This window comes from Psammomys obesus, unplaced genomic scaffold, assembly GCF_907164565.1.
Source record: "Psammomys obesus unplaced genomic scaffold, mPsaObe1.curated_primary_1811, whole genome shotgun sequence".
NCBI lineage: Eukaryota > Metazoa > Chordata > Mammalia > Rodentia > Muridae > Psammomys > Psammomys obesus.
Window position 1 is genome coordinate 15,354,342 of NW_026585644.1, and position 70,735 is coordinate 15,425,076.

Sequence of the window (70,735 nt, forward strand, 5' to 3'; positions counted from 1 at the left end):
CAGCCAGCTCCATAGTGGGACCTCTCAAATGCAACAACCCTCTTCGCTGTGATTTGGGATCAGTCTTTAAACTTTTTAAACTGCTGATCATTGAGTTGTTATGTTTTTAGAGCAACATTAAGACCACTATCTTTTAATACCAGAATTTGGGAGGCAGAGGCAGATCTTTCTGGGTTTTAGGCTAGCTTGATCTACAGAGTTCTAGGAGAGCTAGAGCTACCTGGTAAGATCCTGTCTCAAAAGACTGAAACTAGAATCTGATCAAAAAGGCTCAGTGCTAGCAGGGTGCTGTGGCATATGTATGCCTGTATTTCCAGCACTTCGGGAGGCAGAGGCAGGTGGATGGCTGTGAGTTTGAGGCCAGCCTGGTCTACACAGAGAACCTGTTTGGGTGGATAAAAAGTTTTGTTTGAGACAAGCACTTTATGAGGCTAGTGTTGAAGTCACATAAATCTCTATGTCCATAGCACTGGAGGTTATGTTGATACAAAGCACAGTTTTCGATTATGCAAAACCTTAAGTTTGATTTCCCCAGCATACCATTCCCACAACCCAAGGCTGAATGCCCTAAATAGAGTTACATGCAAACAAATCTAATGGAGATTTTGTCAGTTTTGACCAAAAATGTGTGTGAGGGTGTGCTGAGGACCACATTCAACTGTCTTAAACTCTAGGGAGCTGATGTCCTAGCCTCTGGGGCCACCAGAGGGCACGTGATGACACTCTTAAGAGGAGATACTGCCATAGGCTGGTGATGCTGTTTCAGCTGCTTGTGTTCTTTTTTGCCCAGTGAGGCTCTAAGGAGTTACTTGACAGTATACCAGACATGTTGGAGAGCAATACGAAGTGCAGTTACCTCCATTACTTTATCAGAATCCGGTTCCTGCATCCCCACCCCTTGAGCTTCTGGACGTTGCTGGGTACAGGGAGGCAATCCAGTAAAGAGCCCCACCCATGCTCAGCAAGCAACCATAATTAAACTTGGAGAGATTAAAAACAGGAGAGATTCACCAGTTACGTTGGTGCACGCCTGTAATCCCAGCACTCTGGGAAGCAGAGGCAGGCAGATCTGAGTTTGAGGACAGCCTGGTCTAAAAACTTAGTCCAGGACAGCCAAAGCTACTACACAGAGAAACCCTGTCTCGAAAAAAAAAAAAAAAAACGAACAAAAAAAGCAAAAGCAAAAAATAAAAACAGACTGTGTCCTGGCTAGTTTTATGTCAACTTGTTACAAGCTAGAGTTCTCTGAGAAGGAAGTAAGAAGCAGCCTCCATAAGATGCAGCTGTAGAACATTTTCTTAGTGATTGATGGAGGGCCCAGCCCATTGTGTGTGGTTCGGTCCCTGGGCTGGTGGCCCTGGGTTCTATAAAAAAGCAGGCTGAGCAAGACATGGGGAGCAAGTAAGCAGGACTCCTCCGTTGCTTCTGCATCAGCTTGTCTCCAGGTTTCTGTCCTGCTTTAGTTCCTGTCCTGACTGCTTCAGCCAAACAAACCCAGCCTTCCCAGCTTGCTTTTGGTCATGGTGTTTTGTCATAGCAACAGTAACCCAAACTAAGACAGATGGCTCAGAGCTAAAGAGCCGCGGCTGCTTTTGCAGAGGGTGGGGGTTCACTTCCCAGCTCCCACATGGCAGAACACAGCTGTCTGTAGCTCCAGTTCAAGGGGACGTGACCCTCTTTTCTGGCCTCAGGCACTGCACACACATGGTACACAGACATACATGTAGGCAAAACACCTGTAGCAAAAGTAAAACTTTAAGAAGCTGGGGGCTATTTTTGGGGGAAGAAGGGGACTGGTGGGAGTGGGAAGAGTAAGAGGGTTGTGGGTGATGAGTGTGATTAAAATGTATGAGGCTGTTGTGCAGTTCTCCTCTTCAGCATGGCTGCCACTCTCATCAGAGCAGCCTCAACTACCAAGAGACCCCGAGGCTCCAGCCTATTGGTTGTGGATGTTCCTTCACAGAAGGGGCAGGGGGTGGGCACTGGGCCATCGCCTGATCTCACTCACATAGGACCTCCCAGCCCAATATATATATATAAATCTGCCCTGCTTGCATACAACACCACGTCTGGAAATGTGCTTCAGTATTATAGACTGTAGAAGGTTAATTGTCAGGGGCTCCGCCTATGCCCTGATGGGGAAGTCACATCAGTGCTGGTGTGAGTTTCTGACATGGTTGCTTTGTCACCCAGGCTATTCCATGCTCTAATCTCAGCCTCATAAACTCATTGGCTCCTTCGGCTGAATTTTGGGCTTGTCTTTGGAGTCTTGTGAAGAAGGGGTAGATGTTTGTTTTGAGTTCCTGAAATACAATTGTCAAAGAAGAAAGTAAAAGTATTTTCTAAAAAGATAAGTCTAGCAGGGACTCAGTACGCTTTTGGAAGTGTTTTCCTCACTGGATGTTCAGACCCTTCTCAGAGATGACTTGGAGGGACAGGGAGAGGACTGAGAATCCCCATGTGGAATTTGTGTCAGACAATGTCCACTTTACCCTTGCCCTCTGTGCTCGTTTTAGCTTGACTTTCTATGACTTGTCATGTCTGTGACCACTCCATGATCTATGTCTGTTCTTTATTCCTGGTGGTCACTGGTGGTGGTTCAGTCACTCTACCCAGCAAGTCCTCTCTTCTGTCCCATCAATCTGTTGATTCTGTCCCAGGGCTGTACAGCAGCTTGAGGTGTAGGCTAGTGTGGATGGTCCTTGATGGTTGAGGAGTAAGGCCAGTCACAGCCTGAATGGGGCTGCTGAGACACTGGGGTAAGCTTTCAGTGATGTCCAAATATCCACTGTGAGGCTACCAGTGGTTCCCAAAGCATCTCTGGACCACCTTACTACAAATGAGCAGATTCCCTCTACCTGACCTATCAGTTCAGAAACCCTTGGTCCAGGAGCTGAAGAGATGGCTCAGTGGCATTTATTTGTTGCTCTTGTAGAAGACTGAAGTTTAATTCCAGCTGCACCCACGTGGCAACTCACAATGGGATATATCTCCAGTTCTCAGGGATTTGATAACCTTTTCTGCCTTCTGTAGGCACCACCTGTGCAGGCTGCTTATTAGAACACCTGGGCAAGCCTTCTGGAAGTCTGATGATGGCCTGTCATGGACCCTTTCTCATGGCACTGTCCTATAAATGGTGTACTCCAGAATATTAACACTGGCTAGATCCCTTCAATGGTGAAGTTAAGACCTTTTAACTACTTGGCAAGAAAAGAGATTTTTTTTTTTTTTCAATCCCTGAACCCTGGTCTTTCTGTTTCTCTGTATCCCAGAGTGACTAACAGAGGGAAGTCTGTTTAGGGCAGTACATCAGGCCAAGTGCTGTGCACTCTGTGAACTCAGGTGCCCTCAGTGATGAGGGCCTTTGGGGAGGTGGCTGTGGTTAACGTCCTTATGGACAAAGTGTCCCAAAGATACAGCAGCACGTCCGGTGTGACCCCCAGTGAAGTTTCCCATCCAGAGCAGAGTGGGTTTCATGTGACTCCTGTATCCAAACTCTGTGGTTATCTCAGAGAGATGTAAACACTCAGTGGATCTGGGCCAGTCTTGTTCTGTCCGGGAATGGGGTAGTCTGTGGGGTCAGGGCAGAGGAGAGGAAAGCAGTGGTCTGCTTCCAGTGGAGGAGTGGACAGTGTTTCCTAATGACACCAGAGTAAGCTTAACAATACAAGGCTCTAATGTGCAATCAGTTACACATAGGCAAGTTAAATTACCACTCTTTTTCCATGGGGAGGATTTTTGAAGTTGTTGGCACTTTTTAAAAAGCCCTCAGGGTGGACTGGAGACATAGACCAGCTGATAAAGTTTTTGCCTGACATGCATACAGCCCTGAGTTCAATCCCAGTACCAGGGTGAGGCTGAAGATTTGGCTCTTGTCATCCCAATATTAACAGGCTGCAGCAAAAAGATTGCCTCTAGTTTGAGGCCAGCCTAAGCTATGGAATATATTGCTTAAAAAAAAAAAAAAAAAAGGGTTTATAGCAGGTGGTACATGACAGGATTTCAGAGGCAGAGGCAAGCAGATTTCTGAGTTTTAATCCAGCTTGGTCTACAAAGCTAGTTCCAAGACAACCAGAGACACACAAGAGAAACCATCTTGAAAAAGAAATGGCGGGGGGGGGGGGGGAGAGAAAAAAAAGAAAAACAAATAAACCAACAAAAATAACAGAAAAAAATGTCTTTGGGGGAAAAAAGGTCTTTAGGCTTTCTGGACCCTCTAGCACCTTGAGGCAGAGGTGGTGTCTGCCAGTTTGCTTGGGCAGGGCTTAAGAGGGATCTTGGGACTCTTGGTTGGCTCTGTGTACTTCTGAGAACTCTGGAGATGTGAATAGAGCCATTTCTATTGAGTTTGAGGGCAGCTTGGGCCACATGAGAGTACATCTCAGCACCAAAACATAATAAAAAAAAAAGTTAAGCTTTCTTTGCAGGTGCTTACAGATTTGCATGCAGTTGCAGAAAATTATACAGAGTTCCCTTGAGCCTCATTCTCCAATGGAAGGTCTGGCACATTCCCACGATCCAGGTTCCACCAGCAGCAGGCCAAGTCATACCATTCTTGAGACACACAGTGCCCTGGCCACACTGATCTGGCCTCAATTTTTATAGTTCCATCATTTTAAGAGTGTTACATGAATGGGATGTGAAGACAATATGGCTGCAACATCACACACTCCATTGAGCATGAAGTTGGTTTGGCCAATCTGACTTTCTCCCTCATAGATCCATGCATCTATCCTATGGCTGCTTGTCAGTGGAAGACCTTCCCTGGTGTAGGAGGACTGTTGTCTTTTAAGGGTGGCTGTGCTTTCCTGCTGAACCTCCAAACAGGCTCTCAATGGTGTTCTATAGATGGAACGGCACAGTGGATAATTTGTGGAGTTTGTTTTGCCACTGCACAGAGCTCTTGTTGACTTTCCAAGTTGCTATGGTAATGACGTGTGCTTGTGTGTGTGTGTGTGTGTGTGTGTGTGTGTGTGCACCCACATGCATGCACAAATGTGTGCAGAGATTCATGTCAGGTGTCTTCCATCTCTATTACTCGACATCTTGTTTTATTGTTGTTGTTGATTTATCTGATTTGAGAGAGTGTCTAACTATGTACTTCTGGCTAGCCTTGAACTTGCTACATAGTCCAGGCTGGCCTTTAACTCACAGCAATCCTGCTTCAGTCTTCAGAGAGCAGGGATTATGGTATGCACCACCAGGTGCAGCCTCTGTACCTATTTAAAGAAAAAGAAAAGGAAACAAAAAATGAGAGGATGTTTGGGATGGGGTTGGCTGGGCTCTCCAGCCACCCCAGCCTAGCAGCAGGGGCGAGTTCCCACACTCCACAGGGCCCTGCAGGACAGCTGATGCTTTCAGGCAGGAAGCTCTTGCAGATAAGGCTGCAGCCTCAAGCAGATTCGCTGGGCTGTCTGACAACCCAGTCGGGTTCCTTCTGAGTTGGATTGCAGCTGCTCTCTGTAAATAACAGACATGAGGCTCCTTGGAGCAGTATCTCAGCAAGCCGGTGACCATCAGGACAGTCCCTTCGCCTAGTGTGCGTCCAGGTAGGAGAGGCTGCCCCAGGACACTAGGGATTGGATGGGTGTCAAGCGCAGATAGGAACACACATTTCCAAACAGGGCTGCAGGGTAGCCACAGGCTGTGAAATTTGGCAAGGCGCGACCTTCAGTCTCAGATCTAAGCATTCTGGAGTTGGTCAGTAAGTCAGATACTAGGGTTTCAGAGTTTGTTTAGCTCAGTGGTGGAATCTCTGAGAAGCCAACAGAGGCAGATGCTGATCGATTAGTTGACAGATGGTGGAATTTCAGCCACTTAGGTCCCTTAGTGCCCACAGTTTGGATCCATCATTTCTGACTCCAGCCTTGGGGGAGTGACATACCCCAGGCTGCCACTGAGCACATAGAGGGGGTGAGAGCTAAGAAAGCCCTGTTCAGAGACCTACAGCTCCAAGGCATAATCAACTGTGAGTTTGAGGTGGAGGGGAGTGACAGGGGAGGAGGGACAGTTCCCTCAGAGGAGCCATCTACCGGTGGACATATCCCAACTCCAGGAAGGGGAGAAACTCCAAAGGGAGGCCACTTGTTGTACCCTAACAGACTTCAAGACTGGCTGCTGTGTCCCAGTGGCCCCAGCTAGCAGCTCCAAATTAAAGTGGTCAACATTTGTAGCTTGTTGCATGGCATGATGGGATGAGATTTGATGAGAAATCTTGCCTGGGAGAGCAGCACTCCCAACTGCCACCTTTGGTTTTTATTTCCAATATTGAGACAGAGAAGAAGGATAGACAGATCTCTCCTTACTGTAATGTTGGTAAGATCCTCTCTGTAGCTTTGTGGTAGTGGGCGTGGGAGTGTCACTTTAGGATGAAGGAGGCTTCCAAATGAAGGTGCTGTTCGCAGCAGATCGTTCAGTCTGTGAGATCCAGGGCTCCACTGTGTGTTTGGCAGTACAATTCCATGTGCTTCCCCCCTAACCTGCTCCCAGTTCATTCTTATGTGTTTCTTTTGTAAATTCCACATTTAATCTCTTCGCAGAAAGCTGTCTCTTTGATAGAAGTGGGGCCTCAGTCTTTCGGCCCTGGCTGAGAGATAAGGTTGTTGTTTTTAAAAAGATTTTGGGCTTGCTGCATAGCCTCCGTTTATAGAAACAAATTCCTTTGCTGAGAGGCAACTGACCGGGACACAGACCAGGCTTCCGGTGGGTGTGCTGCCTCGCCATGTGCCCACCTGCCCTGCTCCACAGCAGGTCTGCGGCAGGAATCTGAGAGAGCTGGAGGACAGGGCCCTATCACATCCACAACAGCACAGAGGCAGGCGAGTCAACAAGAGAGGAGGTGACACATGAAGAGCTGTCTTTGGAGGAACCTTGCATCTCTGCTCTCTCTGCTTGTCTGCTGTGGCCTGACCTTCTGTAAAGCCACGCCGTAGGACTTTCATGGGAGGGACAGTGCTGTTTCACTGGACACCTGCTGCCTCTGGGGGATCGTTTGTTTCTATGGGATACATTCCTGTGCCAGCCTGGGAGCACCAAGGAAAAGAGAAACACCTGAGTACTTTTTAATCTAACAAACAGTGGGTGCAGCAAGGTTTATCATTGTTTTTCTTTCTCTTTTAAAGATTATATCATCATCATCATCATCATCATCATCATCATTTTGGTTTTTTGAGATAGGGTCTTGTTATATGGTCTTGATTGGCCTCAAATTGTCTCTGACTCCCAAGTGCTTGGATTAAAGGCATGGAGCACCATGCCCAGCTTTTTAAATCATTTATAATTATGTATATGCATCTTTGTTGGCCTATGTGTGTGTGCATGTGTGTGTAAGTGCCAGTAGAGGCCAGAGGCATTGGATCTCCTCGAGTTCGGGTTACAGACAGTTGTGAACGCATGAGTGCTGAGAAACAAACTCAGGTCCTCTGCAAGAGTAGCACATGATCTTGAGCCATCTCTTTAGCAATCCCCATCCCTCTTTTTGTTTTGTTTTGTTTGATAAAATAGGATCTTGTTATGTAGCCTGGGCCAGCTGCTGAAACTCACCACTGGAGCCCAGGCTGACCTTGAACTCATGAACTTGATATTCTGCCTCCCCAAGTTCTGGGATGATGAGTGTGTACCGTCATACATGGCTTATCATTACCTTTGTAGCTCTACAGAGAAAGGAATATTTGCTGCTTAGGTAACAGCTGAATGCTGTAAAGTTAAGAGTGTGGTAGGGGAGCGTGCACTCCCTTCTTTCTTCAGTTGCTGGAAATTTCAGGACAATGACAGCAGACCAATAATCCAAGTGTGACAACCCCTGGGCCTGCAGAGTCCCGTGTAAGGATCATTAGGATCATTTTTCTCATGTATTTATGCATATAGCAGCATGTAAGTAACTCTTAAAAATGAGAAGGGAGTCTAAACAGTGACCCCACTCCCCCCTAACCTGCCTCATGCACATCCTTGCTGAAGCTGAACAGTGAGTACCCAGGCCTCTCTGGAGAGTGTTCTGTGCACTGGCTCCTGTCCATGGTGGTTTTCCTCAGCTGTGTGTGTGTGTGTGTACGTGTGTGTGTGTGTGTGTGTTCCCACCCTCCCACAAGCCCAGCCATGTGTGTCCTCTGCTCCCATTCCTGATTTTGTAGTCTGCCTTGATTTGTTTTTCCTCTTAATAAAAGCAGAAACTCAGCAGGAACACAGTGCTTTCCCAGCCCACCGTTTCCCCCAAGCCCCTCTGCATGTTGTCAAGTTTTCTATCTGTTGGCCCCTCACAGCTTTTGAGGACTCAACTATTGCAGGAGTGGGCATCTCATTAATTAACCCCTGGCTGCCACAGATTCTCTTCTTTCCTGCCACCCTGCAAGCATGGGTAAACACACATACAGAGGGCTTGTCAATCACCAGCAGCTCAGATGAAGACTGAGGGTGGGTGGAGAGTGGGAGCTGGACCTCAAAACCAGCCTCTTAAGGACAGACCAGTGTTGAGATCAGCAGAATCCGTGCTCTGCAAGCTCAGGGTTTTGTCTTTGTGGTTTGAACTACACAAGGTCTTCCTCCCCTTCCTCAAAGGGATGGAGGTGCCTTTCCATTTTATACCTCTAGACTTTCAGCAGGTCCCAAGGTATCAAGGGCAGGGAGTGCTCTAAATGCTACACCCTTCAATCCTGTGCCTACCCCCCAATCCTTAAGTCTCACCTCTGCTTACACCATACCCTTCAATCCTTCCACTTTCTCCCATCTTTAAGCCTCACCTCTGCTTAGGTGGCAGTCAACAACCTTTTCTTTTATTATCTCTTGTAGGGACTCTTCAGAGCTGGAGGAGGAGTTTCACATGGTGTCCCTTCACACTGCAGGGACAGCTGATTCATCACTAGATGCAGCTTTCCTCATCTGGTACGATAGAGGCAGAATATCTGTGGATATCTTGACTCCTCCACACATTCTGGGGAGAACTCTTCCTTGGAAGCAAATGTAGTAGAGGCTTGGTATTATCACAGGCTTGGTGTTAGCACAGCCAGGGAGGGGGTCTCTGCAGACAATGAAGGCTCCTGGGTGTGGTCTGTGGCCCACTCCCTGGGCTTCTCTGTGGGGAGGCGGACAGGATGATCTCAGGCTGTGTATGTGGTCCCTTGCCTCTGATGGCTAGATGGCTGGAGTCAGGGAAGGATGCACAGCATCTTGATCTTTGAGTTGAGAAGCTAAACCATTGCTCCATTCCCCCAAGTTTTGTTGCCTGTTAGCCATGGGAGCCGCACAGGCTTCTTTGACTGAAAAGCCAAATCTAGCCCTGACCCCTCCCCAGTACTTTCTCTTCTCAGTAGCCCCAGCACTGTTCTCTGGGGCTGTAGCTTGCCATTCTCTCCCATTTCCCATAGGGTCCAGTGAAAACCAACCAGCCTTGCCTGCACAACACATCCTGACTATACCTTTGTTCTCTGCCTCTGCCATCTGCCACCATGTCCCCACAACCCCTTGCCCTGGCATACTGTGGTCTTCTTTATCTGGCCTCCTCATTTCCATTCTTATTCCAATAAAGATGGTCTCCAAAGAAGAGTCAGGCGGCCCTTTTAGAAGGCCATGCTCTGACCGAAAGCCTCTCTGTTTGTTTGAGGGGAACCCAAAAGTTTCACAGTAACACCAGACTTGCGTCTTCATTCTGTTCCCTCGGGGCTTTCTCTCGTTTGCGCTCACAGGGCCAGGCAATTTCTCCCCAAGTTCCATTCATGCAGAGGCTGCATGCCTTGATGCTTGACCAGGGTGCCTTCTTGACAACCCCTGCCCCTGTTTCTAGAGAGCAGCACATGTATGTTCGGCCATTTTGTCCTGCCTTTTCTCCTTGGGGAAGATTGCTCTTCCCTGCTGCCTTTGGTTTTATGTGCCCATTCTTTCATTTCTTAAAAAAAAAAAATATTTTATGTATGTGTATATGCCTGCATGTGTATGTGCACACCAGGTATGTACAGTGCCCAAAGAAGCCAGGAGGGGGCACTGGGTCCCAACTGAAGTGGAGATTAAGGTGGTGTGTACACCACTTCGGGGGTCCTGAGAGCTGAGCCTGAGTCTTCTGCAAGAGCAGCAAGTACTCTTGCCACTGAACCATCTCTCCAGCCCCCGTCTGTCTCCTTTCACTGGAAAGGAACACTCCTCCCCCCCCCCCCCCCCCCCCCCCCGCGCTTCAGGTCCTAGAACTGTGGCTGGCAGAGGGCTGGCACCCAAAAATATTGCTAACTGGTTGACTGACCTGGGAGATAGGTGCCAGGAGGCACCAGAGAGCTTCTGGGATGAATAATACTGCTGCTATTATGTGGCTCTGATGCTCCAAGAGGACCTCCTTCCTCCAGCTTCCAGACCCAGGGTTCTGTTTGTTTGCTTGTTTTTATCATTTATTTGTTTGTTTTTCAAGACAAGGTTTCTTTGTGTAACCTGGGCTGTTCTGGACTCGCTTTGTAGACTAGCCTCAAACTTACAGAGATCCACCTGTCTCTGCCTCCCCGAGTGTGCTGGGATTACAGGCATGTGCCACGGCAATTGGCTTTAGACCCAGTTTTTAATGTTGGCCTTTTTAAATGTTCTCCTCTTTTTCTTGCCACGAATGTTGGCCTTTCTCATTCTTTCTCTTCCGTCTCTGCTTTCAAGCCATCTAGTATGGATCTCTGGACACGGCTGTCCCCTCCCAGACGTGCTCCAAGCTCTGCAGGAGGTCATGCCTTGCTTAGGAGCTGTTGTCTTCTTTGAGTCTCTGCCATTAGGATAAGCTGGGCCCCCTGGGCAGGCTTTGTGTTCAATGACTTGTTCTGAGGAGGGGCCGGACAGAGCAAGTGACCTTCAACAAAGGCTTAGGGAGGGAGGTCTGGGTACACACGATACTCTAGCTGCCTGAGAACTTCAGAGACTCTCAGTGGAGGTTGGTAATTGGTATGCGATTGAGGCAATGAGAGAGGCATCAAAACCCAGAGGGGAGTGCATGACTGTGTCCTGCTGTTGGCAATGCGCTGTCTGTGTCAGAGCTTGTCACTGTTTATGCCTTCCTTCTTCCAGAAGTCAGTGTCCTGCCTGCACTCATGATGACGAGGGACCCAGCTCTTGCAGGCATGCTGATTAGCCTGGCTTTCCTGTCACTGCTGCCATCTGGATGTCCTCAGCAGACCACAGAGGACGCCTGCTCTGTGCAGATTCTTGTCCCGGGCCTCAAAGGTAATGGCTACTGTTGCCCTGGTGTCGCCCTGGTCATGCCTCTGGGTGTCTCAGTCTCCTGCGTGGCCTGGTACTTCAGCATAAACACACAAAAACCAGCTCTGGTCCAGGTGCATCCTGGGAAATCTGCTCATCTGTTGAGCCTGGGGTTTCCTGACCATGAGGTCAAGGTTTCACGGCATGTAAACTCTTTCTAGCCAAGGAATTGGGGATTCCTGGTCAGTGATGTATATGCAACGCAGCCTTCTGCCCAGGAGTCCTGTATGAAGGCCTGGCTCATATGATCTTCTCCAGCATGAGCGGGAGGCCAGAGGTCAGCCAGCCTCTTCCCGGCTCTCGGATGCCACAGTGTTGACATCCTTCTGCCTCTAGGGATGAAGCCTGCTTGCAGAAACCTTTGCAAACGGAGCAGCAGTCCAGGGATGCCTGTGGCTTCTCTTAAGCCGCCAATGAGTGTATCAGAGTACTCCATGTTCTGCATGAAAATGATGGCCACCCTGTTATGTTGTGCAGACAATTCAACTGGCCTTCTCTTAGGGATCTTCAGGGTCCTGACAACATCCTATGTCAGTACCTACATCCTATGACATCATCTGGGCCAGGTACACAGTGACCTGTCAGCCATTCCCTCCTCCTTTTGCTCTCTTGCTCTCATTCTTTTGCTCTTCCCTTCTCTTGCTTTCTCTCCCCTCTCTCGGGGCACCTCCTTCCCCCATCTCTCTCTCTCTCTCTCTCTCTCTCTCTCTCTCTCACTCTTCATCTCCATCCAATAAACCTCATTGGATTTAAGATTGGTTGTGTGTATGGCATTTCAATCCCAGGTTTCGGCACCAAATGTTAAGATTTAGATAAAAATGGTCCCTAAGGGAAGGCCGGCCAGTTGAATTGCCTGCACAACATAACACACCCATCTTCCGTAGTTGGGTCAGATATTACCAAGTTGTGACTAGGATGAAGCTTTGTGTTCACAGATCTGGATCTGAGAGGATTCAAGTGGTAAATTATTTCTATGAGTGAAGAGAAAGCAGCGCTATTGACAGTAGAAAATGAGATGGCAGTTGAACTGTCAGCCTGTTCTGGTAGAAAGATGGTTCATCAGACTTCATAGGAAAAAAAAAAAAAAAGAAGAAGGTAGTGTAGCTGGGCTCTCTCTGTGTGCAGAGAAGGTTGCAGAAGTCCCATCCCAGGTTCATTGCCTGCAGGGGCTTATTTATCACTGTGGGCAAGGAGCCCCTCCCTCCCCACTGTGCTTTGATTTTGAGGACCACTCAGGGTTTCCCTCCAAGGCCTCAAGTAACACCTAGACCTGGAGTCAAGCTGCCAGGGAAGGTCTCCACTGTCTTGGGTGTGTCCCTTTAGAGGCAGAGGTCAAACTTTTTTTTTTTTTTTTTTTTTTTGAGACAAAGAGTCTCATTGTGAAGCCCTGGCTATCTGGGAACTCGCTGTGTAGACTAGACTGGATTATATTTACAGAACTTTGTCCACCTCTGCCTCTGAAGTGCTGGGATCAAAGGCATGCACCATCACATCCAGTAAAAGCAGCTTTTAGTGATAAAGTAGTTTCAGGACATAATGCAATCATGGACAGAGTTGGGGAACTGCACTGGGGGAACATCAGAGCCTGGGCATCAAGGTGGTTTTCTGTGGATCAGCAGTGGGAAGCTCAGGGGTCTTGTCCCCCTGTTCCCACTGTGGGTGAAGTGGGGAGCTTCTCCTGGAGGGTGACATTTAAGTGAAGAAGCTTTTCTGATTGGTTGAGAGACATAACATTTTTTCACTCAGGTCCCCTGTGTGTGTGTGTGTGTGTGTGTGTGTGTGTGTAAATGTCTGTGCTTTCGTGTGGACACCATAGAGCAACCTCTGGTATTGTTCCTCAGATGCATCAACCTTGGTTTTCGAGGTAGGGTATCTCATTGACCTCATGCTTACCAATTAGTCTAGTTTGGCTAGCCAGGGGGCCCCAAGGATCCTCCTTGACTCTGTCTCCCTAGCACCAGAATTACAGATGTGTACTTCTATGCTTGGCTTTTTATATGGAGTTTGAGGATCAAATCTAATCCTATACTTGCTGTGGCCAGCACTTATAGCCATCACCCCAGCCCCAAACAGCATGTTCTAAAATGTCTTCATTGGTGCACTATTTCTCATTCTTGCTGGTGTTAAGTGCTGTTTCAGGGTCTTTTGGTGAGTCAAGAATCAATATGGAGAGGTTTCAATAAAATCATAGACACGGATGTAAGGGGAGGTCGGCTGGAAGTTGTGTGGTGGGTTTAGTATCCTTCTTGCCATTTTTTTTGAGGCCATCAGGTAAGTAGGAGTTGGTCTGGTTCACCCAGCCTTACTCAGGTTATGATGCCCAAAGAAACTATGGTCTGGTTCAGAGCCTGACCTTGGCATGCTGTCACTCAGCTCTCACAGCCCAAGTCTTTATTTATGCATGCCCACCTGCCTGCCTCAAGTGAGAGAGCCATGTGCAAACTCTAGGAGCTTTCTGGAAGACTTCTAGAAAAGCTGGAAGGTGTGCTTAGGGTAATCTCTCAGTGAATACCCACAATGCACCTGCTGTGGTGGCAGCCTTCCTTCAGGTGCTCTGGAAGACCAGAGATTTCAGCCCTGTGGAGAGAAGGGTCATGGTAGCTGCTTATTGTGACACTCACAAAGAATGAGACAGGTCCCCACCCTTGGCCATCTTTGGTGGGCCTCTGCAGTGGTGGGCTTTGCTTTTGCTCCTCTGTGGGGGATTATGTTGTTCCCTTTGGTCCAGCCCCTCAGTCTAGTCCTGGCAGGCTCATCTGGATGGCCCTTGCTTCCCTGCAGCCCATGTGCCCATCCGTGTCTTGCCCCTTTCCTCAGAGCACTGCTTGGCTCTGGCTGGCTGCATCTGCTCACTGCACAGCTTCGGCTTAAAAGCCACTTCACTAGGGAGACATCTGATGTGATGCATCCCATGTCACTTTTGCTGAGGCTAGTGCCTCATTCCTTCCTGTGCTCTATGTGGCTAATGAGAAGTTTCATGTCAATTCGACTTAAAAATATTCTTCCTCCCGGATAGCTCATACAGTGTTCCTTTTGTTGATGCTCATTCCGCACTGTCGCTGACACGTCGTTGCTATTTGGCCCTGGTTTTTCCCGTGTGGTTCTCTGAAGGCTTTCACTGTGTTCTTGCTTTCACGCATCCACCCCCACCCCCGGTATTGGAAAGTGTGTCTGGCAGCTCTTTACAAGCTCTCAGGCTTTAGGCATCATTCTCTTTCTGTGTCTCCATGGAATTTCTGTGAGATGGGTTTGGGCATTTATGAGGGTTTTTTTTTTTTTTTCTCCGATCTCAACTTGATAGCTTCAAAACAAAACCATCAAGCCTCACAGATGACTGTTTCTTAGTGAGCAGAACTCCTCATCCTAATGTTGTGTCTCATGGGAAGCAAAGGAGCTCCTTCTTCTGGCCACTGCTTCCTAGCTGTAAGGGTGGATTTCAATCAGAGGGTCCCCAGGGGGTTTGCTGTCACGCACATTGTCTCATGTGGCCATGTCTCTTATCTTATCTCCCCCACCCCCGCTTTTTTTTTTTTTTTTTTTTGACAGAGCTATGTAGCCCTGGCTAGCTTGAGATCACTATCAGATCAGGATGTTGTAGACCAAGAAGCAGGGACAAGTGGATCTTTGTGAGTTTGAGGCCAGACTGGTCTAAAACTCAGCATAGCCTTTGGTGACTTTCTGTCTTTTAGGACGGAAAAAGAAGACTCAAATTTGTGTGGTCGTCGTTGGATCAGGGTTAGAGTGGGGTTGAATAAGTGTGCCCACCTGCCCTCTCCCGGTTCCCTGTGACCCAGCCCCTACCCTGACACCTGCACACTTGTCTGGTCAGATATCTTGACTCCTTATTTGCACATCTGTCTCTTGTACCCAGCCATTGACCCACTGACCCCAAAAACATGGAGAGCATGCATTATTGGTCACAGAATGCCCACAGGGGTGGATACTATGGGTCATGCTGAGTGGACGAGGTCATGCTCAGCAAGCACCCTGGTCTTTCTCCCCGCATGTCACCAGCCTACACAATGTTGCTTTGGGGGCCACCTGATACCGCCCCCTTACTTCTTCTTCTTATTGGAATGGTGTGGAGAGTTCTATGGTGGAAAGAAGATGGGAACCAGCCCAGAACAGACAGGAGAGGAGAGGAAAAATCTGTTCCCTGAAAAATAAAGCAGGGTAGGCAAAGTACATCCTAAGCTTAGAGCTAAGTACCCAGAGCTTGCCCTAGTTATTCTGGTTGCAGTATGGGGTAGGGTGGGCAGGGAGTAGGGCCAGACCAACTGTCAGTAGCATGGGTGAGAGCCTTTCTGATTCTGTATGGATGCATAACACCATAGCCGTGCCCTAGCCAGACAGTACCTAAACAGATATGACTTCTTCCACAGGGGATGCAGGAGAAAAGGGAGAAAAAGGAGCCCCAGGACGGCCAGGAAGAGTCGGCCCAACAGGAGAAAAAGGTACTCACAGTTCCAGCCTCCGTGGGGAAGAGGAAGATGGGAGGTGGAAAAGAAAATCTGAGACACCGGTTAGGGAAAGAAGGCCTGGTGCTGGCCTGCAGGGCTCCAAGCTGGGGGGGAGGGGGGCACAGATTGTGTCCTGGAAACTCAGTGGTGACTCTGGGAATGCCAGGGTTCGGTCTCATGAGTAAGCATTAGATGAGAAGGGTGCAGCCATGAAGGAAGCATGGTGAGGAGGCAGGGCACAGGCTGGGGCATTGCAACACTCCCACCTTCGGAGTGGAAGTGGTGAGATGAGAGTGGTTTCCATTTTAGTAAAACAATGGGATTCTGCATGTGGGAGGTTGATGGGACTGGACTGTGAATTTAAAGGAGTTCAAGCATGTGTGTGAAGGAGCCCACACATGTACATGGATGAGAACATGTATGTTAGAGAACTAAGCTGTTCTCTACATGGTGTTGGACAGCCATGTCACACATAAAGGGGAGTCTTTTGATGCCTATCAAAAGAATCAGGGCATTCAGGGAAGAAGGTGGAGGGTGGAAATGCTTCAGTTTACATACATGTAGTAGAATTTGAACATGCATGCAAATGACAGTGATCACATGTGAAAGAAGCCACCGTAATAGGTGTGTGTGTGGCTGCCATCTGTAGGGTGGTTTCATCTTTACTATTTTATGTTTCAAAAATGTTTAATTATTAAAAAAAACTATGTTTACATGTCTGTGTGTGGGTTTGCGTATGTGAGTGCAGTGTCCGGTATCTGTGGAGATCAGAACAGGGGGGTTTAGGCCCACTGGAGCCCGAGTTATCTGCAATAGCTACTGGGCCCTTTCCAAGGGCATTTTTATTATTTTACGTGTGTATGTATGTGATACGCACATTAATGCAAATGTCCACAGCGGTAAGACATGCCAGATTCTTTTGGAGTTGTGGTTACAGGCAGTTGTGTAATACCTGATGTGGATGTTGGGAAGCCAACTCAGATCCTCAGGATGAGTGATGTGGGCTCTCTCAACCACCAAGCCACCTCTCCAGTCCCAAGTTTTGTTGCTTTTTTTTTGACTGGCTCTCACTATGTAGCCCTGGCTGACCTAGAACTTGCTATGTAGGCCAGGCTGGTTTTGAACTCACAGAGATCTGTCTGCCTCTGCCTACTTTACATTTCTTTGATCATTATTAAAAGCTGTACAGCCACATGGTGGTGGTGCAAATCTTTGATCCCAGCACATGGGAGGCAGAGGTAGGCAGATCTCTGAGTTTGAGGCTAGCCTGGTTTACAGAGTAAGTTCTAGGACAGCCAGGGCTGAGCAGAGAAACCCTGTCTCAGGGTGAGAAAACCTGGAAAGTAAAGCATTCTCAAGCCAGGAGTGGTGTGATGTGTGCCTCTGCCCCAGTGTCCCTTCAAAGAGGCCCACATACAACCCCAAGCCCAAGTGTGTGCTTCCTGCTTGTTGCTGCCCTAGTGTTTGTTGGTGTGTTAGTACTGTGCTCTGCCTCCCTAACAAGTTTCACTTCCTCCACGTCTCTTGTTTTCCAGTTGTGTCCAAAATATAACAAATGTGATTATGCAAGCCTACAATCCAGCACTCAGCAGGCTGAAGCAAGGAGGGTGGTTAGTTTGAGGCCAGCCTGGGCTGCACAGTGAGATGATGTCTCCAGAACAAAACAAACAGAAACGAACCCTAGAAAATAAGGCCAAAACAAACATTAATACATGGTGTTTCAACCAAAGCAGCATATTCCAGACAGTGATAATAATGACAGTTCTGTGCCAGAAATGAAGGCCAGCTGAAGGCATGGGCAAAAGCATTGACCAGAGCAGAACAGATACAAGAAGGTTTAATGAAGAAATGCACTGCAGGAGACTAATGCTGGCCTGAATTCAGGGAGGGGGTGGGGAAGGGAGACAGAGAAGAGTGGAAGGGAGGGTAAGAGGATGAGGGGGAGAGAGAGTGTGGGAGAGGGGGAAGTGAAGGGGAGAGGAAAGGGGAGGGTATGAGGGAAAGGCAGAGGGAGGTTAGTGGAAGAGGGGGAGGGGAGAGGGAAAGGAAGAGAGAGTGAGAAAGAGAAGGGAAGGGAGAGTGAGAAGGAGAAAGGGAGAGGGAGAGAGAGGGAGAAGGAAAGGAAGAGGGAAAAGAGAGAGGAGACCCTGAGATGGAGTTCTTTATGGAGGTTAAGGGGAGCTACATGGTCTGACTTTGTGTCCAAGTGTGGGTTCGTATTTAGATAGACAAGCAGGCACCTTACTATCTTGTTAAGCAGTAAATGTTACAGTCATTGTTCTTGACTGTGTCGGGTGAGGTGCATAGGCTCTAGGTGTGTGTAAGAGGTCACAGGCCACTAGGGTCTTATTGTTAATGTGGGATTTTCTGATTCTCTTTTTTGAGAGTCTCATGTATCACAGCCTGGCCTTGAACTTGCTATGCAGCTGAAGATGACTTTGAAGTCACCCTCCTGCTTCAGCCTCCTGAATGCCGAGGTGTGCACCAGTACAGGTCCTGGCTGCTTTTCCTGTTGGGACAGGATGCTCTAACCAACGCAATTCCAGGAAGGATTTATTTTGACTCACAGACTGAGGTTAAAGCCTGTCATCTTTCACACTGGCAGAATTTGAAGCCACCCACCACTATTTCAATAGCCTGATCTTATATAAATAAAATCAAGTGGAGATCCCAGGAGGTGGGCCTGTGAGTGACTGGTTCCTCAGTGGACGCTGTGGCAGGTGCTCGTTGAGGGCCACCGTTGAAGAGCACATCATCATTTCTTTTTATACTTGACACTCCAGTAGGCAGGCAGTGGGGACAGGTCTGTATTGCCCCAAATTTTGTGTTCCTGCGGCTCAGCCTAACACTGGTACCCTGAGAACCCTCTATTAATCTATATATCTTGCGATTTAATATCTTTAAGTATCTTTGAAGTCCCTATGTGATCTCAGCTCTGGCTGAGGGCCCTGACTGTGTGCCCTGCCCCCCAATCCCAACCGCCCAAGAAGGCACTGATGGTGGCTGTTATGAATAGGCCTGCAGCCGCTGCTGCAGGCGGACTTTTCCAGGGCAGTGGGCTCCCCCTGCTCTGGGTCTGAAGAGCTCAGCTTCCACCAGGTGTAACTAGTGCTCAGCTGGGGCTGGTCTGGAGGGAGTGGCTGACTTGCAGAGTGAGCAGCCCCCTGCCAGGGAGAAGGGCCTGCCAGTCTTACTGAAACAAAGCCAGGCAGAGTGGAGCCAGCAGAACCCCCTGCTGTCCTCTGCCCTTTATTGAGACAGGAACAGTATCTATATTTCTGGGTTGAGTGCTGTGTGGCAGGCGCAGAGTGGCTCCGCTGATATGACCTGGTATGTGTGTGTTGTCCCAGATTTTTCTGTCTCGTTCCCAGACTTACCCTGTGACAAGAGCAGGTGGCTGCCCCATTCCCCTGCCATAGTGGCCGGGGACCCTCCTGGCACAGACAGCGGAGGGCAGCTGCGCCAGCACTGGGCTGTCATGAGCTGTAGCGCACACGCCATCCTTCATAAAAATCGCTGAGGAGGCCGAATTGCAAGTGCCCCCTTTGCCCCATCTCCACTTCAAAGGGCTCTGATATCTTCATTAAAATTAATAAGAATCATGCGCCTGCTGTGAGCTGCCCACCCACTCCTCTCCTCCTGCGTGTCTGGAGAACAAATGGGAGCCAGCCCACTTCTCGTTAGAGTAATGGGCTGTTAGGACGGCAGGTCACAATGGCTCTGAATGTTCTGAGTGCTGCAGTCAAGCTTCCCCTCTTAAAGGCACAGGCTCTAAATATATCTCAGCCCAGCTGAGCTTGTGTGCATATTGCATAAAGCTTGCTGTCCTGTGGAGCAGCCGGAAGACCTTCCTGGAAGTGGGAAGGAAGTGCAAGCTTTTGTCGGAATTGCCTCCTGCAGGAGCTTTAGCCTTATAACCACAAGGCAACACTCTGTCCATGAAGCTAAAGCAAGTCTGTGACCAAAAATGGAGGATGAGCAGACAGTCTCATGTCTCCATGGCATTTATCCTTTCTTCTTCCTCAACACATCCCAATGATAGGACAGTCATCATCATCATTTGATCCCATGTGCAGCTGTGATGGTAGAGGGTCAGGCTGAAGGTTTGGGGCAGGAGGAAATGAGGTGGTAGACATGAGAGGTAGAGCTATCTATTCGCTACTCTGATTGCCACTGGCCACTGGCCACTGGCCTGCACTCACAGCAGTCACAGCAGGACCTCAGGAAGCCACTGCTTGCCTTCCTACAGTTCTGAAAGACCATGAGCCTGCACAAGACCTTCAGCCCTGGTTCTTAGAAGTGTGGTCCTCCAACCCTTCCTGAGCTAGTGAGGAGTAGGCTTGGGGCACTCGGTGGCCACCAGTGCAGAGGCAGAACGTCCGCTGTCCAACAGCTGAGGAGGGTTGGAAGCTCTGATGCGGAGTCAGGTAACACCAGTCTTGGTAGAATCTAGTCATTTGGTACCTGCCTGCGATCTATACATAGCACTCTGGCTTCCTGAGACAGTAACTGGGGTTCTGGGGACACTGAGGACATCATTTGCAGCCAAGGAAACAGGTTTAAAGATGATTACAATGTATCCAAAGGATGTGTGAATGTGAAGTGGTGGCTCACATCTTTAATCCCAGCACTCGGGAGGTAGAGGCAGGTAAATTCTTGTGAGTTCAAGGCCAGCCTGGTCTACATAGTGAGGTCCAGGCCAGCCAGAAGTCTTGTGAATGGAGATCTGGAACTTAGGTATGGGTCTGTCTCGTGTAGTTTATGCTTGGAACCATGGAACAACTATATTCACTGGTTCACAGTGTGACCTGTGGAAATCACCTCCCTTTTGAAACTTGCTTCTGTGCTGAAGCAGAAGATGGCTGGATCAGTCAGCTTGTGCCGCCTGGGGGTGCCACAGGTTAGGACTTGACCTAGAAGATTTGTTTCTATGAGCAATGGAGTCTGGAAATCCAAGGTGGGGCAGGGCTGTTTTCTTCATGGTTTGCAGACACCTGCCTCTTTCCTGTATCCCCATGCAGCCTGTCCTCTGTGCATACTACGTGTCTTCTCTTACAATGCCACCAGAGCTGTTGGATCAGGGACCAGTGCAGTGAACACCCATGGTCTTTTTAAGGATCCTATTCTCAAGTCCTGCAGAACAGGACTTCAGCACAGACTTTTTAGATGGACTGCTCAGCTCATCAAAAGATAGAAATGATGGGCTGGGATATGGCTCAGTCAGTAAAATGTTTGCCATGATGACCTGAGTTCAGTCCCCCAGAACCCATGCAAAAAAGTCAGGCATAGTGGTACATACATATAATCTCAGTGCTGAGGAGGCAGAGCCTAGCCAAATTGGCAAGTCCCAGGCCAGTGAGAGACCATGTTTTAATAAATACCTGACCTTTGGCCTCTTTATAAACGCACACACAAATGGACACATATATATATACACCCATCATGGCAATGAGGATGATGTGACGTTGAGCTTAGCAGACCTAGGAAACGTGCTGTCCTGGCACAGCATACCAGAAGTGTCTGCATTGTCCCTTACCGGTGGAGAAGGGAACAGACCTACCTTGGGGTGCCATACACCTCACTGCAGCCCCTCCCTTTCTCCTTCTGCCTTTAAGGATTAGGTAGGTGGTGGTGGAATCACAGGCAGATTGAGAGAAGCAGGGTCCATGCCAGTCCTAGCAGGTTTTGGTGCCCATCAATCACCTGGGACTGTGTTAAAGTGCAGGTGCACATCGCCCCGGCCCCTGGGGCTGTCTGTGTGGCTTGTCACACTTCCAGACACTGCCTGTGATGATGGATGGTTGTTACTGGGGACACATATGTCCCACCTGCTATGTGCCAGGTGCAGTTCTGGGTGGTGGGCCTGTCCCTCCAGCATCAACTAGGGGCGCACTGCCAACCCCATTTCATAGGTGCCGACCAACACAGGGGCCACCGAGCCAAGCTCTGAGGTGGCAAAGAGCCACTGAGCAAGGCCATTGGGAGCAAGTGGGGAGGGGGAGAAGACAAACAGTTCATTTATGGGTATTTTCTTTCAAAATACTTTACTATAGGATATAAGGCTTATTCTTATTTTAAAATCTATTATTTTCTGTGTATATTTATATTCCATGTTCCACATATACTTGGTTCCAAAAGAGACCATTTGATTCCTTAGAACTGGGGTTATATAGATGGTTGTGAGCTGCCATGTGGGTTCTGAGAACTGAACCCAGGTCCTCTGTAAGAGCAGCTAGTGCTCTTAACCACTAAATCATCTCTCCAGCCCCTTGTATTATACAGGATCTCATTCTATCTCATTCTATAGCTCTGGCTGCCTTGAAACTCACTATGTAGACCAGGGTGTCCTTGAACTCACAGGGATTTATCATCCTCTGCCTCCAAAGTGCTGGGATTAAAGGTGTGCACGGCCACATCCAGCTTACATTTTTGCTTTTTTGAGGCAGGGTCTCACGTAGCCCTGGCTGTTTCTGAAATTACTAAATAGTCAAGGATGACCTTGGACTTCTGGTGTTCTTACATGTATCTCCCAAGTGCTAGGAGTATAGACACGTGCTGCCATGCCGGTTTATGCCATGCTGGGGATTGCATTTGGAGCTTTGTGCATGCTAGCAAGCACTCTGTCAACTGAGCTGTACCCCAGTCCCAGATCCTAGGTTTACAGAGGTGAAAACAAAGGCTCAGAGAGATTAGACAATTTAGCCAGGGTAGCTTTGCTCCATAGGGTTAGAGAGGATGCACAGACTCAGGGCTGCCTTACCCCTTGTCTTCCCAGACCTTGGCACATCTAAACCAATGGCATCAATGTTATGTGGGAACTTGATAGCACTGTCCAGCACTCAGGGACCCAAGAGGCCCCCTAAAGGCTGCAAGCTGCTGCCTCCACTGGCCAACTGGCAGTGTTTGCTTTCTAGGACTCCAGACTCGGAGCCTACCTCCCCGTGTCCTTCACATCCTCTGGGCTGAGTCACTGCTGTCTCCACTGTGCCTTGTTTTCCCACATACTTGCTCTTGGTTCCTGCGTACCCTGATGGTGGGCTTGGCACCTACTCTTCTCCAAGGACAGGAGCTGAGTGTGGTGCCAGCTGGAACACCAGGAGCCAAGTGTCAGCCACAGCTTTGAATTCCTGCTCCTGTTGGGCTGTGAGGGTTAGAGATGGGCTGAAGCCAAGTGATCGTAAATGAGCCTCAGGTTTCTGGACTCTCATTGCTCAACTGAGTTGGACAATAGAGTGCAAACTGATTGTTCTGTTAACGTGGGGATTTTGCAGGAGAGAAAAATCACCTCCAGGGATTTTTGAGCCTCTTTATCCTGTCTGCCTATCACCTTAGAGACCCCAGCCTTCTTCTACCTTATGTGGCTGGAAGGCTGAGAAGGCAGATCTGTGGTGTGACTTTTCCTCTGCCACAGCCTTGAACCAGTTAGACATTTTTCAAAGGGAAGCAGCCCCATGGTGGACTAGACAACACTGAATTCCTTCCCATCTTCTCCTACACAGCACATAATGGAGTTTACACCCATACTCAGGACCCTCAATCCCGCCAGCCTTGTGGTAGCAGGCAACAGATCTCCCACCAAGGTTTTGGGCATTTAGTGGGAGCTGGCCTTTCTAGAGTTAGGATCTTTGCTTTTCATTTTTTAGGACCCAGCTACCCAGCCCCTGTCCATATGGGAATGTGGCAAACTCTGGTACTGGAATTACCCATCTGTTCTTTATACACAAGAGCAGTTCAGAGGCATGGAGAGTCCCCAGCTGGTAGATGGGCAAGCTGGACCTTATATTCCCCAAACACTGTGTGAACTTGGGCTGGACAGGCCAGCTCACTGGCTGGCATGTGGGAGGAGTAGCTTTGGACTCCTGCATTTGGGGAGCTGCTGTAAACCCACCTCCACTGTGGGGCTTCAGCGGGTTGTCTTGATATGCCCAATCTGTGGCATCCAGGCTTCATGCAGCCAAAGACAGCTTCAATTACAGCTCAACACAAAACTACCAACTTATTTAAAACATGAGACGTCATTCTCCATTGGGCAGCGTCCTGGAGCTCTGCTTCCAGATGGAGAACAGGGATTTTGTTTCTCTCAGGGGCAGCTAGAGCATTTTAGGGTGAGGCCTGAGCGTACTAAGCTGGGGTGTGGAAAATGTTTTCCACAGAGTGTTAGAGTTTAGCTCTTTCAGCATGAGGTCACAGGTGGCAATGGAAGCTTGGACATTCCAAAGCGACACCAAAGTGCTACAGCTCTTGGTCAAGCTGCTATGCTAAGCACGGCAGAGGTTTGGGCCAATGCCCATGCCTGGTCAGCTTGCAGCGAAGACACAGTCCTGGTGAGGCCCGGGGCTGGTGGGCTGGAAGAACAAGCCCAGTGAGATTCGACCTGGCGGAGGATAGATGAGCAACCTCAGACGGTCTTGAAGTGAGAAAGCTTGAACCTTTATGTGTGAAATCAATGGCAATATAAACCCTGGGCAGAGGGAGGGATTTCAAGGGTGAATGTGTTTGATTTACTGGGGTCAGGGAGTGCCTTAATTATCTTATGGGAGTGGGGGGTGTGGATCTCCAAACACAATTGAAGGTCACTGCTGGACTAAGATCCTTAGCAGGGTGGGGCATTCTAGGAATTGCAACATCGGGGAAAGGTCTGGCTAGTAATCTGCCCTGAGGGCTGTGCGACCTCCTTATAAGGCCTGGAATCACCCAGATCAGGGGAGACTTAAAACCCCACTGAGAAAAGGAAGTCTGTCATCATAGACCGAACACAAATAGTTGGCTATCAGAGACTTCAACCTTACCTAGCAGAGCCCCACAATGAGATACTTTTGTGATTCCTTTAAAAACTCAATTGCATGGTCTAGAATGAATTATGCAGATGTCAGAGGAGTATTGCAATTTCAAAAGATTGTGATCCCCTTTCTTCCTTGTTCCTTAACTGATCTCTCTAGATTCCTTCTTTATCAGTGTCAAGCCCTACTCTGCCCCATCACACACCCACTGCCTTTCTTCCTCCTTGTCTGTGATACTGGAGTCCAGTGCCCTCTGGCTTTAGGATGGCCCACTCTGCACCTGGGTACCCAGGCCAGAAGCCTTGACCTTACCTCACATCCCATCACTGAGTTGCCGTCAGCTCCCAGACACCTGCTAGTTAGAAAGCTGCTTTTTAGTCTCCTAGATGCTGTTTGGTTAGCCACAAGCTGTCCTCAGTGCTTGCCTTGCCCACTTCTCAAGCATGGCCAAGTTTCCCAAGCAGGAATCTGCTCTCTCCACCTTCAATTCCTGACCCTCCAGTGGCTCCCACAGCTCCATGAATGCATGGTGCCCTCACTCTCAAATGCCCTCAACTTCCTGATGTGTCAGGGCTCCTTGCCTGAGTCCCCTCTGGCTTCTTTCCTCTTTTACACTTTTACTTCTTCCTTGGGTTGCAATTGCCAGATTGTCTCCTGTTGTCACACTTAAAAAGTGACTTTCATGTACGTTTTTTATATCTCTTTCTCCCTATTCCACCCTAATCCCTTCCAACATCCCAGCACCAGGTAGGAGAGAGAAAGGGTTATTGGGAGAAGGGATGCAGTTCTTTTAGCTGCTTTCTGCTGGTTAGGGTCATCATATTCCTTGGAGCCAGTCCAGTCCTTGTTTCAGGAGATCTCCAACTTCTTGTCTCGCTGCATCAACAACAACAGGAGCTGAAGGGGGGAAACAGCAGCAGCCTTGTTCTTTCTCAGAGTTCTTCCACACTCTCTGGGCTCTGGCATTTATTGTCTCTCTAGAGTCCTTAGATTTAAACTATCTGCAGCTGGCAAAGGCTCTTCTCAGAGCCTGCACGAAGCAAAGAGTTTGCTGCTGTGGACTAACAGAATCAGTCCCATATCTCAGACCTGGAATTAAAACAAAAACATGTTTATATCCACAATAGTCCCCCGTGTCCTCAGCCCATACCCTGTATCCTGCTGGACTAGTCACTTGTTCTGCCCTTTCACCCCACAGAGACTTCACCCATCTCCATTTCTCCTGGTACCAGGAAAGTAGAACTGTTTTCAAATCAGCAGATCATGATTATTGACCTGGTTCTGCTGGACTTTCAGGGTCCAATCTGGTCAAGTCACTTAGTCCTAGAACTGCCTCTGTGTAGCTGATCAGTTTTAGAGACAGTAAAGGAAAATAGGTGTGCATGAATGTGCTTTGTAAGCAACCACTTTGTTCTCATGCTCTTTCCATGGATGGTGTGTTTTCTGATCAGCTGTGGCTCTCTGGAGCCAGTGCTCTGTCTTTCGGATTCCATCTGTTCTGCACTGAGGGAACATTCCACCCATTCCAGCACTGGGAGGCCCTTTGGGAAGTGCTCTGCTATGAGGTGCGTTATCAGCACACAGTGGCAGCTTCTCTCCTGTCTGTCTTGAGCGCTGTCTACACTGAGCTTCCATTTGTCTCTGTGACCCTAGAGGCAACAGAAGATTGAAAGATCATGCATCTTGACCACACATGAGCCTCTCCATGGCATAGGTGGTGCCTGTCTCTCCCGCAGGGCTTCTCTGTGTGTGTGCTTTCTACTTGTGCTTTGGTGTCTCATCACTGGGTTGCCCAAACAATTACCAGGAGCATCACCAAGGGAGTAAGGACACTCAAGGAAGCCTGTGGTGTTGATTTGTTGTGGATCTTGGAAAGGATAGCTGGCCTCTGCTTTATTCCAGTGATCAGTGTTCTCTGGGGTCAGGTAAGGCCAGCTACTGTCCCATCTTGCAGTGGATGAGAGGTAGCATAAGGGCTCGAGGCCTTGTGTGACTAGAGTGAGCATGTGCTGATGGGAAGCAAGAACAGGCACTGTGCTACAGACCTGCAACTCATAAGGCATGCAGAGAGCATTCTGGGTACAACTCCCTGTGCCATCTGTTTCCTGAAGAGCCACCTTCAAATGCAACCAGAGGGGATGCCCAGGGCTTCCCATGAGCATCCAGTTGTGTCTGTATTCCAGAGTGGTGATTTGGGTTTGGCTATGAGAACAAGATTGGGAGACACCATAGAGCTAGGATATAGGTCAGGCACCTGCCCTTCCTGATCCTGGCTCAGAGGAGAACTGGCCTTGACTGAGTGACGCAGGAGTCACTGAGTCTGTCTTCCTCCCTTCTGCCACTGGAGTGACTCATATCCTCATTTGGAAACAAAACTAGTGGGCTACCTGTGAGGAGTCCTCCTGACAGTCATGTATGTGCGCTTGAAGAGCTGTACTTTATGCAGTCTCTCTGTGTGCATGTGTGCACATGTGTGATGGTGAGGAGGGGGACATCAGATCACCTGTGCATCAGTCAACGTTGACCTTCTTGTTTTCTACAGGAGACATGGGGGACAAAGGACAGAAAGGCACTGTGGGCCGCCATGGAAAAGTTGGTCCCATTGGCGCTAAAGGTATTTGTGACACACTTCTCGCCCTATAATCACCTTTAGGCTCATCGTGTCTGGAAAGAGCCACCGACTGTGTGGCTTTGCCTGGAGTTCTTGTTTCATGTGTTACCCTGATAAACATTGTTGCGGTCTTCTCACTCCAGGGAAGCCAAAGGGATTGCAGGCCCTGTGAGCATGGGGTGGGTAGAGTCTCACCATCCCACAACACTTATGAACATTTAACTTCCTGGATGCAGGGTCCAGATCCTGAATCTTCAGCTACACTTTCCTAAACAAGCATGATGAACAGATGAGAGATTCGCATGGTCAGGATGAGCTGTGTCATGAATTCACCCCAACTCGCAGGTTTATTTTCCCAGTCTTTTGAGACCGTGGAATGATTCTCAGCCTGAACAGGGTATAAGGTGGCACCAGCAAGTCTGAGAATAGAAACTTCTGGCAGCACCTGATGCTACCTACATGTGAGCTGGGCAACTTTGGCAGGTTAGGACCCCTCCCCTGTGGCCGGGACGTCAGGTGCAAGGGAGTTAAGGGATAGCTGAATACTGTCCTGTCCTGTTTTATGTTCTCTGCCCTGAATTCAGCCAACAGATGTGTTCTGAACTAGAGGGACAGAGTAATCACGTGGCTTTTTATGTGATCTCAGTGAAGTCTCCCTGTGGACCTGTTGTGGGTTGGCAATGGGGAGACTCAGCTTGGATGGCCAGTGGCTGGCAAAGAGCTGTGCTCGCAATCAGAGACAAGAAAGGAATTTGTCCGTGGTCTTCCCAGCTCTGTGTCTTGGGTTCTTGTACCAGAGCAGGTTGACTCTTGGCTCTGAGATGTTTTGGTTTGAAATCTGAGCTGTGAGTTGGTTTGGGTGGTTTGTTCTGACCCACACCATGGACCTGCTGCAGCCCTCGGCTGCCCTTGAGGAAAGAGACCATTGACCATGAGTGCTGGGGAGGTGGGAACTCAATGCTCTTCTCTGGGAAGAACCTGCTGTCAGACAGCATCCCCATAGCATGGGTGCTGAAGGGCATCTCCGTGATGAGCATTTGAGGGACATGCAGGCTACACTTTACAGAACCAAGACGAAGAATCGAGCTCATAAAAGCTGCCATTGTCATTGTTCCAGCCGCACAGTTCAGTGGCGCCAAGACATTCACAATGAGATGCAATCATACCCACTGTTTCCAAAAGCTTATCACCCCACAGAGCTGCACCATTAAGCAGCAACTCCCTCCCTCCCCTTCCCAGCTATGACACCATCCCTCTCCTTCTCAGCTCTGACAACCCAGAGTCTGCTTTTTGCCTCTGTGAATTTGTCCATCCTACAAATGGGATTTGTTCTTTGTGCCTGTCTCGTTTCCCTTAGCATGATGCTTTAGAAATTAATCATGTAGCAGTTATTAAAATTCTCTTATTTTAAGGCTGAATAACACCTGTTTCACAGAGAAACCATGCCTTGTTTATCTAAGGATTGTGAGAATGCCTTCCCTGGGGAGACATTAATGATATCTATCTCTTTGTCCTAAGGACCCCACAACAAACCAAAGTACTGTCCCACCGAAGTCCAGCCTAGAGAACAAATGGATTTATTGGGCTTACTTACAGAGCACAGATGAGGGGTTACTTGCAGAACTGTGGGGGACCCCAAGGCAGTGCACTGAAAAGTTGCATTGGTGGAGTCCCCACTTCTATGGAAAGTTAAACTTTCCTCCCTTGGGGGAGACCCCAAGACTCCAAGGTCACATGAGATCAGGGAAGAACTGCATGTGAATGGCTGGCAGGAGTGGCTTGAAGGGTCCAGTGTCCCTTCCCATTTCCCCATTAGTCATAATCTGATGGCATCTTGCAAGTACGCACAACTAGTATAATGAAGATAGTGGGTGACTGATGCAGAAGACTGTGTCCTACAGGACAATCTCCCAGTCTGTGGACATTCAGGCCATCTGTCCCTGTTGGCTGCTGTGGACAGTACTAGAATGAATGAGGGGAAGACAGAAGGAATGCATATTCTTTTCTACACAGCATGTGTGGTGGGCAGATCTCCAAGTCTCATGGGGAGAACAGGTACACCCTTATTTGGCTTTGATTATTTGATTGGTGTTGCCTCCAGGGCTGTCCTCCTGGATCCTGAGGTTCTGATGGTCTTCAAGCTCCCAGCAGAACACAGGGGAATGAGTTGGGCAGAGGCTGCCAAAATGCTTCTCTCCTTATGTGAGTGGACTGTGTATCTTCAGACATGGAACTTACAGCCCTTCACAGAGACAGATCTATCCTCTGAGCAAGAGGGACAGTGCATTAGGGATTACAAAATGGCTGATGTAGGCACACACACAGATAAACACACAAACACATACACATACACAGCTTGATATCAGAGTATCACAGTAGTTGGACACCTTCATTGCTGTAATTTTGTTATATACAGTGTGTGTGTGTGTGTGTGTGTGTGTGTGTGTGTGTGTGTGTGTGTTGAGGAGATTGAAGGCAAGGGATTAGGAGGCTTGCCCTGCCTAGCAGGAGTTTAGGCAGGCGTCCTGATGCTTGGTCCCTTCTGTGACACTACATTACCTGGAGTGGATCCAGAGGATCTTGGGTTACAGCTTGGGATTATCAGGGCAGTCTACCCTTCCTGGATCTGGCTATCCCTAAGCTCACCCCACCTCCCATTTTATATTCACCTGGATTTTTCTGTTGTGCTGAGCAATGTAGATCTGCCTCCCGTCATCTGCTTGTGGTGTGAATTAACCATACAATGCCACCTGTAAAACATTCTCTGAGGGGCCAATATCCCCAGAGCCAACTTTCAGTATGCCATTGCATGCTTCCCCCCCAGACCCACCGACAGCAAATGTCCATGTTTATAAACGGCCTGAAGAGCTGACCATAGAACATGGTGATGGGGAGGGATGGGTGGGGATTGAGCCCATCGCACCTGCTGTGCAAGTCTACCCTGAACTTCAATAAAGTCTACCCTCAGCTTCAATAAATGAGATTTTTAACTTCACACTTTCTAATTCAAGGGACAGCTCCCCTTCAAATGCCAACTCTAATTTTTCTTTTTTTGTCACCCAGGTGAAAAAGGAGATTCTGGTGACATCGGACCCCCCGGTCCCAGTGGAGAACCTGGTATGACAGACATAAAGGACCAGAACATTTTAATGAAGTCTATTAAGTTTATATTTAAAAAAAAAAAAAAAAACATGGGGCTGGAGAGATGGCTCAGTGCTTAAGAGCATGGGCTGCTCTTCCAGAGGTTCTGAGGTCAATTCCCAGCAACCATATGGTGGCTCACAACCATCTCTAATGTGATCTGATGCCCCCTTCTGGCATGCAGATGTACATGCACATAGAACACTCATACACATAAAAATAAATAAATAAATCTTAAAAAAAAAAAAACAACCCATGGGGCTAGAGTGAGAGTTCATATGTTAAGAGCACAGGCTGCTCTTCCAGAGGACCTGGGTTCAACTCCTAGCAACCACATAGCAGCTGACAAGCAGTTTGTAACTACAGTTCCAGTGGACCGGATACCCTCCTCTGGCCTCTGGGTCACCGTAGACACACATGGTCTACCGTAGACACCATGGTGCACAGACATACATGCAGGCAAAACACCCACACATATAAAAGAAAATACTTTTAAGTACTAATAATAAATTAAAAAGGAAAAAAGCTACATGTGGCTGCATGAAGCGCCAGGTTCTGTCCTGGGTATCTCATAAATGGAGAATGGGGGTGCACCCCCTTCCTAGAAGTCATCAGGTGAAGGCAGGGGGATCAGAAGTTCACGGTCATCCTTGGCAACATGGCTGTGCTACAAGAGATCCTGCCTCTAAACAAACAAACACAAATGAAAGGACAAAAACAACATAGTTATGAGGGTAAGGTGCCCATGCTCTTCTTGTGTACCCCCCTAGTGCCACTGGGACACACGTTTACACACAGACATGATGTTGGAAGGAGGAAGGAGATCAGTGGGAGTAGGAGTGGACAAGAGAAACTATCAGGGTGAACATGACCAAGATACATTACATACGTGTATAAAAATGTCACAGTGAAGCTGGAGAGATGGCTCAGCAATTAAGAGCACTGACTACTCTTCCAAAGGATTCCGGTTCAATTCCTGGCACCCACATGGCAGCTCACAGCTCTCTGTAACTCCAGGATCCAACACCCTCACACAGACATACATACAAGCAAAACATCAATGCACATAAAAAATAAATAAATTAATTTAAAAAGTCACAATGAAGCCCATAATTGTGTATAATTAAGGCATGCCAATGAAAATACTAAGAATCACAAACTGAAACTGCAGTGGACGGGAAAGCAGGGAGTCCAAGTAGCTGATAGCTTCTTGTCAGCTTCATGTCAGGTTGTCTCTGTGGGCTATTCCAGTCTGTTTTCTCTATTGTTTTCACCTTCTCAGGCTTGTAGTCTGTCTACAAGGCATCAGTCTGTATAGTAGGCTCAGGTATACCTGCCTAAAGGTAGAGACACTCATTTCCTGATCTTTTTTTTTTTTTCTTCAGTAGTATATGTATTTGGGGTGTGTGTGTGTGTGTGTGTGTGTGTGTGTGTCCTTCTTTTCCAGACGGGTACCCTATATAACAGGCTACTTCTTGCAGGAATCCCATGTGAGTGCAGCCAGCTGAGGAAGGCTATTGGGGAGATGGACAACCAGGTCACTCAACTGACAACTGAGCTAAGATTCATAAAAAATGGTACGTTGGACTGAGGCCTTTCCCATCCCTGGTCCTCCCTCCCCCTCCTCCCGGAAGCTGGCTTCCATGTGCTGCTCAGCACCCACTGCCTCCGTGCCTATGGCCGTGGTGTGGTGGAGCACGTTGAGTTTGTTTATAGAAATGCAAGTGCTGGCCTTTCAGCACTGCCCTCCCCTGCAGCTGTTGCTGGCGTGCGTGAGACTGAGAGCAAGATCTACCTGCTGGTGAAGGAGGAGAAGCGCTATTCGGATGCCCAGCTGTCCTGTCAAGGCCGGGGAGGCACACTGAGCATGCCCAAAGATGAGGCAGCCAACGGCCTGATGGCTTCGTACCTGGCACAGGCCGGCCTGGCCCGTGTCTTCATTGGCATCAATGACCTGGAGAGAGAAGGTGCCTTCGTGTACTCGGACCGCTCCCCGATGCAGACCTTCAACAAATGGCGCAGTGGAGAGCCCAACAATGCGTATGACGAGGAGGACTGTGTGGAGATGGTGGCCTCAGGGGGCTGGAACGACGTGGCCTGCCACATTACCATGTACTTCATGTGTGAGTTTGACAAGGAGAACTTGTGAGTGCTGACAGGCTGTAGCTCAGGGGAGAGAGCCATCTGAACCCCACCTTTTATAGACAAACCAGTGGCCACAAGCTACCCCTGAGCACCAGTCGCCATGTCTGTCATGTCTGCCGGTTCCTTTCCACACGGAAGTGCAGAGCCTCATTGATGAAGGGCTGTTTGAACCACAGGAGGGAAGAAACCTTGTTTCTGGGAGCTGCTCTGGAGGTGAAGTTTTATCACCTGTGCGGAGAGATTCGTTCATTTTCAATCACCACCCAGAAGGATGCTGTGAAGCTCCTGCCTTGGTCCAGGTGCAAAACATAGTAAATGTTGCAGCAATTTCGTGTACAAACAGTGGCCATGAGGGCAGGAGCTGCCACCCACCCTTTAAACTACACAACAAGTACTCACGTGCTGGTGACGATGTTTCTGTGTGTTACTCTATCACCTAGGTTCTTTTCACTATTATCCAGGTAGGAACTCTGTTACTCTGCTTCAAACTTGTATTTCAGGAATACAAATAAATTCTCCGAATTTATGGACTGTGTGGCGCTTTTTGTCCTAACTTCTTCAGTACCTGTGCATAAAGCAAATCAGCCTGAATGTAGTGACCTGGGGTATTTATTACAGTGAGGATCCCTGTAGGCCAGGGATTCCTGTGAGGATCAGCAAGCAGGCCTGTCACAGTGAGAGCCAGGTCACTTGCTATTGGTTTGGTGGGATTCCACATTTCTGAGCCTTTAGAATAGAGCCTCAGTTTCTCACTGGCTGGCGGGGAACAGAGACCACTACAGTCCTTGCAGGGTGCAGGTCCCTGTAAGGCACAGTTCTCAACATGGCAGTAGCATTATTAGAGTAGTCAGGAGAGGAGCCCTGGAGACTAAAGACACACCCTTCGTAACCTGGCCTTGGGCCACAGTCCTCCGTCTGCAATGTTCTGCTTATTATAACAAGCCCTAGCCCACACATAGGAACACTCGGAACTGCAGCTCTGGGGAGCTTGCAGTAATCACCTTCAATTTCCCACTTTTTGTCAGAATCTTTAGTAAAAACAAACCAAACCAAAACAAACAAACAAACAAACAAACAAACACCCACGTCTTCACTTCCCAAAGAAAATATGTCATCACATACAACCCCGGGGAGAGAGTGAGTTATGGCGACAGCTTCCTGGGACAGTTGGTCTTTCTGTATCTTTCTAGGGAAGTCCTGACTGCCCTGTGCTCTGGATAATTTTCTTTCATTGCTGTGCATAGGTGGGTGGTGGTGGTGAGAGGACCTCCTCACCAGCAAACCCAGGCCTACACAGGCTTTGTCCCAGCCTTAGACTGCTCCATGCAGGATGTTTGTACGGTGAGCTAACTTGGAAGGTGACATCAGGGCTTCCCTAGTATCCCACCCAGTCTTACAGCCTCAGAAGAAAGATGGTGTGCTGCTGAGAGCCGGTGAACTTGTTCCCATTGTACGGTGTCTCAAAGGAGCTGTCTGCCTCCAGGGGCAAGCGTGGGTGTGTTGTTGCTTGTTACAAAGGATCCAGGTCCCTAAAGTCAAGCCTGCTGTACGTTCTCTGCTGTGAGTGCTAGTGTCACATGCTTTACTTGAGTCCTGGAGGGACAGAGTGGCTGTGAGCAATGCAGTTCTTTGTCTCCAGGAGTCTTCTGGCTCCTCTCAGCCTCCATGATCCTAGGAAGGCTGACGTGGTGGCTTGGAAGGGAGTACCTCAGACTTTCACAGATTTATTTATTGACTTACTTGTCTATTATATCCCGACCACACTTTGCCTTCCCTTTTCTCTTCCCAGTCCTCTTCTGCCACTTCCCTTCTCCCATTCACTCCTCCTTTCTCTTCAGAAAAGGGCAGGCCTCTCATGGATATCAACTGGCCATGGCATATCAAGTTCTGGTAAGACTAGGCACCTCCTCGCCTATTAAGTCTGGATGAGGTAACCCAGTAGGAGGAAAGGGTTTCCAAAAGTGGTGACTGAGTCAGAGACATCCCTGCTCCACTGTGAGTCCCTATGAACCTAGGTTAGTTGATTTTGTTTTACGGTTTTTGATGTTTTCCAAAACTTCCTTGGAGGCTTATTTGGGTACCATGATGTTGCACAGCACTGTCCCCCGAGTGGAACAAACCACATCTTCATAAATCTAGTGTCTGATTGCAAAGCAGATCGTAGGTAGGCTGGACAACTGTTGACATTCTCTCCTAGCAGGTGGGGCATGGGGGGGTCATTGGCCTGAGCACCCCGCCACCCTGTCCGGTAGGTTGTATGCAATTCTGTCCTAACTGCAGGTGGTCTTGGGGGGTCTCAGGGATAGGTAAGGACTAGGCTTAGAAAGGAGAAGGGGGTCCCCTCACCCATGCTGGGTGCACACCTTCAGTTTGGTTGTCTTGGGGTCACCGTACTGCAATCTTACACACCCTCCTCACTCATGCTTTGTAAGGAAACCCATTAAACTCATTAGTTCCCCAGCATGAGCTGAACTCTGGCTTGCCATGGGGACTTAGATGAGGGGGTTAGCCATTCCCTAGCTCCCCTCTCACGTCAGGGAGAAAATTCTTGTAACACATGAGCTGAGAGGAACCTGGTTTGTTTGGGAGAGGAGGTCACCCTTGTTTATAAGTGGGAAAGCAGAATCAAGCGAGAGGTACCCAGAAATGCTCACCTGAAGCCCTGCCTCATGTGACAGGAGGTCAGAAGTCACAGGGTCTGCTGCTGCTTCTGTCTAGCCTCTGACCTGGAGAGGCCTGCCTTTCTCGCTGCTGTCCTTTCTTTCTGGTGCCACCCCCCTACCCCCAGTTCTGTTGATCTGTGTCCTGTTTCTCATATGCACGCCCTGGCTCTGGTGGACCTGGAGGTTGAACATCATGGCTTCATTCTTTCAGAGTGAGCCATGAACTGGGGGATGATGCCATAGCCTGGGGGAAGATGCTGTAGGTAAATCCACAGAGATTTCAGTCTTAATCTGGCATAGCTGAGCCTGGGTCCATTATCCCAAAGGAAGCATCCCCTAGCCCCAATCTTCTACTCCCTAAAGTGTCCCTCAGAAAAGACAAAGAGGCTGGGGTGTGGCTTTTGTGACTACCTCTAAGTATGTGTGTGCACATTTTAATTATATTTTGATTATACATTAGTAGGAAGAGTGGAAATCCCCCTTTTGTCTCTGAATGTACTTTGTTCCATGTGTGGTTTGTCTCTCACCAGTCACTGGTTGCTGTCACCAAACACTTGAGAAGAAGGCTCTTCAAGGAGGAAGCACTGGGTTTGGTGCACAGTTAAATATGGTCCAGTCCATCAAGGCAGGGAAGGCATGGCGGCAGGAGTGTGAGGCTACTGGTCATCAGGGACATCAGGGCAGGGCATGAGGCTTGGCTACAGAACCGCAAGGCTTGCTCCAGCAACATTCTGCCTCCTAATGGTCCCACAGCCTCCACAAAAAGTACTCAAGTGACCTGGGGATCAAGCATTAAACACTTGGCCCAGATTTGCCTCTCAGCACATGGCAGTTCTCATCTCAGTCCCAGGAAATCCAACCCTCTCTCTAGCCTCCAAATGCACAAGTCATGCACACACAGTACACACACATACATGTACACAAAACATTCACACACCTAAAATAAAAACAAAACTTAAGAGACAAAAGGATCCCGTGCAGTGGGTCATGGGAGGCATGGCTTTCCTCTGTGTCTTTCCATCAACATGATGCCATCTTGCTGTCTCACATGCAAGGTAAGAGACCTGCCTTGTTCTGGCTACACTGAGGGTTGACATCCTAGCCTAGGCTTTGGGGCACCCCCTAGGAACCCAGTGAGCTCACACACTATTTCCACAGATTTGTGCCATAGACTGTGCTGCCCCCTGCATACCAGGCTCCTTATCACGTGGACACGTTGGAAGTTCTCTGAAGGAGAAACCAACCCAGGAAGTTGAATTCCACAGCTATGATTTTTGATTGGCAGCTCTCCACTTTGATTGGTTAGCTCTCTGCAGGAGAGGCTAGAGTGGTTTGCCGAAGAGGGAGCATCAAGCTAGGAACTCAGGGTGAGGCAGTCAGGGAGCATTTATGGATGGTCTAGCCTCATCCCTTATAGTCTGCCTCTCAGCTGCCATGGGGCAGGAATGAGAAAAGCATCCTTCTCCATCTTCCCTCTTAGGGGCAGAGGTATCAGTGGCTGGGCTGCCTTCAAAGCACCAGCTGTTCAAGGTTGGGGTGGGGGATGGGAGTGTTCTCTGACCTGGATGACCCCAGAGAGCACAAAGGAGGTGTCTGCGTCAGGCACGTGAGCCATCTCCCTACTCATCACTAGCATCTGCTGCCCACGAAATGTCTCCCTCTGTGCTATGTCCACCTATCCTGGAGGGGAGGGTGAGTGGGTGAGCCTTGGGGTCCTTTAGAGGGCTGCTGCAGAGGTGGGCAGAGAGTCACCAGGGAAGCCCTCCAGCCTCGTTCTCAGTGGCCCCTGCTGCCTGGAGAGTCTTTTTCCAATACGAACCCCCTGTCATCCTGGAGTCAACCTAAGCAAGCAGCTGTGTGCTCACAGCAACTGGCCCAGCCACACCCTAAGCTGGGACAAACCTTTTACACATGGCCGGAACTTGAGTTACCTAAATTCTTTAGGCCTAGGTTTTCTCATTCAAGGGCTTTGTGAGAACGCTGTCGAACAGTGCAGGCCCAGTACCCAGCATGACTGAGCACTGAGTACTTAACACCATGGACACATTGAGAGGCAGTGGTGATGATAATCTAGCATAGTTTTGCTCCACCATAGGTACTCAGCAGGTTCTCAACCTGTGGGTTGCGACCCCCTCCAAGTTGCATATCGATATTTACATTAGGATTTATAACAGTAGCAAAATTACAGTTATGAAGTAGCACAAAATAACTTTATGGTTGGGGTCACCATAACATGAGGAACTGTATTAAAGGGTCCCAGCCGTAGGAAGTTGAGAACCGCTGGTCTAGGCTGTCTTTCAAACTCTTACATCCTTAGGCCTGCAGCTCCATCTTTCCCTAACCGGACGGAGGGTGGACCGGAGCTCTGCTCTGCACACTGCCTCCCACCTCATGAAAGGTTAGAAGCACCAGGTGCCTTGTAAGCACCTGGTGCCTCTGTTAAGCTCCATTTAGGCGAATTCGTGTTAATCTAAAACATGGCGATGGCATTGTAGCCACTATTTGTTCGTGGTAACAGACACTTACGTTAGGATGGCTTTTAGTTTCTGTTTATTATTCATTTTACATCCCTGTGGTTGTCCCCTCCCTCCTCTCCTCCCGGTTCCACCCTCCCTCTCTGTTTCCCCTATTCTCCCTCCCCTCCCCCTCAGAGAAGGGGCGTCTCCGCTACCCACCCCAGCATATCAAACTGCATCAGGGCTGAGAGCATCGCGTCCTCTTTCCCTGTGGCGAGGCTACCTCGCCAGGGGAAAGTGATCAAAAAGCAGGGAACAGAGTCCATGTCAGAGTCAGCCCGCATTCCCCTTACTAGTACACCTATAATGAGGACCGAGCTTGTTTTGAAGCAAATCAGATTGGGTACAAACAGTTGGGCGCGGAGCCAGACTTCCGTCCTGAATTCCCTTCCTGAGGCTCAGGAGGGAACTTCGGTTCTGACTCCGGGGTGCGTGGGGGTGGGGCTGGCTGCGCAGCAGGGCTGTGGCGGCTCCGGCGAGAGCTGAGATTCATTAGGTGCCGCAGTGAGGCGTGACCGAAAAGCTGGCGTGGGTGTCCTCTTTAGAATCCTCTGTGGAGCACAGGCTGAGATGGATGAGTGGAGAGACAGCCTCGGGCCCTGGGTCACGGTGGCAATCCATAGTGCCACACTGCCCCCCAGTGGGAAAAGATGGAGGAAGCCAGAGAGGTTTGCAGAGCTGTAGTGCTGGGGAGCTAGCAAGCAAGCATTCTCTGATTTTTCGCACTCTCCCTCCTTCTCCTCCTTTCCTTCCCCCCTCCTTTCTCCCTCTCCTCCCCTTTCCTCACTCCCTTCTATTTTCCTCCCCTTCCCAGTCTCTCTAATCTTAGAGAGAGGGAGAATGACAGGGAGAGGAAGAGGCAGAGGGAGAACCAGTAAGGGACAGAGGGAGAGAGAGGCAGAACAAAGAGTCGCAGGGCAATGAGGAAGGAGAACGCTAGCCCAGGAAGAGGAGACCAAGACTGTTGTGCCCTTCTTCAGAAAAAATGGCTCCAGGAGTACTACCCGCTCTGCTGCTCTGCTTCCCGTGTTTGCACAAGCCTAGTGACCACTTAGCAGGGCAAACACAAGGCTAGTTAGGAAGGCACTGGTGGTGGCTGATTAACTGGAGGTGGGGGGTGTGGTGTGTCTAGGTTCCAGGGGGTCAGCACCTTGAGGTCCCAGTGCAAACTTCTGCTCAGGGTGAAATCCTGGGAGAGACGGAGACAGGGTATTTCTGCTCTGTCAGGCTCAGCTCCATCAGCCCTCTTCTTGGGCAGCCATTCACCTGCCTGTCCCAGCCTCTCCAGGCCTGAACAGTCACTCTGCTCTCTGCCAGCAAATCCCTTTACTGTGTGCCCCCAGGGGAATGGGTCGGGAGGAAGCTGAGTCGTTCTCTGTCCTAGTTTGCTTCTCCGTTGCTGTGATAACACCGTGACCAGAACCAACTTGAGGAAGAAAGGCTTTGGCTTACAGGTCGAAGTCCATCATGAAAGGAAGTCCAGGCTCAGGCAGAAACCTGGAGGCAGGGGCTGAAGCTGTGGTGGAATGCTGCTTTCTGGCTTGCACAGCCTGCTTTCTTACACAATCCAAGACCACCTGCTCAGGGGCCGCACCACCCGCAGTATGCTGACCCCTTCCACGTCACTCAGGAATCGAGAAAATGTCCCCATAGACTTGCCTACATGCAGAGCTGATGAAGGCAATATCCCCATTGAGATCTCAGATAATTCTAGCTTTGATCAAGTTAAAAAAAACAAACAAACAAACGACTAACCCCAGAACCATGGAACCAGTCATCAGGCTCACTCAACCCATCTCACTTCAACAGATCCAATCAAGAGCTGGTGCTGCTTAAGCTCTAAGAAGAAAAATCGGTTTAGGAAATGTACACAGAAATTGTTGGGCAGTCACAGGAACAACTGGAGGGACCAGTTGTGGAAGGAGATTAAAAAATGGATCACATTGCATGTGGATCTGTGTGTGTCCCCCGGCTACTGTGGCTGCCGATGCTGTTGCCAGGCTGCTGAGGTTGTTGCCATGGAAGCTGGCTGACTGATGTGCCTTACTACACAGAGCCTGTGGTCAAATGCATCTGTCTGGGTACCTGGGGTCAGGGCCACATTTGATGTTTACACAGGTTGTGCACTGCACACACATAAAAAATCCCCTACAGCCTGCACGCATCTGTGCTCTGGAGACAAGGGGCCCTGGGAAAGCATTCATTATCCAGTTTCTGCTTTGGAGGGGAAGTGCCTAGGGGATGTTGACATCTATACATTCAGTAGCTATGTACAGATGAGCTTTCACTGTGTGATATCACTCCCAAATATTTCCTTCTTTCCTTCCTTCTTATGTGTATATGTGTTTGCATGATGCATACATGTACAGGTGTGTGTGTGTGTGTGTACGCCAGAAGTAACCTTGAGTGTCATTCCTTAGGTGCTGTTCACCTTTGTTTTTGAGACAAGCTCTCTCATTTGCCTAGAGTAGGCTAGGCTGATTACAGGTACTGCCACATTTAGCTTTAGAAAAAAAAAGATAAAAAAATTATATGTATATAGGTGTGTGCCTGAGTGTGTGCATAAGTGACACATGTGTGCAGGTGCCTGTGGAGACCAGAAGAAAGTTTCAGATTTCAGATCCTCTAGAACTGGAATTATAGGTGGTTTTGAGACGCTTGATATTGGTGCTGGGAACCAAACCTGGGTCCTCTGCAAGGGTAGCAAGTGCTCTTAGCCAATGAGGCATCTCTCTGCAAGAGTAGTTGGTGCTCTGAGCGGACGAGTGATTTCTCTAGCTCATGGATTAAGAAGCAAGGGGATTCTGGGGCTTGAACCTAAGTCCTCATGCTTGCAAAGCAAGGATTTTACTGAGTCATTGCTTGGGCCTTTGTAGTGACTTTAAACAAGAACCATTTACTTGAGCCCTAAATTGTGATTTTTGTGGGCCAGGGGTTGGGATGGAGGTCAGCAGGTGGTCCGGTCCACTGTGGCTCTTTGGGTCAGGGTTGGCATAGAGGACAGCTCATGGTTTTGCCCTCTCTGCTCATGTGTGTGTCTCCATCAGCTGCTGGAGTTTAGGGAGGCTCAGGGAAAGTTTGTTTGGCACCTTTCTCCTTCCTTGGACCCTAGCATCAGCATGTGTGTAGGACCACAGGAAGGTCCTGAAATTGAGAGTGAGTACACACATAGTTCCTGATAACTGAGCTCAGACAGAAACAGCTGTGCTCTATCACATCCTGTGACAGCATTGGGTGAGACCAGAGTAGAGGGTTTGGGAAAAAGACTGTGGGCTGGAGGAGCTGGATGCCACTGCTGGGGATGGGAAGGGTTACTGCCATGTTTATACCCTGTCTCACCAGGAAAGGGAGTCAGGTGTGGCTAAGATGAAGACAGATGTCTACCATGGCAGGCTCTGGGGAGGAAAGAGGAAGGCAATGCAGGTAGCTGGGAATAGATCTGTCGTGTGTGAAACCAAAGGAAGAGAGCAACCCAGCTGCCCAGCAAGCAAGGGCTGTGGCCCTGCAACCAGGGCCGTGGTGGCTTCCCGCCTAGTCTCTGAGTGTGCACAGCACTGTACCCTATCTTCCCTGCTCTGCATTCATGCTGGGGGATGGTGGGAGATTGAGGCACGAAGTACACACCAGGGACAATTGTTTTTCATATTGCCCTTGTGCTCAAGTATATGGCGCTGCCCCAGGTCCTCTGCCATCGGCCACCCCAGAGGTGCTCTCCTCTGCCTGGGCACCTTGAGGACGCATCACACCAGCAGCACTGGGCTGATTTCAACATCTCTTGCTTACCTTCCCATCTTGATACCTGGCTGCAGCTGTCCATCCAGGTCTCAGGTGTCCCATCCTCACTCATCTCTATGTGCAATAATTTTGCACAGCTGTGCCACAAAACCACACAATCATTACCTATAACCATAACTAGTTTCTCTGGCTTGAGAGTTTGGGAGTAGCCTAGCTGGGTGGTTCTGTTTAATGTATGGGTGCTCTGTCTGTTTGCATATACACCTGCATGCTAGAAGAGGGCGTGTGGTTGCTGGGAATTGAACTCAGGGCCTCTGGAAGAGCAGCCAGTGCTCTTCACCATCTCACCAGCCATCACAGGCAGCCCACTGGGTAAATTCTGGTTCAGGGACACACCTGAGATATCAGTCAGGAGCTCTGCCAGAGCTGAATTTTGATTTGAAGCCTTGGTCAGGACTGGGCAGTCAGAGGCTGCTGCTGTTGGGAGGCAGCCTCTGAGCCTTGCCTGTCTATGGAATAGTACACTGTGCAATGAGACAGTGATGAGTGGAGGGTAGATCTGTGCAGCCGTCATTGCAACCTGCCACACATGGTGGGGGGGGCAGTAGCAATGACTTGATGACCAGCTCCAGACACTGCACATTGTCAGCTCTGTAATGTCCCGTAGGGGCCATCCCCCCTGGCCCAGTGTGAGGTCTTTGGTCATTGGTGGAGGCTGGATTCCAGGCTGCCCTGCCTATTCTTTGGGGGTTGGGCTTTGTATAGGTGAAAGTTCATTTCCTGGGCACTCATATTCAGGCTATCATCAAGTGGAAAGGGAAGAGAAGAGAGGAGGGGGATGACTCTCTTATACTTCTACAGTTTGGTCTAGGATGTGACACTGTTACTCCTGACATTCTCTTCTCTAGAGGTCACTTCTTTGTGGATTCAGCTCATATTCAGGATGGCACAAGAACAGGAAGCAGAGCTGTGCAGGGTTGGAGGGGTGTCCATTGGGTGTTGTGTAGCTATTTCCTGTAAAATGTAACATTCACACCTAGCAGATTGCTCCTAAAGACCCAGGATTATCTCAGTGCTCAGGACTTGAATAAAGCTCACAGGCTGGGGCTGGAGGCTCAGTGGTTAAGGACACCTTTTGCTTTTGTAGGGGACCTAGGTTCAGTTCCTAGCACACCCGGTGGCTCACAAACACCTGTGACTCCAATTTTAGGGGATCTATATGATTCCCTCTTCTGATCTCCACAGGCACCAGGAACAAACATGGTATACTCACATACATCCAGGCAAAACACTCATACACAGAAACTGAAATTAAAAAAACAAAACAAAACAAAACAAAAAAAACCAAGCCAGTGCAGTGGTACATGCCTATAATTCCAGTACTCGAGGAGGCAGAGACATGCTGATCTTTGTGAGGCCAGCCTGGTCTACAAAGCAAGTCCAGGACAGCTAAGCCTATACAGAGAAACCCTGTCTCAGAAAAACAAAAAACAAACAAACAAAAAAAAAACCAAAAAAAAAAAAAAAAACCCAGAACAAAACAAAACAAAACAAAAAACCACCTCACAATTTTCAGGAAGCTCCAGAAGCTTACAGGATTCAGACCCCCACCACCTGCCCAAGCAGTAATAACTGCTGGGGAGTGGAGACCCTGCAACTGGATAGAGTTGCCTGTAAGTCATACATGGAGTTCCAGGAATGCAGCTTTCATAGGTCATCTCCAGGCTGGGGCAAGCTTCCTGTGATGCAGTGGGATTTGAGCCACCTGTGCTCCTGTGAGAAACCCTTCATTCATGCTCTGTAAGTAACCTCAATAATCTCACTGGATCACTGAGATAGACTTGAGTTGTTTCGGTTGTCTGTCATTAGGGCCATGTATCATCAGGCTTTTTTTGTTCCCATCTCTCCAGGAAATGTCACCCAGCTCTGGGCCCTCTTGGGGTCTGCCTGCCTTCCTTGCCTTTGCATCCCAGTCATGCTGGATGACATGGATAACATGTTCAGAATGGAAAGCTTATAAGAGAGTCGGAGGAAGAGGAGGTTCCCAGAATTGCTTAGCCACTGGAGCACGGCCCAGAAGTCCCTTTCCTTTCACCACTAGCCCGGGAAGGATGGTGGCAGATATTGCCTGAGCACTGACTCCTGCTCTCTCTAGGGCAGTGAAGTCTGCAGCATACTAGAAGAGGACTGTCAGCTGGCACCTCCATAGTGGGTCTGGTGACAGGTTGTTAATTTGAAGAGTAGACCTTTGCCAGCATTGACAGGCTTGAGCTGAGAGTGTGGGTGTGTTATGGGGGCTGTGCCTGTTCACCTGGCACCAAACCTCTGAAATCACTTGCTTTTGTCTCCTTTACTCCCTGCAGATGGAGGATGGAAGGTCTGGCTACAGTGGCTTCCTAACAGGAGACTCAGCTCAGGGGACAGATGACTTGGATGAATTCCCTTTAACTTTAATTGCACTCTTTAATTTTAGATGCCTATTCAATTTTAAGGGCCCAGTGGCTACCCCACTGAGTGGCTTCTAGAACCTTTTCCTAAGTGTGGCCTCCAGCCAGCAGCTGCCTTGGAGCTTACCGTGTAGAAGCCATCACTTGAATGCACGCTTGATTGTAGGATCAGCATTGGTGTGCACTGTAGAGCCCTGGTGGCTTTTTCTAGCTCTGAGCACTCTTCTATGGTTTTCTGCATGCCAGAGCTCAGGCTTGCTGAAGCCAAAGGATAAAAACAGTTCCTACTGTTTTGTGTATCATGCAAAGTTGAGGCTTTGAGTGGAAGACACTTTAGCTGCTTGCTGGGTGTGATGGTCAATACTGACAGAAAATGTATATGATGAGTATGTCTGTGAAGGCATTTCCAGGGAAGGCCGACTAATGGGGAGACCTATCCTGAATGTGGGGGACACTATCTCATGGGATGAGGGCCTAGATGTAATAAAAGGCCAGTGACTACAGGCCTGCTCTCTGTTCTGCTCCACCGTGCCTTCTCCCAGGATGGATGGAATTCTGAAGCCCTAATCCAATGTAAATCATTGCTTTCTTAAATTGTTTATTCTAGTATTTGGTCACCGTGATGTGAAGCTGCTGAACACAGTGTGAAAGGGCCCTACACAACAGGTACCTGGAAAATGAAGTCACATTAGGCAAGTTTATTAAAATACAGGCCATAGCTTGTTTTTAATGAATTCTGCCTGGAAAGGGAGACAGAGGAGCAAGTGGAGCCTGGAGGCCACAGGAGGAACTGAGTGCAGAGACATGGGCTGACTGTTGGCAGGTTCCTGCAGGGACAGCGGCTGAACTTTCACATGCTTTTGTTTCCTTAATCTTTCTTTTGTCCACTCAACCCTCCACTCAACCAGATCTACACTCACCTGGGGAGCTGGTGGTTTTCACCCTAGGAATGTTTACAACGGGACTGCCCCTGGGCATGTCTGTGGGGGATTGTTTTGATTGCCATAATTGTTATGGGAAAACCTGCCCTAAGTGTGGGAAGCACCTGCTGATAGCTGCACAGAAAGAAGCAAGCATTGTTCTTCCACTGGCTCTGCTTTCACTTCTATCCGTAAATTCATCTGCCCTTTTATTGCTGCTGCTGTCACTGATAACAGACAGCTTCTTCAGGTGTTCAACTTTCCAGGAGCCCTGAAGGGCTTTGGTGCCAGATAGGGACTGCTGAGTAATCCAGTTTCATGTACTGAGAAATGACCAGATTTCTCAGCCTCTGTGGTGTGAGCTAGCTATTGTTGAACTACCCAGGCCATATTGTATAAGCCAATCAAATTTAATGTATATTCATCCTACTGGTTGTTCCTCTAAAGAACCTCCACTAAGACGGATCGGGGCATTCACCTGCCCACCACGTCTCTGAGCAGCCCATTCAGGTACCTTCCTCCACTGATAGTTCCTCTCTGGATGGAGGGCTCTGAGAGGGATGCACTGGGCTGGGCTGTGAGGCAACACAGAACATCCCATGGTGGATGTTCTTCTCAAAGCTCCATGCAGTTCTTCACATTGTAGTTCATTTTGTGGACATGTACATTTCCTTGAACATTAATTGGGTCCTTGGTTTATAACAAATTCCCTCAACGGCCCTTGTCTTTTATAGCATGTCAGGGGCCATTGCAAGGTATACCTCTATTTGCTGAATAAATAACAGATGCCTTGAAGAGATACAGCAGTAAATTCAAGGTCATTGCTGGTGGGATGTTGAGGGTTTCAGCCATTAGGAGGGAGTAGGGTAGGATTGGGTTAAGGCCCTGGGATTGGTAGGATTATATATGCAGAAGGGAATGAGCCTGCTCCTGCTCAAGCCATTGTCCCTTGATCTCTTGGGGACAAGCTGCTCTCTCAGCTTTGTTTCCTATAGCCCTTGTGACATCACACAGGCTCACCATCTACAAGATTCTCTCTGGCCTCTGAATTCTTTTTATGTGGTGTTAACAGTTCAAGGCACTGGACTGTGGGGAGCAAGAAATCCAATCCTGAACACTGGGATCTGGACTCTTGGGTGAGATTAGAGATCTGTTTATCATGTTAAATAGTTTGTTATGTCTAACATTGGCATTGCCAAGGGAATGAGGTAGGAAAGGGACGAAGTTCAGTCTTCAAGAACACCAGACCCTTGGTTGTGGAAAATAGGGAGGCAGCGGTAGGTGCTATTATCAGCACAGAGTCCCAGGGCCCAGCTGAGAAGGGCTGAGGAAGACTTTATATTCTGGCTCTGGTTTTTGTTTGACTGGTGCTTAAGTCATATGACTTTTGTCTTTTAAAATGTCTAAACATGGGCTAGGCATGATGTACACACCTGTAATCCCAGCACTCAGGAAGCAGAGGGGAGCGGATCTCTGTGAGTTCACAGGTCAGCCAGTCTGCAAAGTGAGTCCAGACCAGCCAAGGCTACCCAGAGGGACTCTGTCTCAAAACAGCAACAACAACCACAACCACAACCACAAACATATCTCAGCTATGAGCTCATAGTGAAGCAAGCCTAATGCTGTGGTTTGTACAGAAATGTCCTGCTCTGCCCGCACCCCTACTCCTACATCTGAGAACTTGTCCCAGCTGGCCATGTTGTTTGAAGAGGTTGTCTAACCTCGGGATGTAGCACTCAGGTGGTGGATACAGGGCCGCAGGGAAGAGGCTTGAGGGTTAACCTGGTGCTTCTATTTGCTGCTGAGAGTTTCTATGTACTCTTGATGACATGGGTGGTCACCATCACCAACCATGCTTTCTCCACCACAAGGGACTAAAGTCTCCTGGAATCACTAGCCAAAATCATTAAGAATAGGGAGGCTTACTAACGCACACCTGAACTCAAAGAGACACAGGTGGGAGCAGAGACAATCCCTCACTTCGTAGTGCAAACTGGCCTTGAACTCAAAATCCTCTTGCCTCAGCCTGCCGAGGGCTGGGGTCACAGGCCCACGCCACCACACCTATGAAGCCCGACTGGACTTAGGAGTGGCTGCTGCATGGTCTTAGTGGCAGCATGGTGTTTACACAGATACCAGGGAGGGTCACCGTGGGCTGCCATTTGGAGCTTTCCTGAGAGAGGGAGAAGGGAGGAGCATGGGAATTTGGAGTCTGTGCTGTTGGTGTTCTGTTCAGGAAGTTGTCTCCTGCACCAATGAGTTCAAGGCTCTTCCCCACTTTTTGTTCTAACAGGTTTAGTGTGTCTGGTTTTATGTTGAGGTCTTTGGTCCACTTGGACTTTAGTTTTGTGCAGGGTGGTAAGTATGGATCTATTTGCATTTTTAGACATCCAGTTAGACCAGCACCATTTGTTGAAGATGCTATCTTTTTTCATTGTATGGTTTTGGCGTCTTTGTAAAAAATCAGATGTCCCTAAGTGGGTGGGTTTATTTCTGGGTCTTCTATTCGATTCTATTGACCCACCAGTCAGTTTCTATGCTAGTACCATGCAGTTTTTATTACTGTTGCTCTATAGTACAGCTTGAGATCAGGGATGGAGATACCTCCAGAAGATCTTTTATTGTAGAGAATTGTCTTAGCAATTCTGGGTTTCTTATTATTCCATATGAAGTTGAGAATTTTTCTTTCAAGGTCTGTAAAGAATTGTGTTGGTAATTTGATGGGAATCGCATTCAATCTGTAGATTGCTTTTGGTAAGATGGCCATTTTCACTGTGTTAATCCTGCCAAGCCATGAGGGGTGGGAATTTGGAAGGGCTGTAGGAACTATAGATGCCTGGATTCCCCCCGCCCTTGGACCTCGTTGATTCATGTCGTGGTCACATTCCTCCCCACATTATTCTCTCTGGTCTCCTTCCCTCTCTCACTAAACTACTTCCTCACAAGTCTCCCTCCTACTTTCATGTCTTTTTTTAAATGGCTGCTGCATTTAATTAAGGGTGTTGCCATGAGCACTTTCATGTGTGTGTGTGTGTGTGTGTGTGTGTGAATGTGTAAGTGTATATATGTATATATATATGTGTGAGTGTATATATCTGTGTGTATGTGTGTGAATGAGTGTATGTGTATCTGTAAGTGAGCATGTGTGTGTGTGAGAGAATGTGGTGTGTGTGAGTGTGTGTGTCTCTGTGTGAATGTGTATATGTGAGTGAGCTTATGTATGTGTGTGTGTGAGAATGGTGTGTGAAAGTGTGTGTATGAGTGAACAAATGTGCGTGTGAGCACGTGAATGTGTGTGTGTGTGAGAATGTGTGTGCATGTGAGTGTATGTGTGTGAGTACATGAATGTGTCTGTGTGTCTGTGTGTATGTGTATGTGAATATGACTGAGTGTGTGCTAATGTGTTGTATGTGTGTGTGTGTGTATGATTGTATGTATTATTTACTTGAGCAAGGGCAAGTTATGGTGGCTACACTGAGAAATATGATGCCCTGTCCTTTGGCAACCGTTATAGCATGACTAACTCCTTGGGGATGTGTGGGTGACCTTGGCCAGCAATGGCAGATCCTCCTGAGAGATAGATGATAGATAGATAGATAGATAGATAGATAGATAGATAGATAGATAGAGTGAGTGAGCACCAGGAGACCAGAAAATAAGGAGACAGATAAGTGCAGGATCAGGAGGTCTTTCAGGAGCTAAGTCTAATGCTGAGCAAGCTTGTTAAGATGGCCTCCTCTTTTCTGAGGAGAGGGGGCCATGAGTGAGGGGACATGAGAGTGGGGCTGAGAAGAGAGGAGGGAAGGGGCTAAGACCAGACTGTAAAGTAATTAAATAAATAAGTAAACAAGAAGCAACAGCAGCAACAACAAAAACAAACAAAAAACCCCACAAAAAGGGAAAAACAAAACAAAATAGATGTACAATATCTTATGTGTTATTTCCTGGGGAGAAATGGGATAGGGTCAGCAGAAACTATCATACCGTGGGACCAAGTCAGCAGTTAGATAATCAAACAACGTTGCACAAGGGAGACATGGGTATCTCTAGAACATTACAGACAGAGCACTCAGCAGCCCCACTCAGTAGGAAGATTTGGGTTCTTAGGTCTGAAGCCACAGCTCCCCTGAGGACCTGGCCCCAGGCTACTGCTGCCTGTGTTCCTTTTCTATACATCAGGGTCTCAGGGAAAGCCTTGGATAGCCCAGTCCTCAATAGGTGGGGGTCTCCTGAACCCTACTCCCAGCCATGCTGGGATTTTGACTGGCTTGCTCTTGTACAGATTTTGTGCAGGCAACTGTAGTCCCTTGAACGAGCATCCCTGTTTTGTCCGGAAGACAGCATTTCACTGTACTGTTGCCCATCTGCTTGTCTTACATTCTTTCAGCCCTCTCTGCTTTGATGGTTCCTGAACCTTGGGAAGGAGTGATGTGAATGTGCCAGTCAGGGCTGAGCAGTCAATAACCACTTATTCTCAGCACTTTGACCAGTGATGAGTCTCTGTAGTGAGCTTCATAACTCACTACACACCAGAAGCTTCTCTGACAAGGCTGAGAACAGCACTAATCCAGGGACATAAACATACATATTTAGAAGGCAGTTTGACCTTGGTTGTTTTATCAAGAAAAGTGGCAGGGATAATGTGTGCAGAATTTGAGGGGGCCATGTCACAAAAGTAAGGGAACCTTGATCCTTTAGACCCTGACAGATAACTGATTTTTTAAGTTGCAAATCCTTGGTGATCTTGGGATGATGTCCAGGGACCTTGGGAACCCTGGACAGCAACGGTGACCAGAGAGAACATTTGGGATGCTGAGGGTACCAGCTCTAGGGACATGTGGGCCTGAGACCTAGGTTGGAGCTTGGTATGAGGATGGGGACTGTTGGAGAACTAGATCATAAACTGCCTTTGTTACTCCATGGGTCTGAGAGGATTGTAGACTTCAATGTGGAGTGGAGATTGTCTGTGTTCAGAACTGGTATGCTTCCCTTTCCATTAGGGGTGCGACCTTGCTCCAAAGCCTCCCTTTTTTAACGCCAGGGGAAGGGGGCACTGTCAGGCTTGCAGTGGGGCAGGCATGAAAACCATGTGGAAACAGGGTCTTGTGACTTAACGATGTCAGCTCCCTTCCTAGTGTCCCAAGTTCACCAGGTTTGTGAAAACTCTGATAGGGAAAAATATTACCAAGACCCAAGCCCATAATTCAGGGTCAGATCGTCAGAGAAGCCATCCCTGGGGAGAGGGGGGAATAATCTTACCTGAGCAGTAGGGATGTGGTGTGGTCTCTGCTGTCAACCAGGAGAAGCCTGGTACAGTCATCAGGGAGAGCTGCGCTGGAGAGGGTAGGAAGGGAGGAACTATTTTTCCCTGAAAGGAGAGATGTGTCTCTCTTTCTGGAGGTCCAGGCACAGAAGGACTCCCGTGCTCCTAAGACAAACATGGAGAGTATGACATTTTGGCTGAGGGAGAAGACAAGGGTTGGTGTCTTTCCCAGCATCCTGGACCCTGTATGTCTGCAGTTCTTTTCTTCGGTAACAGCAGCGACTCTTCTTGGTTAGAAAGTCTGAGTGAATGTTAATTTTCAGGATGCTTGTCACAAGTCTCCAATGTCTTTTAATTTTTTTTTTTTTTAGCATTCTGCAAAGACAAAGGTAAAAGAACATGAAACATAAATGTGAAAAGTCTTAAAGATTCCACCTGTAATACAACACCTATCTCCCATCCCCAGACAGAGTTTCTCTGTGCAGCCCTGGCTGTCCTAGAATTCTCTTTGTAGACTAGGCTGGCTCCAAACTCAGAGATCCACCTACCTTTGCCTCCTGAATGCTGGGATTAAAGGCATGTGCTACCATGCTCTACTTTTATTTATTATTTTATTTTTATTTGCTGCGCTGGGGATTAAATCCAGCCCTCCCCAATTATATTTACCTAGCTCATAGGACATTTTTTGGCCTATATATTATTTGAATGCCAACTGAAAAATAAACCAACCAGTACGATATCAGTCCAACTAGTATCATAAGAGAACAACACCATAAAAAAGTCCAACTTTGGAAAGAACTGTCTCCTTAGCATCTGCACAGCATTTTCTTTTGTGTGCTCATGTACAGCATGCTACTTCTTCGAATAAACACATCTTCATACTTACTCCTCAGCTGCCCATTCATATTCTCTCCCAATCTATTTCAGTATTATATTCATGTGGCCATCCAGGCAGGCCAGGACCCCTTGACAATCCATGCCAGAACTTAAACAAGTCCAGGCTGGTTCAGCCATTTCTCTGCTCTGGCTATCATAAGGGCTGGGTTAGCTTTATTTATTTATTTATTGAATATTATTTTTTAAAAACCAGGAGGATTTGGGTGGAGGAACTGAAGTGCTGGCTTATTCTGTCCATCAGCAGGAGCTATTCTGGTCTCCTTAGACTTCTGTAGGGCTCTTTCATATGGACCTTGTTTCTTAGAGCCAACCAGGACAGTAGGGTCCTTCTTTCTTCTTAGGCATGACTCAGAGCATTGGTAGAACCTGTGTCCTTAATCACATGTGTGAATCCCCTCTGCTCTGTCGGGTAGCATAGTGCAGGCAGCAGGGGTCAGGATGTCCTCTTTGAAAACCAAGATGGATACCTAGTGCAAACTCAAGGATCTGTGATATGCTGCTTGTTATCAAGTCCTCATGGTGCTCCCGGCTTCCCTCTGTGAAGTTGGGAAGTGTGATTGCAAGTCTTATTCCATTAACAGCTCACTCCCTTAATAAGGAAGATACTTGGAACAGCATGAACAAACACACAGGTGAAGAGGGAAGGTCAGCTCTGTCCCTCCTCTGTCATCCCTGTCCCCCACCTCTCTTAGACGCAATGCACCAGGCTTCTGCCTGCCAGGACAGTTCATTTCCATACCTTCCTCACTGTTCACGCTGCAGCCCCCAAAGAGCTTGAGAGGCTATCTGCTCCCTGCCTGCAGCTGGAAGGCAGAGTGGTTTAATTTCTTTCACCAACCTTCTCTGTGTAGGTTCCTGTATATAACAGGCCTGTGGTAGACACTCCAGGAACTACTGGCTGATGAGGTTAGAGGATGGGGACAGGACACCCCCTGCCACAAGGCCTAGTGTCTGGCTAGAGGACAGTAGGGAGGAACTTTCTTTTCTTTTTTTGGTGGCAATAACATGCTGTCTGTGGCTATGGCTTGAGGTAAAGGAGGCTCATGACTCTGCAACACATTTTCTTCTCTAGTTTTGTGGAACATGTCATGCAGCTGGCTTTGCTACTTGGTGGATTCTTCTTTTTCTTATTGTTATCCCTGCCCCCAGTTTCATTCCCATTCACTAGGTAGGAGAGAAAAGAAAGAGAAGAGACGAGATGAGACAAGAAGAGAAGAGAGAGAGAGAGAAAGAGAGATATCCTTGAGTCTAAATTCTTTCTTCTTTGAGCACAGCTACTAACAAACTTCAATTACTCCCCCTGAATAATTACCAACTACCAACCCCACCTATCCTCTGAAAAGATCTCAGCATTCCCAACATCACACAATCACAGAAACTATCAGCATCTGATAGTTTCTGGCACACCTCTGCCAGAGCATGAGGCAAATCATAGTCAGTTGCTGTGGACAGTCCAGAGCAGCCCCATATCCCCACACCTGAGTTTAAAATGAAAACATATTCTAATAATATTTCTCTGTTTTACAAAGAAACAAAAATTTCAGAATTGCAAATGCGATGTTACTCTTTGAAAGGAAAGCAAATGAATGCATGAATGCTAGATTCAAAGTAGACAGCGTTCTTCACTCTCATAAAGCCTGATGGGCTCAGATGATAGGACTGACCTTAAGCTCAGGGTCCCTGGAGGATCCAGAATGCTGCAGGGACCAGCACCATCTGGTGGCCTGGCCAAGAAAGGATTCCTGGCAAATGTTTTTCAGACTATGTCTTGGGTTCCTCAGGCCAGGGACATTCCAGGCAAATGCTAGAACCTCAGCTCTTCCTTTGTTCTCTCCTGGTAAGACACCTACCTGGCTCTGTTACCTGAGAAAGCATGCAGTGGGCACCTCACCTTTTTGAGTTTCAATTTCCCACCTGTACAATGACAAAGCTGGGGAAGGATAGTGATTCTCAGGTTGCCAGTCCCAATGCCCAGCAGCCAGCCTTGCGTGTACTCTCTCTCTTTCTCAGTGTGTGTGTACCAGCGAATTTTGTTAGTGGTTATTTGCAGGAGCTTGGCCACCATACCAGTGACTATATACTACAAATGTCTCTCACTGCTGCCGAAGCCATTAGCTGCCTGATAGAACCCCAGAGAAGGGTAGGGCCGCATGAGCCATGCCCATTTCATGGCAGAATGTTGATGGGCCCAGTCTTGTGTAGCTGCTGTGAATTCATAAGTCACAAGGGCTATGCCAGACCCAGAAGCAGCCCCACATCTCTCCTTTTTCTGGCTCTTACATTCTTCCCCCCCTCTTCCATGATGTGCCCTAAGCCTCGGAGGGGGTGACAGACATCCCATTTATGGCTGAGCACTCCACAGTGATGGCTATGAAGTAAACCACCACCCACTGGGAAAAGAAGCCTTTGACCAAAGCTGATAGTGCCATTAATCTGTAGACATACTGGTTTAGAAGGCAATTTGATGGGACACATCTTGTTTGTTAGCAAAACAGCAGCAGTAGCTTTCTTCCAGGGCCTGTGGCCTCCCGAGCCTCGGTCTTCTGACAGGGTTTAGAACACCAGGCATGAATTCTGTCCCATGAGCCTCAAACACAAGAGAAAAGCAGTTGATGCCCCTGTGACACTCATGTCACCATCACAACAGTGGGCCACCCTGTGGATTCTGAGTGTGTGTGTGTGGGGTGGGGTCGGGAGGTAATCTTGAAGTGACACACCAAGTGGGCAGTGTCAGCTGACGCACAAGTTCACTTCGCCCTTATGCTAGCACGGCGTGTTGAGGGCAGGCAGTGACTGCTCTGTGCAGACTATGAGGCTCCTAGCCTAGAAAGACTCCATCTAATAAACAGTAACCTTGACCAGAGTTACTCCATTTTGAGTATAAGTGCCACCAAAAAGGTGACTGCACACCTTACCTAAGTGAACACATACCATCTGCCAGAGCACCGGGAAGCAAACACTGATAAATGACTTATTTGTGCCAATAAATAAACAAACCTGAAAATATTGAAATCTTATCAGAAACACTGACACATGGGCTTATCAGTCATACCAGATGGAACCCCCTCACCTGGGACTGAGAAAGAGGGATCACCCTGACACCAAAGGGTGGCAGGCATGCTGACTTGTTATTTGTATTATCTGGGAAAGCTGGCACAGTGGAAGGCTGCAGCTTCTGGCCATGGGCTCGGGCGTGAGTGTCATTTCTTAGCTTGCTTCAAACTGCCATCCTACTCTAGAAATTGTATAAATGCCTCCCATAGTGTGGCTGGATAAGAAGCCTGGGGCATTTGCTTCTCTTTTGTGGAAATCACTCCCATGGCCAGTCCTAGTGAGCTGCCTTCAGTCTGATCTTTCAGAGCTCAGGGACCAGGTTGTGTCTCCTGGGAACCCTCCTCTCTCCTCGGGCTGGCAGGTCTTGGCTCTAGTCTCATGTTTGGTGTCTCTGGATGTGCTCACCCACTCCTCTCAGCATCAGATACCTTCTCTTTGATAAGGTCAAAGCATCACACCTCCCAGAGTACCTCTCCTGCCCAACAGTGTCCCTTCAGCATCACCAGCTGAAGGACACTGCCTGCTCTTCACTGCTTGCTCTCCATTTGGTTCCTAAATCCTGTGAACAGGGCATTTTTACCAAGAGTCCTGCCCCCTGCCTCTACCCCTCCCTCTCTTTCCAGCATCATATGTAGCCAAGGCTGACCTTATATACTTACTATACAGCCAAGGATAATCATGAACTTTCATCTCAAGTACTAGGATTGCAGGCATGCACTACCATCTCCGCTTTGTGAGGTGCTGTGGACTGAATTCAACTTCCTGCCAGCCTTCTGCCAACTCTTCTATCAACTGAGCCACGTCTCCAGCCCAGAACACTCCTTGCCTGAATTCCTATCGTATTCTGTAACTTCTGATTGGACCTAGTCCAGCTTCCCCTCACTGGCCTATGACCAGTCTACAGTGCACATCTGACTGCCGAGAAGCATCCCACGAAGCAGTGTTGGCTGTGGAAAGATGCTTTATGTGGTGCTAGGATTGGGCTTTGTGTGCACCAGGCAAGGGTACCAGCAGTGCCACCTTGGCTCCCTCTTTGCTTTACTTTCTCTCCTTGTGACACCTTTTTAAGCCTGTATGAATAGCAGGGCTTCTGCTGCAAACAGAGCTTTGCAGGGAGAATGATGGAGAGCTGAGCGTTTTCCAGAAGTGACCATAAGGGTCTCTTCATAGCTTCTCATCTCTAGCAAAGCTTGGAGGCTGGAGTAAGGGAGCAGACAAATTGCTGAGAGGTAAATGATAGGAGAAATCCCGCCCTTGGTTTCATTTATTTCTGCCCATTTAAAACACATTTCTATGGGGATGGAGAGGTGGCTCAGAGGTTAAGAACACTGGCTGTTCTTCCAAAGGTCCTGAGTTCAATTTCCAGCAACCACATGGTGGCTCATAACCATCTATAATGAGATCTGGTGCCCTCTTCTGGTGCAAAGGCACACATGCAGGCAGAATGCTGTAAAATAATAAATAATAAATAATAAATAAATACCCTCCACCCCATTTCTACAATAGCCTTGAGAATTTCTGTGGTGACTTGTGGGGTGTTTCCTTTTGTGTATACACACAAGCACATGTCCTTGTGCACACACACATATGCATGTAACACACAGGGCTGGGAGGAGTATGTCTGCTCAGGGCAGAAGCTGAAGAGCTGAGGGCTATGCTTTGCTAATACTTTCGGGGTGGTTTCTCTCTGTTTGGGGATGGTTGTTTGTCCTTAAGATGTGCTGTAGCATGGGTTGGCATTGAACTCATGTAGCCCAAGCTGGGCTTGATCTTGTAGTAGTCATTCTGCCTTAGCCTCTTGACTGCTAGGGACACTGGCTTGAGCCACCACACCCACAGTATATGAGCAAGGCAGGAATGTGACACTGGCTTCACCTCTCTGTCTCTCTCCATGTGTCCGTGTGGTGTAACAATCTATATAACTTTGGTTGTGAAAGTATTCTAGCATCTTCGTCATGTCTGTGGCCTGGTCTCTGGCTGAGATAGCATCTGCCTAATTGTAGCTGGCTCCCACGATAGGCATGCCTCGTATTGTGCCTCCTGCCTGGTTGCTCTAGAGTATTATTAGAATGCACTCAAAGCCAATTAAAAGCAAGTTCTTTTAAAAATTAATATTTCCCTTTTAGGTAATTGTGGGTGTTTGACCAGGAATGCCCCCATAGGCTCATCTATTTGAATGCTGAGTCATTGGGGAGTGCCTCTGCTTGAGAAGGATTAGGAGGTGTGGTCTTTTTGGAGTAGGTATGGCTTTGTTGAAGGAAGTGTGTCACTGGGGATGGGGCTTTGAGGTTTCAAAAGCCCAAGCCAGGCCCACTGTCTCCTTCTCCTTCCCTTCTGTTCCTGCTGTCTGTGGGTCTGGATATAGAATTCTCAGAAACTTCTCCAGCACCATGCCTGCCTGCCTGCCTGCTACCATGCTCCCCACCATGATGATAATGGACCAAACCTCTGAAACTGTAAGCAATCCCTAATCAAATGTTTTCTTTTACAGGAGTTATTTTGTTCATAGTGTCTCTTCACAGCAATAGAACAGTGACTTAGATAGTAATTAAGACACGGCCTGGCCTTGTATGGGATTGGAAGTGGGATCTGCATGTTAAGCAGTGGGTTATTCTTACCTGTCTCTTGCTCACTGTCTGTTTTGGTTGCTTAAGTCTCACCAAGGTGACAATCAGTCCAACCCTTCACTGCCTTCACTTCTGAGAGCCTCCAGGCACGGTTTCTGAGGTGTCCCCACTCTTGTAGCCTCCTTCTGACTGGGCTTGCCCTTCTTGCTTATAGGAACCATGTCTGATACTCCAAAGGAGGGAAAACTGACCAGATTTCTGGATTTCACCCAGCTGATTGACATGGCCTCTGAGTGCGTGGGAGGGAAGGTAAGCATGGCTCCCAAGGGCAGGAAGTCGGTGTTACTTCGGGCCCACTCAGGCTACCTTGACCCGAAGTAAATTAGAGTCAGGCTGAAGTAACGGGCTGCTGAGGAGGACCAGCATGCCACAGTTCTGAAGAGACAAGCCGAATCCTGGGCGATTATGAGCTAGAGCAGAAGCACTTCTATGTGTGATGTGCATGTGTGCATACACATCTGGTATGCACATGCATGTTGTTGTGTGTGTGTGTGCATATGGATGTGAATGTATGTGCATGTGTGTATGTTTGTGTGTGTACATCATGGCATCATGGCAGGGAGGACTTCAGGGGATATAGTCCATCGCAGCAGGGTAGGGAGGGCAGCAGATGTGGGAGAAGTCTGGTCCCATTGCACTTATAGTCAGGGGGCACAGAGAGATGAATGTAGGTGCCCAGCTAGCTGCTTCATTTTCACCTTGTGGCCAATAGTGTTCTGAAACTGGCTCAGACCTGTTTCACTGGTGTGCAATTTAGCAGTTTTCCACCTCACTCAGAAGTGTGCTGCTTTAGAGGGTACATCACCAGGATAGCTTGCTGCAGAGCTATCTTCCTGGAGCCATTTGGAGGGAGAGTGGTGACCCAGTGAGCCAGCTTTCCTTCCTTCCTTCCTTCCTTCCTTCCTTCCTTCCTTCCTTCCTTCTTCCTTCCTCTCTTTCTTTCCTTCCCTTCTCTCTCTTTCTTTTTTCTTTATTTCTCTCATTCATGTGTGTTGTGTGTATGTATGAAGATGTGTCTGTGTGTGTCTGTGCCCATATATGTGCACAGAGGTCAGAGGAGATAATTTGACCTTTTCCTCTATCCTTCTCTACCTTATTTCTCCTGAGACAGGTCTGTTTTTGAACCTGTAGCTTGCTGTTTTTTTTTTTTTTTTTTTTTTTTCTTTTGCTAGGCTGGTGGCCAGGGACTCCAGTGATTTTCCTGTCTCCACCTGCTTCCAGTGCTGGGTGACAGGTTTACACATGTGGCCAAACCTGGCCTTTTTTATGTGCTTGGAGATCTGAAATCAGGTCCTCATACTTGCACAGCAAGTGTTCTTAACCACCAAGCCAACCCTTTCTGCCCCACACTCATCCCTTTTTGAAAGAACCTCAAAGCTAAAAAAAGGACATACTAGTTTGGTGGGTAGGGAAGATGGGTGTGGATCTGGGAAGAGTTAGGGGGGGAGGAATGGTGAATATGATCAAAACATGCTAGTTGTACACAGTTCTTGAAGACTTTTATATCTATAACAGCCATGAGCCTGAGAGAAGGAAGCCAGTGTATCTGCATTCCAAGTGTGAGACCTTAGCATTCCCATCCAGACTATAACAGGGATGGAGGATAAAAGAGTGGGCAGAAATGATTCAGGAGGAGGAAGGCTTGAGATGCAAACACTTAGAAAGTGTTGCAGGGGAGGTCACTGTCTCGTCCCTTAGGCAACTTCCCAGATTCCTTTTGCTGCATTCCCTAACGTTTCACCAGAGGAAGGAATAAAGTGTTTTCCAATTTACAGTAATCTCATCTTGATTTCTTTCTTCTCTTTGTCCAGATTTTGTTTGCAACGGATGACTTTTTTGCTCCTGCAGAAAACCTCATAAAGGTATGGCTACAGTCGTCCTCAACAGTGAAGGATTGGCTTAACCTGAAGCCCTGCACTGTGCACACTGAAGCCCACTGGCCTGTCTGGGATGGAAATGTGTATTGTCTACTGGGCAGGAAGGATAAGACACGGCCACATCAGCACCAGCTCCCAGGGAACAAATGAGGGACCGAAAGAGCCAGGGGAGGAAGGGACGCCAGGAGACAAAGGAAAAAAAAAAGTCATTGATTATGCCTTTTGACTACTGTGGATCCTATACCCTGGGCTGGGAAGAAAATGGACACATCTTGAATTTTGGGAACATCTGCCTGATTACAATGGATAGAGCATTCTTGATTAAAAAGTGAGCCAGTGGGGCTGGGGAGATGACTCAGCATGGAAAGTACTTGCTTCTCAGGCCTGTGGATCCGAGTTCAATCTCTGTAACTTACAGTAGAACAGGAGAACTGACTTCTGAAAACTGTTTTCTGACTCCACAAACAGGCCATGGCATGCTTCTTCCGCATTCTCTCTCTCTTCCCCTTCTCTCTCCCCGTTAATAATAAAAATAAAAATTAGGCTGTGGACAGATAGAGCTGGGGAGATGGCTCAGTGGATAAGGTGCTTGCTCTGTCAGCATGAGGGACCTGAGTTTGGATCTGCAGCACATTCAAGAAACCTGGCGCAACGGTGCATTTGACTATAATTCCAGCACTGGGCCTTTGGGAGTGTTTACATTCAAACTCTAACACGTTCTGCTCTTGTGACCGAATCACTCCCAAGCCCCCACATCCTCACACCATCTCATGGGCAGGAGGATGGGTTGAGGTGGGGAGGGCTTTAACACAGGAATAGGAATCTGGGGACATGAATATTCAATCAATAGCAGAAAACTCCAGTACATCTTATACCTTAAAGCGATTGTGTCTATAGGTATATGACACTGTATTTTTTTTTTTTTAATGTTTACATGTCTTAACTACCTGGCATTTTAGAACTATGCTCTTTTAAAAAAAATATTTATTCACTTTATGTATATGAGTGCTCTGTTTTCATGCACACCAGAAGAGGGCACCAGATGTCATTATAGATGGTTGTGAGCCACCGTGTGGTTGCCAGGAATTTTACTCAGGACCTCTGGAAGAGCAGCCAGTGATCTTAACCACTGAGCCATCCCTCCAGCCCCCAACTATGATCTTTTCAATGACTGAGCTTCCCTCATTGTTCTTACATCCAGACCCTCTTCTTCACTGCTAAATGGCTGTCACCATCATCTCTCCCTGTCCATGCACATTTGGGTAGATCACACTTAACTATGCACCCTTCATTGCAGAGTAGGCTCTGGCCTGTGAGGGAGGCCCGGGGCCAGCCTAGGTTCTTTATTCAAACATGCAATTGTCACACTTTCACAACAGTTCTTTTTTCTCCTGTCATCCTGTAGTGTGAGGACTTTGGAATATTTTTAGATGATTAGATCAAGGATGATCAATCTGTAATAAAAGTAAAAATGTTGCCAGTTCCCAACTCTAAGTAAACATGGGAACTTCTTATGTAGCCTGGCCTGTCTCAGTGCCTGTGGGGGCCTTTGTTGGGAGACAGGACTAATATCATCAGCCTTTGACTGATGAAGGAAACTGAGGCATATGGGGACTGAGCCTGCCTCACAGGCCCTTGGCTGGGTGCTTATGGACTGCTCTGTGAGAGGTTCTCCCAGGGTTCAGACATTATTTCAGTGTCAATACACTCCATTTAGGCTGTGCAGTCATTCTCAAGGATGAAGTATATTGATCAACGGAGTCCTCACTTTCCCACGAGTGGTGGCACAGCCACCAATTCAAGGTCACCAATGTCTGTCCTGACCCCAAGCTTCCAGTGGCCTCTCCTGTGACCTGGCCTGATGACCTGCTCCATGTTCTCTCTCCTTGCTTTGGAAGTGTGACTGAGCTGTTCCATTTTGCTCAGTGTCTCCCTAAAGACGCAGCATTCATGGGGCCTGTGTGTGCTCTCCCGCCGCTGCTGATAGTGGTTCCTTCTGTGGACCGAGGCTCACAGATGAGAAGAGTTCTGCTCTCAGATGATGCAAAATATGGAGGCACCCTCTGGCCTGGTGGTAGAGCTGGGCAGGAAGGTGGGGCAGACACTGGCAGTGAATCCTTGTTTGCTTCCTCTATCTCTTTGGGACATAACCTGACAGGCTGGCAACCCTCACTCTTCATGAATGCTAATGACCCCCTGTTCATCTTCCTAGAGCAACAGTCCGAGTTTTAAGGAACACAAATACACTGAGTTTGGGAAATGGATGGACGGATGGGAGACCAGGCGGAAACGGATTCCAGGTAAGGACGGGGTGACTGTGCATCCCACATGGAGGAGTTTGGTGGCTTGGGCTGGGGATGAGTTTCAGTTGGTAGAGAGCTTGCCTGGTGTGCTAGTTATTTTTCAATCACTGTCATAAACTAATATGATCAAGGAGACTTATGGAAAAAAAGAGTTTATTTGAGCTTATGGTTTCAGAGGGCCAGAGTCCATTGTGGTGGGGAGGCAGCAAGAGGCAATGTGTCACAGGAGCAGTGAGCTGAGGGAATCACATCTTTAACAACATGCACAAAACAGAGAGTGACCTGGAAGTAGCTTCAAACCATCAAGCCCATCTCCAGTGATGTATTTCCCTAACAAGGTCCCACCTCCTAGGCCTCCCCAAATATCACTGCCAATTGGGAACCAAGCGTTCAAATGCCTGAGACTATGGGAGACACTTCCCACTCAACCACCACACCCAGTATTCAGGAAGCTCTAGGTTTGATCCTTAGCTTTATATAAACCAGCTGTGTTGGGGGGAGGGTGTCTCTAACCCCAGGCCTGGAGGTGGAGGCAGGAAAAACAGGAGCTCAAGGTGATTCCTGGATTACCTCGATAGAAGTAAAACTCACTAGATTTAGCGTGTTTGAGCCTGGATGATGACAGGCTCTGGAATGGTGTTGGTGGGCTCTGTTGTCAGGCCAGCGTCTTGAAGGCTCGGTAGGTATGTGAGCATACTGAGCCATGGGTTTGGAATGGAGGCTGTAGGGAATGTTGAAATAGTAGAAAGTTGGTTTGTAGAAGAGCAAGGATGGCAGAAGTCTATACTCTGGGGGCCACCTTGAAGCTTTCAGAAGCTAATGTCTTCTCTGGATTAGAGTTGGAGAGATAAGCCTCTGAGAGATCCTGTGGTGTAGCCCATCACAACAATGGGAAAGGATAGACTTGGAAATTGAGTTGGCCTCTGAATCCATGGCCTGTACGCTTTCTGGTTTGAGTAGAACTGAGGACCCCATGGGTCATGGTGGTCCTTGATGGCCACATTATGAGGATTACCCTGCAAATGTGTTTCTGTGGTAGAAAATGGGGCCCTTGTAGCTGTGTCATTCCCTGGTGGGATCTCATGGTGCTTGCCATATCCCCCATAGGACCTCATGGGCACTCTTGTCATCCCTATGCGCCCTCATAGGTGTCCTTGTCACTGGGACCTCATGGGTGTTGGTCTCTTCTGTGGGACCTCATGGGTCCTCTTGTTTTCTTTTGTGGGATATCACAGGTGCTCTCCTTATACCCCGTGGGACTTCATGAATGTCCTCATCCCCCTGGAACTTCACGGGTCTTCTTACCCTCCATGGGACTTTATAGTTACTCTTGTCCTCCACTGAACATCACGGGTGTCCTTGTGTGCAGGTCACGACTGGTGTGTCATCCAGCTGGGGATACAGGGCATTATCCGTGGGATCGACGTGGACATTTCTCACTTCTCAGGGAACTATGCTCCACGCATGTCAATTCAAGCAGCAAACTTGAGTGAAGGTATGTGGGAGCCACCATCCTCAGAGAGGAATGGGAGATGGGAGGCTCCCCTGACTCAGCCTGATGCTAATCTTTCCGTAAGGAGCAAATGTGCCAGTGCCCTGAGGTCACTGGGCTGCAATGAAGCCTTTAGAACCAGGCTCTGATGGCTGGCCTGTGGTTTTGGGTGTTCAGCTTAACAATGTTTGTGGGCCCAATATAGAGGCCATCATCCCCATAGTGCTTGGGTATGCAGAGGTGTATCCTTGTGCTCTCTCTCTCTCTCTCTCTCTCTCTCTCTCTCTGTATGTATGTAGGGGAGCATTCACTGAGCTGGTTGCTGGGAAAGGTGGGAGCAGTGGGCTGTGCCTCAGAGGATCAGATGGGTGGAGTCAACTAGGATAAGTGCAGGCCAGAAGCTCCAGCCGACTCCAGCTATTCACGGGTCTCCACAGTGTGGCTCTGGGGCTCCAGCCCACTACCACCTACTAGGGGTCTCCATGGTACAGCAGTCTTGGGGTGCTTAGGCAGAACCCCTTTCTATTTCTGGGAACACTGAATATTGTGAATTATTCAGGTTTCATAATTTGTCTGCTTCATCCTGTTGACATTTGAAATCAGTTAATACAGGGTCATATGAGTGCCCACACATTCTTAGGGAGTATACATTTGTGTCACTGGGCACACTGATATGGACAAAGTGCTGTGTGCACAGTTCCATGCCAGGCTCTGCTGGTGAGCTGGCTTACCATCCTCAGATGGCTAGGCTCCTGGGAAGTTAATGATGGGAATGACACATGCTCAGTGACACATGACAGACGCGTGAGAACTTCTTTGACCGTTCGTGGCTGCTGCTGTTTCTGAGGTGGCAAATCCTGAGTCTGAGACAGATACTGGAGGAAGGCAGAAGTTCTGGAACCTAATCTTGCCGTATCCTGGACTCAAAAAGTGATTGATCTGTGGAATTTGGCTTAACTTGAAATGATGAGCAAATGTGGTACCACTATCCTCTGGGAAAAAAAAAAAAAAAAAGCAAATTACACAGTGAGGGACCCCGGTTATCATACTAGACTCTAATCAGTGCTTCTATGGTTAAAGCAGGGATGTCGGGCTGTTGGGTGGATGGAAATTGCCACACGCCTTCTGAGAGAGAGGGAGTTTGTTCTCTTTGCTTTTCAACCCTGATCCTGTGCAATTGTTTTGACTTCAGAAAAAATACCAAACATCCCAGAAAGAGGAGTCAAGATGGGAGCTGCAGCGACGCCTGAGGAATTTAAAGTCATTGATGAGGTAAGACTCTGGTTCTGTGTGCCAGGGCTGCAGAGACTGTTAGCAGGCCTGGGTGTGCAAGGCGATTGCTTGCGATGCGCCACCTGGCATCCTGTACCTCTTGTATCTACGCAGTGTGAAAGTGCAGAGGTTTCCTCAGTGGTTTGCTTCCCTGTGTGTGGGAGAATGGCCTGGGTGTCCAAGCCATGAAGGGTCAGTGGGCACCACCCGTGGCTTCAATTGCTGCCAGCCCTACTAGGAAACCTTCCGCATTTACCTCCCTTAGCGACTTGATGAAGTCACTTTTGTGTCTGATGAACTTAGACAATGGGGTTTATTTTTGGCACCTTCTTGTTGTATTAAGTTTGTCTAGTAATTAATTTGTGCTGTTACGAATGTGTTGATTGGCTGCAGACGGGAACAGGGAATAAGCCAGCTTCCTGAGAAGCCAGCTTTCAACCCACTGTCTCCTCGTTTTAGCCGAATGCCTACAATACCACTCTGGTTTCTTTTAAGAATCAAGAAGGCATTTGGCAGCTAGTCTATTTACAAGCTCCCACCACCATCACCTAATTGTTATCAGTGTAGGGGAAAAAATATCCCTAACTAGGAGTTTACTCTGTTTATTACTAAATTGTGTCATTGAGCAACCATCATGATCACCTTCCTTTATGCTTGCATAAGATAAAAGTATATGGTTCTCAAGAGCCATTGCTGATACTTCTGTATTTATTACTAGCTGAAATCTGACTCCTGGGATTTCCTGGTTCCCATGTCGGAGCTTAAATCAGGGGACCCTGACTCAAGCCACAACTATTTTTTTGTCAATTCCCAGCAAAGATGGACTCACATAAGACTCAACATCTTCCCAGGTATGTGTGACAGGGACATTACACAGGTGTGTGGACTTTTTACCTTACATCATCATGTTTACACGAAATACAAAATAAGCCACCTTTGCCTGGCAATTTGAACTTGGTGTATTTTAGGATTGTGATTTGTCTTGTTCTTTAAGAAATGGTTACTCTGTTCACCAATAGATAGTTAATGAAAATGTGCCAATTTAACCAGGTGGTGGTGGCCTACACTTTTAATCCCAGTACTTGGGAAGCAGAGGCAGGCAGATCTTTAAATTTGAGGTCATTCTGATCTACAGAGGGAGTTCCAGGACAGCCAGGGCTACAGAGAAACCTTGTCTGGAAAACCAAAAATGATATGTATCAACTTAAGATGTGTTGAAACTGAGCTGTGCTAGAATTTCATGTTTTCTACTTAATTCTTTTTTTTTTTTTTGTTAAAAAAACTTTTTTATTGATTCCTTTTTTTGTGGGGGGTTGCTTTTCAAGACAGGTTTCTCTGTGTAGCCTTGGCTGTCCTGGACTCACTTTGTAGACTAGGCTGACCTGGACCTCACAGAGAGCTGCCTACCTCTGCCTCCTTGAATGCTGGGGTTACAGGTGATTCTTTGTACCCCAGTTCCGCTCATCTCCCCATCTCCTCATATCCATTTTTTGCCCTTGCAACCTCTCTCCCCAGCATAAAAAGCACACACACACACAAACAATAATAAAAAGCATAGAAAACATCTCATCATGGAAGCTGTAGTATGTCACAGTGTGTCCCAAGTATATTCCTCTGTCCATGCATCTTCCCTTGCAAATGTTCACTGAAATGAGTCATTGGTCTGGTTCCAGATCTCTGGTTTCTGTGACACCATCAGAATTGGATCCTTACCTAGCTTCCTCCAGGTTATCTTTTTGTTGCCCTGTGTCATGGAGATCCTGCAGCTTTGGATCAGCAGGCCTGGCTCTTTCACATGTCCAACTATTCACAGATGACATAGATTTTGGGGTAGGCCAACTCAGAGCCCTGGATCTGGGCTTTGATGGTAGCTGAGTTGGTCAGGACGCTGGCTTACCCTTATTAGAACCATCAGGGCGAGCTCTCCAGCACTGCTCTGGCTAGGCCATGCAATGCCACCATTAGCAGGAGGCAGGGTCCCCTTTCCTGCTCTCATGCCCTTGGGGCTGGCCCACCTGCACCCATGCCTCCAGGGCCAGCTCCACTGTGCTGCCTGGGCAAGGTGCAGGGCTCACTCTCCCTAGTGCTGTAGCCAGTGAGGGGACAGTGATATCTCTCCCACTCTCATGCTCTCGGGGCCAGCTCTTTCGACTATTTCATGTTCCTACTGGTTTTATTTCAAAAGTATGCTAACAGTTGAGGTAGTATACACATAATTCTATTTTGCTTTTTTATTTATGTGTACATGTGTGTATCTCTGTGTATGTATGTGTATGTGTGGGCACAGGTGCCTGAAGGGTTCAGAAGAAGTGCTCAGATCTCTTGGCCCTGGAATTGCAGGCAGTTGTGAACTTATTGTGAGTGCTCTGGTCCTCTGCTCTTGACCATTAATCTATCTCTCCAGTCCCTATCTTATTTTTTATGTGGGAGCTTTAATGCAATCTGTCACAGTAAAGGATTCACCCTTTTGATGTGTACAATTAGGTATAGTGTTAGGGTGTGTATAGTGTTAGGGTGTTTTGTTAACTCAGAAAGAAATGCAATGTCTTGAGGCTGCACCTGCAGTCTGGTGGCAGAATACTTGGCTAGCGCACCCAAGGCTCTGGGTTTTGTTTCTCTAGTGATTGCCCTTCACCTTTTCTAACCACAACCATCATCATATGCTTCGTGTTCAGAGATTTGGCTATTTTACACCTCGAAGGGAGAGAATCATGTCTTACTGGTCTTCCTTTACTCAGCGTGACACTTAGCATGTCTTGCTACTGTCTTTACGTAGCGTGACGCTTTCAAGAGTCGTCTTGGCTGTACAGTGCAATGAGCTACATTTCTCTCTTCCCTTTTTTTTTTTTGAGTTTACCATCTACTCTTTTTAATTTTATTTTTTTATATTAATTACAGTTTATTTACTTTGTATCCCAGCTGTAGCCCCCTTCCTCATTTCCTCTCAATCCCACCCATCCTCCCTCATCTTCTCCCTCCCTCTCCAAGTCCACTGATAGGGGAGGTCCTCCTCCCCTTCCATCTGACCCTAGTCTATCAGGTCTCCTCAGGACTGGCTGCCCTGTCTTCCTCTCTGGCCTGGTAAGGCTGCACTCCCCTCAGGGAGAGGTGATCAAAGAGCCACTGAGTTTGTGTCAGAGACAGTCCCTGTTCCCTTTACTAGGGAACCCACTTGGATACTGAGCTGCCATGGGCTACATCTGTGCAGGGGTTCTAGGTTATCTCCTTGCATGGTCCTTGGTTGGAGTATCAGTCTCAGAAAAGACCCCTAGGCCCAGATTTCTTGGTTCTGTTGCTCTCCTTGTGGAGCTCCTGTCCCCTCCAGGTCTTTTATCTTCCCCTTCTTTCATAAGATTCCCTGCTCTCTGCCCAAAGTTTGGCTACGAGCCTCAGCATCTGCTTTGACATTCTTCTTCTGCTGAAGGACATTCTGTTCTGTGGTTAGAGCATAGAAAACATCTCATCTATCTCATCTACCCATGGTTAGAGCATAGAACAGAATGCCATTAATTGGTAGACATTTGTTTCTACCAGTTGGATATAATGAACAATGCTATTAATGTTCACTTACAGAATATAAAACTTTTATTTTATGCAGATGAGCATTTCACCCCTACTTGTATGTCTTGTGTGCCTATAGAAGCCAGAAAAAAGCATCAGATCCTCTGGAAATGGAGTTAAAGATGATTGTGAACCACTATGTGGATGCTGGGAATCAAATCCAGGTCCTCTGGAAGAGCAGCAAATACTCTTAACCGCTGAGTCATCTCTCCAACTCCAACATGCATTTTTCCTTCGTATGTCTGTCTTTCTGTCTTTAGAATATACCTAAGATTGACATTTCTGGATAGTATGGTAACTCTTGTGTTTGAAGATTTGAGAAATTTTTGAAATTTCCAAAATGGCAACTGTGCATGAGGTTTGCTTTCTTCAGTTTCCTTCCAGTATTGGGGTCTTATCACCTGTGGATGTAAAATGATGTCTTGCTGTTTTGCATTTGGTAACTTTTTGGTGTTTACTGACCATTGGCATATTTTTGTTGGAAAACTGTCTTTGAAACCATTTGTTTTCTTGATGATAGCTAATCTAACTGGTGGTAAGATGGAGGTTTTTTTTTTTTTTTTTTTTTTTAGTTCAGTCCACTTACTGATTTGATGGTTAATTTCTTTTTTCCTTTGTGTGCTCTAGACAGTCCTCATCTGATGTATTAGTTAACACTATATGTGATGTGTACAAGTCTGTAATCTATCTTCATTCTGATGATTGTTTCCTTTGTTATGGAAAAGCTTTTCAATTTTTCATGATTCCATCTGTCATTTCTTGTGCTAACGGAGTTCTTTTCAGAAATTAATCCCCATATCCATATTGTGAACTATTTCCCCCTAACAGTTTTAGGTCTTATATTGATGTTTTTGATTCATTTAGAATTGATTTTTGTTCAGGATAGAAATATGGAGATTTCTTTCTTTCTTTCTTTTTTTCCTATCTGTTTTTCTTTTCTTTCAAGGCAGGGTTTCTCTGTAATAGCCCTGGCTGTCCTGGAACCAGCTTTGTAGATCAGGCTGGCTTCAAACTCCCAGAGATCGACCTTCTTCTGTCTCCTGAGTTCTGGGATTAAAGACATGCACCACCACTGCCCTCATTCTTCTGCATGTGGATATCTAGTGTTTCTGGCTCCATTTGTTGAAGAGGATCTATACGTGTTTGTTTGTTTTTTACATTGTCTATTTTTGAAATTTTTGTCAAAAATCAAGTGGTTGTAACTGAAGTTACCTCCAGATCTTCTATTCCACTGGCCTATACATTCGCTTTTGTGCAAGTGCCACAGTTTCTGTTACTATGGCTCTGTAGCATAATTTGAGGTAAGGTGTTATGACACCTACAACATTATTACTCTTAAAAATAACTTAGAAACTCTTATTGTGTACATGTGTGTGCCCGGTATTCTTGGGAGGACACACATGCTACAACATATGTGTGGAAGTCTGAGGAGTACTTTGTGGCCTTTTTTTTTTTTTTTTTTTTTTTTTAATCTCCTTCCACTCTTCCTGGGTTCTGGTGATTAAACTCAGGTCTCCAGGTTTGTGTAACAAGCTCCTTTAACCTGCTGAGCCATCTTGCTGGCTCAGCGTTTTTACGTGTGTAGTTTAGATTTAGCTTAGAAACTTCTGTAAAGACACCTAGATTATCAGCGATTACATCACACCCGTGGATCAGTTTAGTACTATTACTGTCTTAGCATTGAGCTCTCAATCCAAGAATGTAGTAATGTCACCCACTAGTTCAAATCTTCTCTAACTTTTATGAGTCAACGCCTGTGTCTCTCCGCAATGCCTTGTGGGTCTTCGTACAAGTCCTCCATCAGGTTATAAAAGTTCCCAAGATTCCTGTTTTGCCGAGTGTCCTCATCATGACTCATCACCATCAGACTTTGTCAAATGCTTTTCCTATATTTATTGTAAAGATCACATGGATTTTGGCTTCTATAGGATTGCGGTTATGTTTCTAAATTTTAGTGGACACTCTTACATAAGTCATTTGCTACATGCCCAGAGGAGCAGAGACTTGACATGGCGAGCCCATCATGACAAGGGCTTCTCTGAGGAGCAGGGCAGTCGGGTTCCTCACACGCATGCTGGCTGTGGATCTTTCAGTTGTCTCTGTAGATGCCACATGAATCTGGTGGTTATGGTGTGGAGGAAGACACCTTCATGGGAAAGACCTGAACCTGTGTTTTTGGTATCAACTTGCTAAAATCACCCATTCTGTAACCAGTGGAAGTGGGCAAGCAGGCAGAGCAGGGAGAGGGAGGCCTTTCTCCACTTGTTGATTCAGCAAACTCTGGGTGCATGGTTTGGTCTAAGGATTGCGTTCCTGTAGAAGTCGTGTAGGGCAGCACTCAGACACAGTGGTTGTTATGAAGACAGATCTGGTGACTGTCACCTGTCAGTGCATGGATAGCTTACCATCCAATAAAGGCTGAGAGAGGAGGATCAGGAAGTGTGTACTGTCAGGGAGCCAAAATAGTTCTTGCCTTGTATAAAGCAGTGAAGAAAACCGGAGATGAAGAATTTAGGTAAATCCATAAGAACTTATTTTAAAAATATGGCTTTACATTTGGTGTATGTGTGTGTGTGCTTGTGTCTGGCATGAATGTGGTAACCAGAAAACAATTTGAATTATTTTTCTCCATCATAGGGGTTCTAGGGATTGAACTCAGATCCTCCCTTTTGCTTGGCAGCAAGCACCTTTACCTATTGAACTATTTTGCCAGCCCCAAGAAATGTCCATTTTTGTTATGCCAAATAGCATCTTCATGTGTTCATCCCAACTTGTAGGAAGTTTCAGAGCTGAAGGAATGTCTCAGACATTTCACAGGGCAAGCCTTGCCTTGGTGGGTCAATTCAGAGGATACCTGAGTGCTCTCTCAGTTGGCCACCATCTACTTCCCTGGCTGAAGGGGGAGGGGTGGACACTGTAAGGCTTCTTCTGTCCCTTGGCTGAATCACACTGCTCTGTGACCATTCCACCTGGGATACAGTTTTGGAAGGGGCAGGAACATAAATGTTCTGGGATGCTGCCAGTGAGCCATGGAGGCTAGACAGGCTTTTTGAGATTCTTTAATCATTTCAAAGGTGTGGCTGGAGATTAACTCTGGAAAGGAAGACCTTGCCTTTAAGGGATAACATCGGCTTTCTAGCTGAGAGATAAAAACCTCAGTGTTAAAGTGAAACACTGTCTGGACAGCAGAGCCTTCCTCCTGGACTTCCTCCTGATGGGTAGTCTCTGTTACCTTTCTAAGATTTTATGCCAGTGGTTTTATAGGTTGAAAACAAAGTTATCCACTCATTATCAGAGTATTTTCAGAACACTCAATTTCATCTCTTCTTCTCTTTCTTTCTTTCTTTCTTTCTTTCTTTCTTTCTTCTTTTTTTGGCAGGGGTGGGGTGGAGTGGGTGAGGGGGGAGATTGGAGACAGGGTTTATCTGTGTAGCCTTGGCTGTTCTTTGACTTACTCCATTGACCATTCTGGCCTCTAACTTGGAGATCCACCACTATGCCGGGCAGCCGTTTTCTTTCTTTCTTTCTTTCTTTCTTTCTTTCTTTCTTTCTTTCTTTCTTTCTTTCTTTCTTTCTTTCTTTCTTTGTTTAAATACATCGGGCTCAGATTCAGTATTTAGTTCAATGATATGAACATCTTTGCAAAAACTGTTGGCTTCTGTTTCCCAGAAAGCCAGGTCTAGGCAAAGGAGGAGGCTCTTTTGTTAGGATCAGGGGCTGTGAGCGGATCTGAGCAGCTCTTTGCTCTCTCTATGTC

General features: G+C 47.8%; 2 protein-coding genes across 4 annotated transcripts in view; both read left to right on the forward strand.

Annotated features, from left to right (window-relative positions):
- The first annotated feature begins 5,421 nt into the window (after positions 1-5,421).
- On the forward strand, positions 5,422-32,877 carry Colec11 (collectin subfamily member 11). 3 transcript variants are annotated; one of them, XM_055622572.1, is made up of 8 exons: positions 5,422-5,549; positions 8,785-8,877; positions 11,023-11,178; positions 15,597-15,668; positions 26,997-27,068; positions 30,129-30,182; positions 31,688-31,783; positions 31,964-32,877. In XM_055622572.1, exons 2-8 carry the CDS (start codon positions 8,859-8,861, stop codon positions 32,353-32,355), a joined length of 861 nt encoding a protein of 286 aa, XP_055478547.1. In that variant the 5' UTR covers positions 5,422-5,549; positions 8,785-8,858; the 3' UTR covers positions 32,356-32,877. The 3 variants fall into 3 exon arrangements, with proteins under 3 accessions (XP_055478547.1, XP_055478556.1, XP_055478565.1); XM_055622581.1 differs by lacking the exon at positions 8,785-8,877; XM_055622590.1 differs by lacking the exon at positions 8,785-8,877 and having other exon boundaries at positions 11,026-11,178.
- A 23,755-nt stretch (positions 32,878-56,632) lies between these two features.
- The window catches only part of Allc (allantoicase), a 20,925-nt gene continuing 6,822 nt past the window's right edge, over positions 56,633-70,735 (forward strand). The window contains exons 1-6 of the mRNA XM_055624171.1: positions 56,633-56,722; positions 58,285-58,335; positions 60,563-60,650; positions 62,023-62,148; positions 63,338-63,417; positions 64,136-64,268. Of these exons, the coding sequence (XP_055480146.1) occupies positions 56,633-56,722; positions 58,285-58,335; positions 60,563-60,650; positions 62,023-62,148; positions 63,338-63,417; positions 64,136-64,268 (568 nt within the window). The remainder of the gene's footprint in view (positions 56,723-58,284; positions 58,336-60,562; positions 60,651-62,022; positions 62,149-63,337; positions 63,418-64,135; positions 64,269-70,735) is intronic.

Bases quoted from the DNA above. Each gene is read 5' to 3' on its own strand.
- Colec11 (XM_055622572.1), top strand. The intron at 15,669-26,996 runs GTACTCACAGTT...TGTTTTCTACAG, and splicing joins CGGCCCAACAGGAGAAAAAG to GAGACATGGGGGACAAAGGA. The intron at 30,183-31,687 runs GTATGACAGACA...TACTTCTTGCAG, and splicing joins CGGTCCCAGTGGAGAACCTG to GAATCCCATGTGAGTGCAGC.